The sequence below is a fragment of the Diabrotica virgifera genome, chromosome 1, assembly GCF_917563875.1.
Source record: "Diabrotica virgifera virgifera chromosome 1, PGI_DIABVI_V3a".
NCBI classification, from domain to species: domain Eukaryota; kingdom Metazoa; phylum Arthropoda; class Insecta; order Coleoptera; family Chrysomelidae; genus Diabrotica; species Diabrotica virgifera.
Genome location: NC_065443.1, coordinates 148,578,670 through 148,650,758, shown reverse-complemented (window position 1 = coordinate 148,650,758; position 72,089 = coordinate 148,578,670). Strand labels below are relative to the sequence as shown.

The window sequence follows — 72,089 nt, the reverse complement described above, 5'->3', positions numbered from 1 at the left end:
CGGAAAAAGGGGATCTGTTGAAGGAATTCCGGTCAGGGACCTGAACAAGACGGATCTTTCAGCGGAGGCAACCTTGTAAAGGAGCTGAAAGGAGCATTAGTGAAATTAATGTTCGACCATACAAATGCGAAAGTCGAAATAAAGAATGAGGTAAAAACCTTAAAAGAGTCACCGAAAACATGGAGGGCACTTTCAGAGAAGTCGCCCTCGGCAGCATTGAGAACCAAAAAAGAATAGTGGAGAAAAGCGGTGAAAGAGGAACGACTATAAGGCGGCAAGCGTGTCCACGCAGAAGAAGAGTTCTTCCCCCAATAACTTGTGAAAGAAAGATACAAATGATCGCAACGGTCCTGAATTCAGGGGAAAGAGGCTTTGAAAAAATTAACGACACTATAAAGTCGAGTTGGAAGATGATCACTTTACTCTACGGCCGCCAAACCGGGAAGAGGAAATAAACCTACAGGCGACTTAGTAGTGGTCTTGGAACCTGGACTTTTAGGTGAGGGGGAAAGGTCCCACAGCCTGATCAGGAAAAAACCGAAATTTTTTGCAGGAGGATTCTATGATCACAATTACAAGGTAGAATCAGAAAAAAGAGAACCGGGGAAATCGTCAGAATATTTTTATGGTCCCTGTAGAGAAAGGGGTGACGGAAATGGAAAGGGACAAGACACTACTGGCAATTATTTCTAAATTGAGGGAAGACATGGAGACACTGGAGACTAGAGAGGCGTCCCTGAAGGCTACAGAAGTAGGAACCTCGGGAAGCTCCTGGAAGTCGTCTTTATGGTTATGGACCTTCACCTCGCGCTGGAGGAGTATGAACGTAGTGACGCAGAAGGTGATCGTGAAGGGAAGTGGAAAATCCTACGGAGAGTAATCCTCAAGCTAAACTAAAGTAGTGCAGACACGGGAAAGAGTCAAATTGGCGTTAAAAGCGCTAAGAAGACTAACCGGACCTAAACTAACTAACGGGGCCTAAACTTCGAAGTGGCATGGAAAGAACAGGCCGAGCGCCTAAAGAAGACAATCGTGGCCTGCACGGAGGGAAACGTAATAGAGAACGTCCGGGACTGTCAGGACCAGGGGGGCATATTTGATATAGACAGGGATGTCACAAAGAAAGAAATCCTGAGACAGGTTCGAAGGTATACGGGCAGCAGAAAATATCACACATCAATCCTACGTTCGGAGAGAGGTAATAGTGAATCCTTTCTGGACATCTCGCTGGTTTCAACGTCACTTCTAAATCGGGTCATAATTTGGACTCTTTTTGAAGAAGAATCGCTCAGTTTACAAAAGTATGTGAGTTTTGAATTAACGAGCAAAAGGAAGAAACGGAAAGATGGGGATATCGATCTAAAAAGGTTTTTAAATGAGGAGGTTTTTGAGAAGGATGCTTTCGGCTTGATTGGTCAGAGATGCGAGGATGTGAGTAACATAAACCGTGCTATTTTCGAGCTGTGTGTTAAATTTTGTTGTATAGTCGGCTCTGAAATTCGCTAGAAAATTTAAACAGAATATAACAAAATTGAGTTTGGCAACATTGTGTGAATATCAAATCCTCTGATATCAACAAAACCGTAATTTAGTCCAGAAAAATTAATATATTTTTTTACCAACAAATACATATGAGATATTTTAACCAAATAGCGTTTCAAAAATGATGCGTATAATAATTTTGAATTCGGTTTCGCTAATGAAATTGGGAAATGAAATTTTTGTCCTTAAAAGTAGAAAAAAAGTAAAATTTCTCTTGCTTAATAATTTACGCTTTAATAATTTTAACTGTACTAATATGCAAGTTGACTACTAATGATTAATGGGATGTTACAATATCGGCAAGCTCGTATTTTTAAAGGCGGCGTATCGAATTTCTTAAACATTTATACCAAACATTGAAATGCCCACTTTTTGCGCATTCTGACAAAGTTGCGTTTCTACTATGCCCACTGGCTTCATTGTGTAGGATTGTAGGGTGCACCAATCCTATATGGATAATGTAGTTATGGAGCGTAGAAGAATGCACTCATATTTTAGGCCAATTGTGAGATGTAACACTCTTATATTATAATAGAAAGAGCGGATAGAAAGGCGCCTGAATCGGAAAATACCTGATACAAGGTTACAAGTTGTATTTTGTTGTACCCACTGGCTTCATTATTTAGGATTCTGGGGCATAACAATCCTATATGTATAATGTAGTTATGGAGCGCAGAAAAGTACACATAACTATTATAGGCCAATTGTGGGATGTAACACTGTTTGTATCAAGTATCAGATAATCAAATGGCTTAGATTCGACGCGCAGCTCCCTCGAAGACCATTTTTATAAATAGGTAATATTATAAACAGCGGAAATTGATACCTACGAAAGGCGCCCATCACGTAAAAATTATCTTCGAGGGCGCCGCGCGTCGTATCTAAGCGATTTATTACAATAGAAACAGCGGATATTGATACTTACAAAAGGCGACAGAATCTAAAAATGATCTTCAAGGGCGCTGCGCGTCGAATCTAAGTTATTTATTATAACAGAAACAGCGGAAATTGATACCTGCGAAAGGCACCCAAATCGTAGGAATGGTCTTCGAGGGCGCCTATGTATTATAATAAACACAGCGAATATTGATACATACGAAAGGCGCCCGAATCGTAAAAATGGTCTTCGAGGGCGCCGCGCGTCGTATTTGTGCTATTTGATTATCTGATACCTGATACAAGTTATATTTTGTTGTATCTACTAGCTTTATTATGTAGGTTTCTGTAGCAGTTCCTGTTTCTTCATTAAGTAAAAACAGTTTTTAGGGGAATTGTAGCCGCCTAATCTTTGTGTAAAGATTAAAAAAAAATTTCAGCGTTTAATTTTTTTAATGGATAGATACTAACGGAGGCAAAAGGCGCACCGGCCCGCGGGCCGGTGGGCCGGCGGCCCAGTCCGGGCCTGCTCTGCTGTTTCTAGCATTCTTTTTGTTCTTTCTGTATCAGGTCGTGTTTCTGCCGCGTATGTCATTATTGGTCTGATGACTGTTTTGAAAATTCTGCCTTTCACTTCTTTTCCGATGTTTTTATTTCTCTATAGTGTTTCATTCAGGCAACCTGCGGCTCTGTTTGCTTTATTCACCTGATCTTCCACTTCTGTTTCGAGCTTTCCGTAACTGCATAGTGTGATGCCTAGATATTTAAACTCCATGACTTGTTCTATTATTTGACCCTCCAGCTCTAATTTACACCTTATTAGATCTGCTGTTATTACCATGCATTTAGTCTTTTTTGGGGAAATTAACATGTTAAATTTTCTAGCGGTTATATTAAATTCGTGCAGCATACGTTATAAATCATCTTCACTTTGAGAGATTAGTATTTCGTCGTCTGCATAACAGATTATTTTAAGTTGTTTTTCTCCCATTTGGTATCCTTTTTTTTTTTCTTACTTTTTTTATTATTTCGTTCATGATCAGGTTGAACAACAGAGGACTTAGGAAATCTCCCTGTCTTATCCTATTACCAGCTTCAATTGGGTCAGTTAGTGCTTCATCTACTTTTACTTTTATTGTGTTGTTCTGGTAGATATTTTCGATAGTTTTAATTATTCCTAGAGGTACTTCTCTTGCGTGCAATAAATGTACAACCTCCTTTAATTTTTACTCTGTCACATGCCTTCTTAAGTTCCACGAAACACAAGTATGTCGGTTTGTTGTATTCTAACGATTTTTCTTGAATCTGCCTCATTATAAATATAGCGTCGGTGCATGATCTTCCCGACCTAAAACCTTGTTGTTCTTCTGCTAATGTTATAATTTTATTCAGTTTATTTGTTACCACTAGACTTAGGCAAATAAGCAAATTGCATATTTTGCATATTATGCATAAATGCAAATATGCAAAAATGTCAAATTTTGCATATTTCTATAAAAGTATGCATAAAGTGCATATAACTTGAAATTTCATCAGGTGTATAGATATATTCATGAAATAAAATCAACGAAGAGCTTGGAAATCCGAATATATTTTGTTTCAATATTTCTAGATATTTATTGTAATTTTGTCCTTGAATAAGGGTTCAAAAATCTGCTAGTTTATACCTCTAGGTAAAATTTTTTATTAGAATGGTCAGTTTTAGAAATCAATTATTATGTTGTAAAATTGATACCGGTAATACCTGCCCTTGTAATATTATTGTGAATTGCAATTTAAAACTGCCGAAAATAAACGCTGTGTTTTCTCGTACAATAGCTTTTAGTTGCGTGCTTCTAATTTAGGCTCATAGTATTTTTTCTTAGATAAAGAGAAAAAAAAACCAAGAATCTCCTGTAAATATTTGGGGGACCTTTCTGCTTTCATAGTCATATTACCTTGATATTTTCAAGACTCCTGATTTTAATTGTTATGCAAATAGTTACCAGGTCCTTTCTGAAGTACTTCGTTCAAGTACTAGGTGGGACTTTTTTAGGAACCATTTAATTTGAAAGCAAAGATTACCGTATAGGTATTTGAAAAATGCCCCAGTTACATCAGTTGATGTGGAAAGAAGTTTTTTCATGTACAAATATATTGTACATACTCAGAAACCATAAGTTTTTGTTAGAAAAATTTAAACAGCCCTTAATCATTTAGTGTTAGCACAATTCAAAGAAATATCATTTATTTGTTAAAATACGTAAATAGTTAAATACCTAAGCTTAGTTTGTAAAATAAATAAATGTTAATTACTGTAAATTATGATATAATTAAGATATTTTAAATATTTTTGTAAATAAAACGAATACCACTTTCTGAGTTATTTATATACAGGGTGAGGCAGATAAAGGGCCTATTAGAAATATCTCGAGAACTAAAGGCAACAGACTCGTGAAAATTGGCATGAAGGGGTTTTGAAGAGTGATCTATTTAATGAAAATATTTACATCTATTTGCTACTTCCGGTTATACCGGAAGTTGCTTATAACTTCATTTTTTTTTAAATGGGACACCCTGTATATTTTTACATTTTTGGATTCTACTCGAAGTCTTCTTTCTTACAATATCAGGTTTTTTATTGTTATACAGGGTAATTTAAAAGATAATTACGTTTTCTTATTAATTTCGAAGCAACTTTCACATCCTGTAGAATTGCAGTGCTTTGACATCAAAAATTTTATTTATGTTCAAATGATTTTTAATGTAGTCTACTATTGTCATAAATTATTAGTATAGCTAATTATTGAATTTTAGTATACAGGGTTGGTCGAAACACGGAATGAGTATTTTCTGAGTTTTCTTAAATGGGATTTTAGAACTGTAATGAAATGATATTTATGTTACTTTTTTATTTCTTAAGCATTCCCTATACCTAACTGCTTTAATTTGTGCTTAATTGTTAATCGGACCAACAATCTTATCTACGTATGTATTTTGATAGCTCAACCATTATTGGGAATTTTAACATGTATTTAGTTCCGAGAAATTATTTGTGACTAAATATTTTCAAGGCCAACCTAATAAAATTTCACGTATTTTTTGTTGCAATTAATGTTTGGCTTGAATCACCAATAACTCACAAATTAAAGCAGTTAGGTATAGGGAATGTTTATAAAATAAAAAAGTACCATAAAACATCATTTCACTACAATACTAAAATACAGGGTGTGCCATTTAAAAAAACTCAGAAAATATTCATTCCGTGTTTTGACCAACCCTGTATACTAAAGTTCAATATATAGCTATATTAATAATGTTTGACAATAGTAGACTATATTAAAAATCATCTGAACGTAAATAAAGTTTTTGATGCCAAAGTACTATAATTCTACAGGGTGTGAAATTGCTACGAAATTAATAAAAACACGTAATTATCTTTTAAATTACCCCGTATAATAATATAAAACCTTATATATTAAGAAAGGAGACATCGACGAGAATCCAAAAATGTAAAAATATACAGGGTGTCCCATTTAAAAAAACAAAGTTATAAGCAACTTCCGGTATAACCGGAAGTTGCAAAGTAGTGTTGCCCAAAATCGGTCTTGGTCTCGCAGTCTTGGTCTTGTTCTTGCGTTTTAGCAAGACCAAGACCAAGACCAAGACCGCCTTATTTTAGCAAGACCAAGACCAAGACTGACCGTGCAAGACTTGAGCAAGAACAAGACTAAGCCTGCGAGACTCTTGCGTCTTGCAGTTAGGATTGAGTGTTGTTTTATGGAATAATACAGGGTGTAACAAAAATACAGGTCATAAATTTAATCACATATTCTGGGACTAAAAATAGTTCCACTGAACCTAACTTACCTTAGTACAAATTTGCACATAAAAAAAGTTACAGCCCTTTGAAGTTACAAAATGAAAATTGATTTTTTCCAATATATCGAAAACTATTGGAGATTTTTTATTGAAAATGAACATGTGGCATTCTTATGGCAGTAGTATCTTTAAAAAAATTATAGTGAAATTTAGACACCCCATAAAAATTTTATGGGGGTTTTGTTTCTTTAAACCCCCCAAACTTTTGTGTACGTTCCAATTTAATTATTATTGTAGTATTATTAGTTAAACACAGTGCTTTAAAAACTTCTTTGCCTCTAAGTACTTTTTCGAAAATTCAGTATTTATCGAGATATTTTGCATATTTGTCAAATCCACCACATATTTGTATATGGCTAAGTACGATTATGGAGACTTGATAATAATAGGAAAATTTATTTATGATTTACATTTTTAGGTATATTTTGAACCATATTAAAAAAGAAGCCACATCTCGATAAAAGGTGCCTTATCGAAAAAGTACAAAGAAGCAAAAAAGTTTTAAAAACACTGTGTTTAACTAATGGTATCGCAGTAATAGTTTAATTGGAACGTACACAACCATTTGGGAGGTTTAAAGGAACAAAACCCCCATAAAATCTCTATGTAAACATATTAGAAAAGAAGCCGCAACTCGATAAAAACTGCCTTGTCGAAAAAATACTAAGAACCAAAAAAGTTTTAAAAATATTGAATTTAACGAATAGTATCACAATAATAATTTAATTGGAACGTACACAAAAGTTTGGGTGGGTTTAAGGGAACAAAACCCCCATAACATTTTTATGGGGTGCACAAATTTCACTATAATTTTTCTTTAAGATACTCCTCCCATAAAAATGCCACATGTCCATTTTCAATAAAAAATCTCTAATAGTTTTCGATATATTGGAAAAAATCGATTTTTTTTTGTAACTTCAAAGGGCTGTAACTTTGTGCATATTTGTACTAAGTTACTAAGGTCGAACTATTTTTGGTCCCGGAATAGGTAATTTAATTTATGACCTGTATTTTTGTTACACCCTGTATATTAGTTCGGGTATATGCTTAGAGACTATGAGATACAAAAAAATATGTAACAAAAATTTGGAAAATTTTATTTATCCGCATTATGAACAATACGATAAACATATGTACCGAATTAAAATATTCATATAAGAACACTCTTATTTATTCGATACGTACTCAGAGGTCATAATAAATTGTTATACAATGTAAAAATAAAATATTTCATTCTTTCCTAATATCAGACGACGCCTTCGCTCCGAAATTAATGACAATTGAGTATTGTCTAAATTTTGAGAATAGCTAACCTTTCATAAAATAATTTTCTTGTGTTGTGTTACGCCGACACGACAGTATAATATCGCATTGAAACTTTTAAAGAAGTATGTCGCCTAACAAAGGTAATAAAAATATAATACGAATGCATATATCCAGTGTTACGGACAACCGCTCAATTGTTTTTTCTTATCCATATCGTAAAGACTAAACGTCCTACTTATAAACTGTTTACCGTGTGTGCAATTAGATATTAGATCAATCGGCCAAACAAAATTTTTTGCTGAAAAAGCACTAGATAAGATAATGCTTGGCTACCCTGTATAGTCCATTCACGCACGGTAAAATGTTACAAAACCTTAAAATTTCAAACAAAGAGATATTATTATATAAAAAGAGATATTGGCCGATGTGTGATTTTGCCCTGGGGATGAGTTTCACCCCTTCTTGGGGGGTTAAAAAACAAAGGTTCAACATAAGTCAAGGTTGAATAAGCTGACTAATTCTAAGCAACTTTTGTTCTATTTTATTCATCTACAAATAAACCAAGTCAATACTTTTCTAGCTATTTGCGACTGAATATGTTCATTTTTCAACAAAGAAAAAACACGTTTTTCGACGGTTTTTGCGCAAATAACTCAAAAAGTAAGTATTCTATTGAAAAAAATATTCTAAGCAAAGATATATCTTATTAAAAATTGAAATAAAATGATGTATTTAATGGTAGGGGAGCCGTAGCGGAGATTTTTGCAGTTACTGGAGCGCGTCAGATTATCACATGGGGAGAAACCTTGTACCCTGTAAATGTACTTCTACCATATATTGGCTTTTAATACAGGGGAATTCGTTAAGGGAGGCCCGAAAAAATATATATCCTTAGAAAAACTCAAAATCGTCAGATTAAGATAAGGTAAGTTAAGTATGTACATGCAAAACAGTGTATATTTAAAAAATCTGACGATTTGTGCGGGGCGTAAGGAAATGGTCGAGTCACAAAGTTTGACAAAAAAGCGAATATTTCGCGAAATGAATGTCAGATCGAAAAATTAAAAAATCCGTTCAATATTTTTCAAAAATCTATCGAATGATTTAAACACGACCACCCACGGAGAGGGGTGGGGGGTAAATTTTAAATTGTAAATGCGAACCTCGCGATATTTCGCGAAATGAATATCAGATCGAAAAACTGAAAATTACACGTATTCAATATTTTTGAAAAATCTATCGAATGACAAACGACACCAAACACGGTCCCTGCGGAGGTGGGGTGGGGGGTACTTTAATTTTGGGATTTGGATTCCTTACGTAAAAATAAATTGGAACGCAAAAATTGGAGATGGAAAATGAATTTAAAAAAGTGGATTAAAAAGGAATTTTTTCAAAAGAGGATTCAAATTTACCGTACAGTAATGCTAGTTTGTAACTGGTCCAACATCCGCCAAGTTTGCTCCTCTGTTATGAAATTTTGACACTACTGGCATTTCATAGGTTAATTAAGTTATATCGGCGATTTTTGTGTTTTCTGTGCTATTCCTTTAATTTTTAGATTTTTAGTCTATTTTTATATAAAAAACAGTAGTTGTTTTTGGGACCCTTTAGCGAGGTATTAGTATAATATAATATGTATGGATTACGGTCGAAAGCCGATATGGTCAACCAAAAAAGAAGATGTACAGACTGACTCCCGTGCATGGTAGATAGCCCAGTTAGTTAGAGTATAGGCAGGGATAGTTTAGATCGTGGGTACAAACCCACCTAATGTGAGTTGTTTATTAATTAATAGCAATATGCTAGTGGGTAACTGCGAGACTTGCAAGACTCTTGCTGCAAGACCAAGACCAAGACCAAGACCAGGTGTACTGGTGCAAGACCAAGACCAAGACTGTCCAAGTCTCGTCTTGGTCTTGCATTTGGGCAACACTATTGCAAAGAGTTGAAAATATTTTCATTTAATAGATCATCCTTCAAAACTCCTTCATTCCAATTTTCATGATTTTGTTGCCTTTATTTCTCGAGATATTTCTAATAGGCCCTTTATCTGCCTCACCCTATATACAGTGAAAACTGTCAGTAACAGCCACTAAAAATGAAAGGATAATTGTTCGATATAGAAAGGTGGCCGGTATTGCCAGTTTTTGTAGTCTACATATAATTGATTTGGGGAATTTTGAAACTGGCCATTAGTACAGGTGGCCGGTAACACAGGTTTTACTGTAGGTACTTCTATTTTTTTTCGTATTTTTATATGCATATTTTCTAGATAAACATGCATATTTTTGTGTAAAATGCTGCATATTTATGCGCATATTTCATATGTTTTTATTTACATATCTGCCTAAGTCTAGTTATCACTTTGGTCGTTAATTTTAGTGTTGTGTTTAATAAATTAATTCCTCTGTAATTCTCCGGGTCCGATTTATCTCCCTTTTTGAAGAGAGGTATTAGGATGCTGGATCTCCATTCTTGTGGTACTCTGTTTTGTTCTATTATTTTTTGGATTAGTTTTAATAATTGTTTGGTCAGGTTTTGTCCTCCATGATTTAGGAGTTCATTCGATATTCGGTCCTCTCCTGGTGATTTTCTATTTTTTAATTTCCTTAATGCTTCCGTTACCTCTGCTTCTTCAATATTTATTTCTTCGTTTGTTGTCACTTCAGTTGTTGGTGGTTCGTTATCGTTATCTTTAGCAAACAGAGATCGAAAATAGTCTATCCAAGATTCCTTCTGAATGTATTTCGTTTTTGTTAGTTCGTTCATCTCTTTTCTTTGTCCTCTGATCATTCTCCATATTTCCTTTTGTGTTCCGTAGAAGTCGTGTTCCATCAGTTTTGAGAAACTCTCCCAGTGTTCTCTTTTTATTTGTCTGACTAAAGTGTTTGTTTCGTTTCTAATTCTTTTATAGTGGTTGTATGCCTGTTGTGTTGTTGTGTTCTGTATTGTAAAAAGGCTTTCTTCCTTTCTTCACATTTTATGTTCACTTCCTCTCGAAACCATGGGGTTTTCTTTTTTGATATATTGGTATTCGTTACTTTCCTCTCTCCAAGTGATTCTGTTGCTGCGTTAATTATGTTACTTTTGAGTTTTCCCAGCTTTCCTCGATGTTATCGTTTTCTAATATTTCATTACCAACAATCTTCTCTAATATTCTTTTTCTATATAAGTACTCCGTGGATTCCGTACTTAGTCCTTCGACTTTGTTTTTTGTTTGTGTTGGTGCCACTCTCTTAGGTGTGAAGCATTTCATGGTGATTCTAATTTTACATAATACTAGGCTGTGGTCACTACCTACACCTGCTGAGTTGAGGCATCTTACGTCGATTATTTTTGATGGATGTATATCTCTGTTAGTTACAACATAATCTATCATAGATCTTTGTCCACGGGTATTATTGAATGTATATTTGTGTTGGTCTTTGTGGTCAAAAAAGGTGTTGTTTATTCGAAGTTCGTTATTCGTGCAGAAGTTTATCATCAGTTCTCCATTTTCGTTTTTGACATTCTCATTATGTTTTTGTTTTTCAAATTAAGTAGGCATATTAGTGCAATGTATAGATTATTCAAGGACAAATATTGCAAAATAAGCCAACGGTGGCAAATTTTTGAGGTGACACCTCAAAATATAATGAATCTTGCGGTGGACAGCAGAACTCATCATTGGATCATAGTAAACAAAAAATTAAAAAAAATTTTATTAACTTGTGAGTTTTTCCAGGTAACTTTGTCAAGTTTTTTAGTTTTATCGACTTTTGACTTTTTGATATCATTTGGAAATCAAAACAACGAATTTTTTTGCAAAAGGGGTGAAATTCAACATATTTATTATTTTTAAACAAAAAATAAGCATAAAACAAAAATATCTCGACAGCGTTGCCTTAAGAAATGTCTAATAAAAATATATACAAAAGTCCAGGTGGATCGGTCAAGCAGTTTTTGAGTTACAATGTCTATTGCTTTTGAAAAAAGCAGTTTTGAGGAAAAAGCGTTTAAAGTATTAATCAACTTTTATTTTCAATTTCTTTTTTGTCTGTCAAATCGTAAAATGATGCACACCGGAATATCTTTTTGAATCGCGGAGTAATTTACAAAACAAAAATGAGAACAGCTGTTGACCGTTGTTCACTACGTCCAAGCGTGCTGGCGCGAACCTGCTGCAAAGCCAGTCGAAGGTAGGAATATTCAATACTATCTTCCTACCTCCCTACCTTCGACTTGTTTTGCAGCAAGTTATTTCCAGCGTGCTTGAGCGTATTGAGAAACGGTCAACTGCTGCTTTCATTTTCTTTTGTAATTTACTCCGCGATTTAAAAACGTATTCCGATGTGCATCACATACGATTTGACAGACAAAAAGAAATTGAAAATAAAAGTTGGCAATACTTTAAACGCGTTTTTCTCAAAACTGTTTTTATTCAAAGTCTGTATACATTGTAACTCAAAAACTACTTGACCGACCCACCTGGAATTTTGTATATATTATCTTAAGACATTCCTTGAGGTAACGTTTTATGCTTATTTCTTGTTTAAAAATAATACATATGTTGATTATCACCCTTTTTTGTAAAAAATGGTTGTTTTGACGTTTGAGTGATATCAAAAAGTCAAAAGTCGATAATGATGAGTTCTGATGTCCTCCGCAGAATTCATTATATTTTGAGGTCACCTTAAAAATTTGCCACCGTTGCGTTGGCTTATTTTTCAAAAATTTTTCTTGAATTTTTTCTTGAATAATCCATGATTTGTACTGAATATGCCTATTTAATTTAAAAAGAAAATAATTCTACCATACTTTAAAAAAATGTGCTTGGAATATTGATTTCAACCGCTACGCCCCCCCTTAAGGATAGCTATGACACCATTTTCATAGGCAACCCATGCTAGAAATACTTGTCCATAATATGAAATTTAATAAAAACAATGTTTCATCCGGCAAGCAGATGGGTACCGATCGATCTATATTCGGATCTTAGACTAAGAGAAATGTGGTGATGCCTTATCATGAATATTTTTTAATAAATTTAAAGACATCTTAATGATAATCATAATCTTCTTCTTTGTTAAATGTCGTCTCTCAATCGGAGGTTGGATATCTTCATTTCCAGCTTTGCTCTATCTACCGCAGCTCTGAGGAGTTCTAATGAACTATTTTTAAACCAGTCCCTTAAAGTACCCCGCACAAACCTTACGGAAATTAGGTCCGAGTGGATTTAGTTCATACTTTGGGAAAATATTCTTTGAAGCATCCTGATAAACAGTTCTCATGGACACATCTCGATATCGTATGAAGAATTTTCAAGGTATAGAGGCACAAACTCGGAAAATTATAAGATTTATCGGGTATTCCAATTCCCTGAGTTACTGGTTATCTGGCAACATGTAGAAGTTTGAATTAAATAAAAGTACTAGTAGTCTAGGATTTTTTTCTGGCTATCCAATGGCGACCTTTACTTTGACCTTGACCTTAAACGGACGTCATCTTCTAGAGCTTCGAGGGATTTCAGCATTAGATTGTTATAAACAGAATACTCATGGGTTTTTTGGACCGCTAAACACGAATTTGACACCAGAATTGACCTCCGGAGGACGTGGTGACCAGGGCCACTGCAAGGGACGTCATCTTTTAGAGGTTCGATGGTTTTCGGCATTTAATTGATGCAAATGAATTACTGGAGGGTTTTTTGAGGTCGCTACACGCGAATATACCACCAGAACCAACTCCCGAAGCACCTGGTTTCCAAGGTCAATGAAAGAGGCTCCTGGAGTTTCGAGGGTCTTCGGTACAACATTGATACAAACGAATTACTCATAGGTTATTGAAGTTGCTGAACACGAATACCCCATCGGAACAGACATCGGAGTACCTGGTGCCTAAGGCACGTCATGCTTTGGAGATTCGAGAGCTTTCGTTACTAAATTAATGTAAACTGATTACTTACAGATTTTTGGGGCTGCTGAACGTGAAGACGCTATCATATCCGACCCAAGGAGCATCTGGTGCCTAAGACGGTCTTCTTCTGGAGTTTCGACAGGTTTCGGCATTAAATTGATGCAGATGGGTATTACTCATGAGTTTTTGGGGATGCTGAACACAAATACGTCATCAGAACAGACACCGGAGTACCTGGTGCCTAATTCACGTCAACTTCTGGGGTTTAAAGGGTTATCGGTACTTAATTGATGCAGCGGATTACTCTTGTGTTTTTGGGGTTGTTGAACATGAATATGACTTAGATAAAAGACACTGGAGAGTCTAGTGACCACGATGAATAACACTATCAAAATAGAATATAGTAAATAGATTTTAAAATATTTTAAGGAAAAACATTGTCAGATATATATTGAGTTTATATTTATAACTAGACTTAGGCAAATATGCAAATAAAAAGGTATGAAATATGCGCATAAATATGCATTGTTTTACCCAAAAATATGCAAGTCTATCTAGAAAATATGCATGTAGTATAAAAATATTTGCAATATTTTTTAATTTCCAAAAATATTTAAAATATCTTCACATGTTGTATTAACTAGGATATGTATTTTATCAACTAAGCTTATATGTAATTAAATTTTTAAATATTTTAACAAATAAATGATATTATTTCGAATTGTGGTAACAACAAAATTATCAAATGCTGTTTTTGTTTTTTAACAAAAACATATGGCTTCTATCTGAATACATAGAAAACTTCTATCGACATCAACTAATGTAACTGGGACATTTTTCAAATTCACCATAATAGTTGGCTCTAAATTAAGTGGTTCCGAAAATGTCCCAGCTAGTACTTGAACCACTTCAGAAAGAACCTTGTAACTACTGTTTTCCGTAGTTCTTTTAATTTTTGGAAATTTCTCTTACCAACATGATTAATTTTAACGTTTTGACAAAATTATTCAAATTCTTTTATTAAAAATGTACTGTCTAACAATGACAATTTGGAGGAATCCAATTGAGTAATAGTTTTCTAAACAAAACTATAGTTTGATTTTATGAATGACACTGAACTGTTTATTTTCGGCATTTTAAAACACAACAAGGCAATCTTAACGTTGGGAAATTTAATTTTCCAATTAAAAGTTGTGTTAAGTATCTTGGTACCTATCTAGATAGGAAATTGTCTTGGAAAGATCACATTCATCATACTGTTAAAAAATCAGAAAACTCAATAAATATTTTAAGAGCTTTCTGTAAAACAAATTGGGGAGCAGACCCAAATATTGCTTTTATGTTTTACCGTAACATGATCAGACCCATTCTCGACTATAGCTGTCATTTATTTGGATCAGCGACCAATACATTTCTAAATAAATTGAAATTCAAAAAAATAAATGCTTAAGATTATGCCTAGGTTATTTAAAATCCACTCCAGTCCAAATAATGGAAAATGAAGCAGTGGAACCTCCATTGCATTTACGCCGCCAATTTCTCAGTGATAAATTTACAACTCGAATTCTGTCCAAAAAATGTAAATACCTTCAAGATCTACATGAGCTATCAGTTTTAGACCTCACTCGTAGGTACTGGAGAACTAAAAAATCTATACCTTTGGTAGAAAGTTATCTAAGTACGGTAAAGTACAGTGAAGTTATCTATAAAAGCCAAATTCCGCCTTACTACATTGCAATGACAAAAACATTATTTTCTAACAAGGTTAAAACATGTTATTTAAACTCACATTTACCGCCAAATATGTTAGATATACTTATTAGAGAAAAATGGTCAAATTTTCAGTACATATTTACCGATGGGTCAAAAGACGCAAATGGAACGGGCTGTGCAGTATTCCACGAAAATAAAAATTACCATCATCAATATAGCCTACCTATTGAATGCTCAATATACACAGCAGAAATGATAGCAGTAATGTTTGCTGTTCAGTATGTACTACTGAATCCAACTAGCAATTATGTTATATTTACTGACAGTAAAAGCGTGGTGGACAGATTAAGTAACATTCAAACAGTCAAACACATAAACCACATTGAATTGAATATACTTAAAACTCTGTTTGAAATTACACAATTAGGAGTAAATGTAACAATTGCTTGGATTAAGGGTCATTCGGGAATAAAAGGCAATGAAATAGTTGACAATTTTGCTAAATCAGCTTATGTAATCGGAGAAGAAATAAACAAAAATTTAATTCCAGCTTCAGATATTGATACTTTTAGCAGACAAAAACTTAAAAATAATTGGAAATTGCATTACAGAGAATGTAATACTGGCTCAAATTTTGCTCATTGTAACCCTAGGATATTCTCAAAAAGATGGTTTTACACAGAATATAACAGACATTTTATAAAGACCATTAATCGGCTGAGAGCCAATCATGCTCTTACGCCATATTACATGCATAGAATCGGCTTGTCAGATACTCCCAATTGTACTTGTGGCAAAATAGGAGATCTAACACATGTCATATTAGAATGTCATTTAAACATAAATAACATAAACGACCTTTATAAGGAATTAAAAGGTTTAAAATGTTTTTTCCCAATACACCTTAATACTTTAATATTTACAAATGATATGGAAATTCTTCATCTCATTTATAAACATGTTAAATTATGTAAATACAATGTTGTTCTGAAGCTATTTCCTTGTGGCATTTTTATAATCAAGTATATTCAAATGGGAAATAAGCCAAAATTTTACCTAAAAATGATTTTATTAACGTTTCGACGCCCAAGTCGGGTGTCGTTGTCAAAATACAAGTGAATACTAAATAAACAAAAATGTTATTGCTTAGTAAAAAATTCTTCTAATAATTTATTTAATCTGACTCATTTATATCGGCAAATCAGACACGTATTATATATTTTAAAGTAGACGACTTTAAAATGATATTGCCAATATTGATGAGTTGCGTTCCTGGGACGACTTTACTAAAAGATAGTTCATTCGATTACATGAAATCAATCCCAACTCAAGAATATCCGCCACAAAAAATCATAGCATGTGATCTGTCTTTAAAAAGACAACCAAATGCAACGGTGGCACTGAAATTCTCGTGTTAGAGATTCCATAGTAAATCACGAGGGAAAACCAGGCGTTGAAACGTTAATAAAATCATTTTTAGGTAAAATTGTGGCTTATTTCCCATTTGAATATAATTGATTATGTAAATACAAGTTATAAACGTAATATAATAGGCATAATTTGTTAATGTGGTTTGAAAAAATAATATATATATATATATATATATATATATATATATATATATATATAAACACATAATAAAATAATAACAAAAAAATAATAAATAAAAAAAAAGAAAAAAAAATTGAAACAAACAAAAAAAAAAGAAAAAAAAAATAGAAACAAACAAAAAAGAAGTGTTTCGCACAAATTAAAATATATATTAAAAAAACAGTAAAATAATTTAAAAAAAACAAAAAAAAGCTACACAATGTACCATTGTATCTATAAAAATAATATTGTAGAATGTACTTATGTTTATAAGAAATTTATGACTATGATTCTGCAATCAATCACAAACAAGTCTGGCTAATTGGCTCTGCCAAAGCCATTTTTCAAAAAAAAACACACAACAATTACAAATACAGGTGCTCACGGCTTATTTTACAACAAAAGTGTGAAAAAGGATCGTCAAAATAAAAAATTTTACCTAGAGATATAAACTGGCAGATTTTAGAATCCTTGTGGGACAAAACGTGACAAAACTATGTATAAGCCGCTATATCTTTTATTAGTTCCGATACCAAAAACTTGAATACCAAGAGATTGTAAAACAAAATTAAATATTGAGATTTCCAAGCTATTTGTTACATGAATATAAAAATATATTATCTATATATATATATATATATATATATATATTGATGTGATCTTGATTATTGATATGAGATAATATTCTTATATGTCACTTAATTTAATCAATGTATTAATACTAATCTAATTAATTAACTAGATCACATATCAATATGTTTTCAATCTCAGGGCGAATTATAAATTAATTACTTACTTTCGTGGCTTCTAAATATTTCTTAATGGTTCCTAATCGGGATAGAAAAGAAAAGAGTAAAAAAAATACACATATGGGTTACAATTATAATCAGAATATTTTTTATTTTATTTAAAAGGCAATCAATGCTTAATATTTGCTATTTCTTATTATTCTTAAACATAACATTTACAAATGGGAATCTTATTTCCTTTTGGTTTTCAATTGAAAGTTTTTATTAACATTTAACTATTAGGAGTTATTAGGAACAACTCTATTTAAGTTTGATGAAGCTTTTCTGATATTATTGATTATGTTATTCAATTTTTTATGTGGAATTTAATACGAAAAACCCATACATTCATGTCCAAACAAATGAGACTGACCTTTTCCTGGTGAACTGAAAATGTCCTCACACAAGACCCGTTTCCTGCTATCCTTGGCTGCGATCAAACCTCGTCCTGGCTTCCAGTAATGTTCTCCTTTGAAAAACTAGCTCGTATAGCTCTCGTTCCTGCGTCTGTCGTGATGCTGTGTTCTACCTTTCTCGAAACTGCTATCAGCTACCGGGACACTCTTGGCTCAAGGAGGTTCTTTTACTCTCGACCTGGCCTACTTCTCGTTCCACGATAGATACTCCACACTCACGGAACTACATCGGCTTTCTCACTCTCCGTACACTACCGTCTACTACTCGACTTCACTTCTCGACAGCTTAAAACATTCTGCTCTCACTTTGTCATCCATTCCCCTACTTTCTAAATATCCCTTCCAGATTCACAAATCAATCTTCCACCACCAACTCTCATTCGTAATATTCCTCAAAACCAATTTTTAATCTTTCTAAATATGCTTAATGGATTTCAAAAGAAAATATTTAATTCCCATTCTAAAATACTTTCTAACTATTTACAAATTTTAATGACCTATTCTCTCTTTCAAATGAGTCTTATTTAGCATAGGCTAATGATCGAAACCTTCCGCGAAAAACGATAATGAACTATCATCTATTTCACTGAGTTTTATTGAGCATAGGCTAATGATCGACCTTCCGAGAAAAACGATAATGGTACGCGTCATTCACTTTGTTTATCTAAGCACATTGTTCCGAGTTTCGTACGCTTATTCTAATCACTTCTTAAAATTACATATAACAATTTGTTGTATACAGGTTGTTTTAAATTTATATGCCCGTGGTTGAGAAAATTGAAAATATTTTATATTAAATTGAATTTTAGTTATAATTATCAAAATTTAATTTTCATATCAAAAAGAAATATAACAATATATATATATATATATATATATATATATATATATATATATATATATATATATATATATATATATATCCAACATTTCGAATTATATGCATTTTATATAAAAATATGCAAAATTTGATATTTTTGCATTTTTTATGCATAATATGCAAAATATGCAATTTGCGTATTTGCCTAAGTCTATTTATAAATAATTAAAACAATTGAATGGCACAAAAAAACTTTTCATCAATTTTTACGCTTTTTTTGAACAGCAACTCAGAAAACCTCCGAGTGCTCGGTGTGTACCAATCCGTTTGCATCAATTTAGTACCGAAAACTCTTGAAACTCCAGAAGATGACGTACCTTAGGCGATAGGTGCTCCGGTGTCTATTCTGTTGGCATATTCGTGTTCGTCAACTCCAAAAAGCCATAAGTAATCCATTCTCATCAATTTAATGCCGAAAACTCTCGAAACTCGAGAAGATGAATAACCTTAGGGCACCAGGTGCAGGTGTATGCATAATTCCTCTATATCTTGAAAATCGTCCATACGATCGTGTTGTGCCCAAGAGACCTTTTCATCACAATGCTTTAAAGAGTATTTTCCCAAAGTATGAACTAAATCCACTGGGACCTAATTTCCATACGGTTTGTGCGGGGTACTTTTTTAACCATGACATTCTCAATCTTCCTGTACTCATTCCGCCTCTTATCTTTTCTTGTATTATCAGACTTATTCTTCTTCTTCTTCTCGTCGCACTTCAACCCGGGGTAGGTCTTGGCTGACTGCCCAACCCGCTTCTATCTCGATCGGTCGTCCATGACAGTTGGGCCAGTGGGTAGCCGCATCAGATTTATTGAAAGAGGAAATTTTTGAACGTAAAACCGCAAAAAAAACGAATCGTTTTTTTTTCACACTGGAGCGACCTCACAATATGGACTATTACAACTTTTGAGCAAAAGTAAAATAATATTCTGTGAATTCAATAAAATGGCACTATCGATGAATAAATCGTAACCGGAAGGTATACCAATGTATTTTTATAAAAAATGTTTATTTACTCTTGCAAAACCTATTGAGTTATTATCCAATATGTCATTAATTTCTTCTACATTTCCTGATTTTTGGAAAGTGAGTTTTCTAAAACCCATTTTTAAATCTGGTAAAAATGATAATGTTGAAAACTATAGGTCGGTTTGTTTGCAGTCTGACCTGCCATAGTTCCTTAATCTTTTTGTTAACCAGATAATAACCTACGACTGTAAAAATTTAATTATCGTCCAACAATATGGTTTCTGTCAAAAAACCTACTTGTACAAATTTTATTTTGTATTCAAACTTCATCGTTGATTCTATGGAATCAGATAAACAAGTTGACTCCATATATGCTGATTTTGCCAAAGCATTTGACAGGGTGGATAATGAAATATTAATTGCTAAACTTCGTGAATATGGAATTGGAGATGATTTATTGGGTTGGATTAGCAGTTATTTAACAGATCGTTCAAAAATAGTGAAATATGGTGATTTTGTTCCTGAAGCCATTAGTGTTACCTCGGGTATTCCTCAAGGTTCTTACTTAGGCCCACTTTTATTTAATTTTTTGTGAATAACACATCATCAGTAGTTAATTATAGTGAATTTCTGTTATTTGGCTATTATTCACGATGATGAAATTTGCGACTCGAGCCGTAGGAGAGTGTCGTAATTCATCAGAGTGAGTAATAGCCATTACATGCGAGTAGAATACTATACTTTTTCTACGACATTAGTTATTTTAATTAGTAAAAAATATAATTATTAACTATGTACTCGAGATTAAAATTATTATCATTTACAAAAATATTGTTTTTACCAGTAGAACACGGCTGAATAATTGGTTGCCTACTATTAGCGAATGCTGTCTTATGTATTGTAAAAAATACTGCAAGAATTAGTCAATTCAAATTACATATTATATTCGTTTCCGAAAAATGATAAACACAAAAATTCCTAGTATTTACCTAATAAATAAGAATTGGCTCTTATTGATGGGCGTACCTATTTATGCAGTAAGTTATACTGTACATTTATGTTTAACTATATATGTATAATATAATAATAAAACTATATATGTATAATACGGTATAATATATTTTTTCTACATCCACTATTCAAAATACACTATTCTGCACAGTTGCATGTTAGCAAATTTGATATTTTCTCACAGTATAAGATATTTGACATTAGTGTGCAGAAAAGTGACGTTTCTGTGCCGGAAAGTTTTTTTCTGCACAGTTGACGACCTCATTCTGAGTAACGTTATATTCTGTTTACATCTGTGATTAAAATTTAGACAAATATATAATCTATAAGACAATTTATTATATTTAACCATCGAATAGAAATTAAATTATGGATGTTACAACTGTTTTATTTTACAATTTTCTTTTTATTAAACATTTTATAATTATCAAATAACCAATAAGGATTTAGCAACCTCTGCAAGATACGTCGAATGAAGTAGGTTTTGTGTAAATCTGTGACTGCATAAATATAACGTCAAATATGTCCCTGTTGTGTTATAATTTTTTAAAATAGTTTAAATTTAAACAAATTAAGGCAGTGCATTAATTTTTTAACTGATTTCTGTGCAATTTGTTTAGGTATAAGGAATTTAAATTGATGTATTAATTACATATAGTTTAAAATTTATCATATATTATTATAATCAAGCGGTGTTGCCGGATTTAAAAAAAATAGAAACACCTGCCGAAAAACAAAAGCAATTTTGGTGCGTGGATAATTGGGCATACCTCCGCGTGGTTGAAACGGGTGTGCCCAGTTAACGCTACGTACAAAATGGCTGAGAACGAGTATAGTGTGGACGAAAAGACAAGAAAAAGAGGAGATGAATCGGAAGATGAGGCAGACGATAGCAGAAGTAAAAAAGTACATCGGTCGCCTGGGAATGATAGGCAACTAGAAAAAATATTGGAGAGCCTAAATATTATCACAATGGAAATAAGGGAACTAAGAGAAGAACAAAAAGAGTACAGAGCGGAAATGAAGGAACTCAGACAAGAAAATGAAAAGCTGAAACAGGAAAACAGAGAAACCCAACAAAAAGTGGAAGAATTGGAAAATAAAATAGACAGAATGGAAAAGGACAAAAGACGAAATAATATAATACTGCAGGGAGTAGATATGGATACCTACGATCAAAACATAACAAAAGATAACGTCCAAGATTTTTTATGCAATGCACTAAAAGTTGAGACAAAAATAAAAAGCGCAAGAAAAATTGGAAGTAAATCCTGCTTGATTGAGCTCGAAAATGCAACGGACAAAGAAGAAATTATGAAAAATAAAGGCAAATTGAGAGACATAAAGGGAAAAGAAATATATATTAATGACGACATGGACAAAAATGAACGGATGATACAGGGTAAAATCAGAACGAAGGTAAAAGAGGCTAAATTGGAAGGAAAAAACGTCAAGGTAGGATTTCAAAAAATAAAAATAAATGAGGAGGTATGGACATGGAATAAACATCAGCAACAACTCTTAAAAATAGAAAACCAAAACAGAAACCAAAAAAACTAAACGACGTAAATGAAACGGTAGCAACAACGGCAATGGACAAGGAGACGATTGGGATTAAAAACAAGAAAATGAAAACTAATTTGGGAACATGGAACGTAAGAGGCACTTATGAAACGGGAAAACTTAAAGAATTAATTAGAGAAACAAAAAGATATGAAATAGATATATTAGCTTTACAAGAAACAAAACAATTAGACACAGAAATAGTAGAAATAGATGATATAGTATTTTTTAAAAGTGGGGGGAATAACAGATTGCTAGGAACAGGCTTTATCATACAGAAAAGATGGAAAACCAGAGTGATGAATTTCAAGCCGATATCAGATAGAATGTGCACAATCAGGTTAAAAGGGAATCAACGAAACATAAGCATAATAAATGTACATGCACCAATAGAAGACGCCACCGAAGAAGACAAAGATGCATACTATGAGCAACTAGAGAGAGAATATGACAGATTACCAGCATTTGATATCAAAATAGTAATGGGAGACTGCAATGCTAAAGTGGGAAAAGAGGATATATATGAAAATATAACAGGAAAATACAGTAAACACGATGTATCAAATGATAATGGTCAACGAATTATAGGTTTTGCCACAGAAAGACAAATGGTAATAAAAAGCACATACCAACGCAGAAAAGATATACATAAAGGAACGTGGATTTCCCCTGACAAAAGGACAATAAATCAAATAGACCACATATTAATAGAGAAGAAGCACGCCCATAATATAATAAATATAAAAAGTATGAGAGGAGCGGAATGTGACTCAGATCACTTTTTGGTAAGAGCAGCCTATAGAATAAATGCTAATATAAAGAAAGACAATCAAAGGGACAAAGAAATCAAAAAACAATTCAACACAGCAATACTAAAAGATAATATGACACAGAAGAAGTACGAACAACAAATAACCAGCAGACTAAACGAAGAACCAGAAACACTAGACCCGGAAGAAAAGTGGGAAAGCATAAAAGAAGCAGTTTTAAACACCAGTAAAGAAATATTAATTAAAGGTAATAGAAAACAAAAAGCAAAAGAATGGTATGATGAGGAATGTCAAAAAATAGCAGAAGAAATTAGAAAAATAAGAATAAAAAACTTAAGAAATAATAGTGACATTAGCACACAAGAATATAGAGAATTGAAGAGAATTATGAAGAGAACATGCAGAAATAAAAAAAAAGAAAATACAACGAAGAAAAACTCAAAGTGATAGAGGAAAAATTCCAAAAAAGGAAATAAGATCCTTTTACCAGGAAACAAGAAAAATGGAAAGGGGATATCAGAAACATAACCCATATATGAAAAATGAGGAAGGAATATTAATAAATGAACCCGGGGAAATAATGAGAAATTGGCAAACTTATTTTACACAACTTTTAAACAAAAACGAAGAAGAAAGGAGAACAATCCAGGAAATTGAAGATGACCATATAGTAATAGAAACACCTACGAGGGAAGAAATAGAAAATGAAATAAGAGGGCTAAAAAACAATAAAAGCCCAGGAATAACGGAAATATCGGCGGAAATGATAAAGGCAGGAGAAAAAAGACTACACAAGGAGATACATAGCCTGATAAAAAGTATATGGGAAACAGAAAGAATGCCAGGAGAATGGACCAGGGCAAGGATATGCCCCATACATAAAAAAGGTGATAAAATGAGATGTGAAAATTATAGAGGTATCGCGTTGCTAGAAGTCGTGTACAAAATATTGACAAACATCTTAAGAAAAAAGCTGAATCAATACACGGAAAAGATATTGGGCGAATATCAGGCAGGATTCAGAAGTAATAGGTCGACGACAGACCAAATATTTGCGTTAAAAGAAATCCAAACTACGTGCTACGAACATAAAATAGCAGTATACGTCCTGTTCGTCGACTTTAAACAGGCCTATGATACGGTAAAGCGGCAACAGATGTACGCACTAATGAAAGAAATGGGCATACCAAGTAAAATCGTCAGGATGGTAAAGATGACTATGGATAACTCCACAAACGAAATAGCATGGAAGGGACATAAATCAAATAATTTTGAAACAAAGGAAGGATTAAGACAAGGAGACCCACTATCAACGACTCTTTTTAATGTAATACTGGAAGGAATAATCAGGAAAAGTAAAATAAGCACACAGGAAACGATTTTTAAAAATGGCCACCAATGTATTGCATTCGCAGATGATCTAACATTATTATCGACAAGTAAGAAAGAGCTAACAAAATTAATGAGCAATATAATAAAACAAGCCAAACCTTTTGGTCTTCTCATAAATAAGGAAAAGACAAAATACATGATAATGGGAGAAACAGATAAAGAAAATGAAGACAATTTCACATTGGAGATAGAAGGAGAAAATGTATGCGCATTTAAAAGAGTTTCAGAATTTACATACCTGGGTGTAAAAGTAGATGAAAAGGGACATGGGGAAGGGGAAATAAAAGCAAGAATAGCAAAAGCAAACAAAAAGTATGGAGCATTGCGTCCATTAATGAAATCCAAAGATGTGTCAAGGAAAACAAAAATAAGAATCTACAAAACAGTTATCAGACCTACAGCTACATATGTGAAACATGGGTGCTTAAAAAATCAGAAATAGACCTTTTAGAAAGATGGGAGAGGAAAATACAACGAGCAATATATGGAGGCGTGAAAATAGACGGTCAATGGAGAAGAAGAAATAATAAGGAACTTGAAGAACTATATAATGAACCAAAAATAACGACGGCAATCAAAGCACAGAGAATCCGATACTTAGGACACATAGAAAGAATGGGAAAGGCGAGAATGCCAAAAATGGTTCTATTACGTAAGCCAATACAAAAAAGAAGAATAGGAAGACCAAGAAGGAGATGGAAGGACAGCGTATATGAAGACTTAAAACAAAGTAATATTGTAAACTGGAAAGAAAAAGCTTTGGACAGAAAACAATGGAAGGAAGTGGTGAAGAAATGTATGGAAAGACTATAATGTTAAGTGTAGTATTAAGTGTTTTATACAAACAAATGTAATATTGTATATATTATAGTAGTATAGGATATAGCATTATATATAAATATGTAATAGTAATTGTAAGGAAAAATTAAATCTTTCAGCCCTAGGCCTTCACGGCCTGTTGAGCTTAATAAATAATAATAATATTATAATTTAATCTTCGTTTGGAAATTGTGATTTATATTTTTAGGAAAAACTGTGGTTGTAGAAAAAGTATAGTCTGTAACACGTGCAGAAAGGTAATTGCTCACTCGTTTGAATTGCGGCACTCGCTTGCGCTCGTACTGCAACTTTTCAAACTCGTGAGAAATTAGTTCCTTTCTGCACTTGTTGCACAATATACTATAACACAAAATAACTTTATAAAATAAACACAAAACACAATATAATTTATAAGTAAATTCCAATAAACACAGCAAATACGCTAATGTCTACGTATACGCAAATACTGTCATTGAAAGAAATGATAAACGTCAAAATTCATAATAAACAATGTATAAACGTAAAAATATACTTATCCATTGTTACAGTTAAAAATCCTTTAAAAATTCTTCGAAGTTAATTATTGATATTAATTATTAAAATAATTATTGTATAAAATAAAAAAAGTTTAAATAATTTTATTTATTAAAAGTGGCATTCACCACTTGAACCTAACTTCAGCCCGTGAGTAATGATCCGTGAGTAACGCAAAGTAATGGGTGTTATTATCTATTCAAAAATCGTGAGTAATGAGCATATTATTAAACGGTCGTAGAAAAAAATCTTTAAGCAATTAACAATACCTTGGATATGGATGCTCTTCAGTCTGACTTTAATAAATTAATTTGGTTGGTGTGACATCGCCTTGTATTTGAATCTTAAAAAGTGCTACAAAATTATGTTTTCCAGAAATACTAAACATCAGTTAGATAGAACATACATACTTACCTAAGGGCGTATCAGTTACGGAAGTTAATCAAATTAGATACCTCGGAATTACATTTGATCAGAGACTTACGTTTGATAGGCATATTAATAATATTACGTCGCGGGCTTATAGGATGCTCAGCTTTGTTCAGAGGAACTCCCAGGAATTTGCAGTATTTACTTTCAAAATTTTGTATTGTTTTCTAGTTCGGTCCATTTTGGAATATTGTAATATTATTTGGTATCCTTATTATAATATGTACATTGATCAGTTAGAACGAGTTCAGAATAACTTCCTAAGAATTTGCAGGTATAAAATGGGTTTTAATAAAACTAACTGTGATTATAACGTATATTCTTTTTCAACTTAATACGAAAACTTTGGAAAATGAGAATCTGAGTGTGAATTGCGTTTTTTCATAAAATTCTTAATGGTTACGTTGATTGTCCGGAACTGCTAGAACTAATTGTTTTTAATGTAAATTCCAAAAGAACACGTTTTTCTGACCTATTTAGACTAAAGTTTTATCACACTAATTATGGTAAAATGAGTCAGTCACAAGGATGATGAGAACTGCCAATCATTTGCAAGATAGTGTTGAATTGTTTAATCCATAATGTGTTCGCATTCAATAATAGTTTCAAAAAATTGAGACATTAATGTTATTAATACCTACTTTTAAAATATGTGATGTATGACTACAGTTTATAAATATGTTAATTATATGTTATATGTATCTATTGTAATTTTTTGTAAGGAAAAAGGGTTCGCCCCATTAAATAAATAAATAAATAAATAAATAAATGAGTATTATAAATATAGAGGGAATTTTTAGTGTTACCCAACACAAAATGTACCTTTAGAAATTCTAAAAATAGAGAAAAAGGTTGTATTATTTAAAATCTATTCGCGGTGTGCAAGTACTTGGAAGGGAATTGAGAAACGATCGTGCGCGAATAGCGGAGAAATATTGAAACTTTCTTAAATAATTCATATTGTCAATTGAAATTGTCAAATTGACGTACATTTCATATCTACTGTCATTGAAGAAGAAAAATTATATGCTGCTCCACAATATTGATATAATATGCAATTATTATATAAAGGTAAATTTAATTAATTATATTTTGCTTGCAGTACTGCATTTTAATAACTAAATTTATTTACTACAAACAATTGTTTACGTTTTAATAACATAACCTGAATCTTATTTTTTCTACTTACTATTTTTTTGCACTATGGCCTTGACAATTATCCGGTAACCAGGACTAATATAATTGGCCAATATAATTAAAAGTGCGAATAAAGTTGCAGAGCGTAGAAATAGGTGTCGCTTTGCCGAACTTGCACGGTCCCAATAGTGCTAGCTGTACATTTTAAATAAGTTGTATTAATAAATTAAATATAATCCAACATTTCTACTCAGAGTTATATAAAACAAAAAAGGAACCATCAGGAGAAATAAAAACCCAACTTAGGTCGAAAATAAAAAATGTCAATTCAGAATTACAGCGAGAAATAAGGAAATCAGAAATAAAGAAGGCATTGAAAGAAATGAAAAACAACAAATCGCCTGGAAAAGACGGAATAACTACAGAGATGCTGAAATATGGTGGAAAAGTGGTAATTAATACTCTCTATTCCCTTTTTAACAAAATATTAAAAGAAAAAAGAATCCCAAACAACTGGAAGGAATCCGTAACCATTATCTTACACAAGAAAGGAGACAAAGCAGATATAAAAAACTACCGTCCTATAACACTCCTCAATGTAATGTATAAACTCCTAACAAAAATTTTAACCAATAGATTGACGACAAAATTCGACGAATACCAATCGAAAGAACAAGCTGGTTTTAGAAAGGGATTTAGCACAAGTGATCATTTATTAAGTATGAAAATCCTTATAAAACGAGCAAATGAATACAACATTCCTCTATATGTAGCGTTCATAGATTTCGAAAAGGCTTTTGACAGTGTCGAACATTGGGCAGTGAAAATTTCTTTGATTAACAGCAGAATTGACCACAGATATACAGACCTAATAGCCAATATATATAAAGATGCCACAACAACAATTAAAGTATACGAAGAAACACAATCAATTCAAATAAATAGAGGCGTAAGACAGGGTGACACAATATCACCGAAACTTTTCAATCAGGTTCTGGAAGATATCTTTAAAAGATTATAATGGGAAGAAAAAGGTATAAAAATTTGTGGACAACGCTTGAACCACCTAAGGTACGCCGATGACATCGTATTGATAACCGATAAAAAGAAGAATTGTTTGAAATGATGAAAGAACTGGACATAGAAGCCGGAAAGATAGGCGTTAATATGAATTATAGCAAGACCAAAATCATAACAAATACAGATGAGGACATCACAATGAGGATCGGACAAGATGAAATAGAACAAGTTCACGATTATATAGGGTGAGGCAGATAACTGGTCTATTAGAAAGATTTCGAGAACTAAAGGCAACAGAAACATAAAAATTGGAATAAAGGGGTTTTGAAGGATGATCTATTAAATTAAAATATTTTGCTTATAACTTCGTTTTTTTAAATGGGACACCCTGTATATTTTTACATTTTTGGATTCTCCTGAATATCTTCTTTCTTAAAATATGAGGTTTTGTAATATTATACAGAGTATTTTAAGAAATATTCACGTTTTTTATTAATTTCGTAGCAATATTCACACTCTGTAGAATTGTAATAGTTTGATATTAAAAAATCTGCTTACGTTCAAGTGATTTTTGATATAGTCTCTACTATTGTTAAGAATCATTAGTATAGCTAATTTTGAAATTTTAGTATACAGGGTTGGTCGAAGCTCAGAATGAATATTTTCTTAGTTTTCTTAAATGGAACACCCTGTATTTTAGTATTGTAATTAAATGATATTTCATGGCACTTTTTTATTTTATAAGTATTCCCTATACCTAACTGCTTTAATTTGTGAGTTATTAGTGATTCAAGCTAAACATTAATTGCAAAAAAATACGTAAAATTTTATTAGGTTGGCCGTGAAAATATTCAATCACGAATAATTTTTCAGAAATAAATACATATTAATCCAGACTGATCTTTAAAATTACCAATATTGGTTTAGCTATTAAAATACCTACGTAGTTAAGATTGTTGATGTGATTAACAATTTAGCACAAATTAAAGCAGTTAGGTATAGGGAATGCTTAAGAAATAAAAAAGTACCATAAAATATAATTTTATTACAATACTAAAATACAGGGTGTTCCATGTAAGAAAACTCAGAAAATACTCATTCCGAGTTTCGACCAACCCTGTATACTAAAATTAAAAACTAATTATACTAATGATTATTAACAGTAGTAGACTAAATTAAAAATTATTTGAACGTAAGTAGAGTTTTAGATGTCAAACTACTAAAATCCTACAGGGTGTGAAATGTTGCTAAGAAATTAATAGAAAGCGTAAATATTTTTTAAAATACCCTGTATAACATTACAAAACCTCATATTTTAAGAAAGAAGATATCGAAGAGAATCCAAAACTGTAAAAATATACAGGGTGTACCTTTTAAAAAAACGAAGTTATAAGCATAGATGAAAATATTTTCATTAAACAGATGACTATTCAAAACCCCTCAATTCAAATTTTCATGATTCTGTTGCCTTTAGTTCTCGAGATATTTCTAATAGGCCCTTTATTTGCCTCACCCTGTATATATCTGGGTCAAATTATAAAACTTAACAAGGAAATCCAAACAGCAGAGATCAAAAGACGAGTTAGACTGGTATGGGCGGCATTTGGAAAATTAAGCTACATCCTTAAAAACAAAAGATATCCACAACATCTTAAGACCAAGGTATACAATCAATGCGTACTCCCTGTTTTCACTTACGATTCCCAAACGTGGACGTTTCCAAAAGCAAACATGGACAAGATCATAAAGACGCAAAGAGCAATGGAAAGGCAAATGTTGCACATAAGAATATTGGATAAAAAGAGAAACGAGTGGATAAGAGAGAAAACCAAAGTTAGGGATGCTAGACAAGAAGTTGCAAAGTTGAAATGGAGATTTGCCGGACACACTATAAGACAAAAGGAAGACCGATGGAACAAAATTCTCATAAATTGGAGACCGTGGGAATATAAACGAAGCCGAGGAATACCACAAATGAGATGGGCAGATGATGTCAAGAAGCACGTGGGCTCTAGGTGGATAACTGTAGCGACAGACAGAGAAGAATGGAAAAGGGTTTGGGAGGCCTATGTCCAAAGATGGACCGAAGAAGTCTAATTAAATAGATAGAAAGAATAAATTAAATATATATTTTGTATATAGGCAAAATTGTTTGAAATATATTGAAGTTTTTGTCAAAAACCGTATATTATAGGCTGAATTTTTTCTCTATGAACAAAACGAACTAATTTTTTAAATCCGGACCTGACTTTTTCTAGTTTTTTTATTTATTTACGCTGTAACCACAGGGGTTATTAGCGATATAAAAAATATAACAAAAGTAAAGTTAGTAAAAATTACAATAGGTGATACAGTTCAGAGTCTTTAGGATAACTTATTGTGTTTTTAACGTTCATGTTTACTCCTCTTCTAATATGTGTTTCACGGAGAGTGTTGTTTCACAGTTTTCACGCATAGGCATAGGCGGCCCAGTTCGCGTAAAGAGGTGTTTATGTGTTAGCTTGCTGTGTCCCAGCCGTAATCGTGTTATTCTCACTTGGTCGGGTCTGTTCGCTGTTGGTTGGAGCCACGGTTTCACTAATTGTTTGATTTCCTTGAGTTTATTTTGCGACGCACACCACTTATTTTGCCACGCACTAAACATTTTATATTTTATTTTTGACTTCAAGTCATCGGAAGAAACCTCGTTAATAAGAATGGAGTCCTGGCTGAAGGATGCTAAGCGGGCTAGTAGATCTACTTCTTCATTTCCGTGTATACCTGAATGCGATGGGACAAACATAAAGTCGACAGGGATCTTATTTTTATTTAGGATCGCTATTTCTGATTGGATATGTAAGGCAATTGGATTATTGGTGTAAAGACGTTTGATATTGGGTGGAATGCACAAAACGTAGTACCTGCTAATTCAAGTATGTACTACATTTTTGAAGATTTTACTACACTTACAAAGCATTACTACACTTACAAATGATTTGTAAGTGTTCTACTACACTTACAAATAATCTTAGTGCTTTGTAAGTATAGTAAAATCTTCAAAAATATAGTACTTACTTGAATCATTAGCAGGTACTACGTTTTATGCATTCCACCCAGTGTGAAGTGAGCTAAGTGAATCGGTTATTAAGAGAGACGTGGAATGTTTCGACTCTTTTATGTGGATAAGTACTTGTAATATTGCATACAACTCTGCAGTGAATGAAGAAGTAATAGGCTTGAATTTAAATTTTAATAATGTGTTGGGTGTAAGGATGGCTGCACTAACACCGTCTGATGATTTGGATGCGTCAGTGTATATCTTATAGTGATTTTTATAAGTTTCCATTTCTATTAAGAATGATTGTTTGATTAGGTCTGTTATAGTCTCACTTTTTTGTATATACTAAGGTAAGTATTAATTTTGGGAATTGGTATTAACCAAGGTGGAGAAGTTGGGAAATTTGTTGGGATAATTTCAGGAAATTGAAGATGTAGCTCATGAAGGTTTCTCCAAATTCTTTCGTAAAATGCTGGATGTAATCTTTTTGCATAGGCAGTGCCCTGAAGTCGATCTGTAAACGTATTGGTATAGGTAGGGTGTTCTTTATTACTGGCTATTTTAGAAGCATATGAGAGAGAAAGATATTTGCATCGTAAACTTAGAGGTGGTTCTCCTGTTAAGCATTGTAAACTTTCAACTGGTGTCGTTTGAAACGCACCTGTAGCTATTCGTAGAGCTGTGTTTTGAACAGTTTTTAAGGTTTTCAATACTGATACTTTGCTTGATGAATAAACTGTCGCACTATAGTCGAGTTTGGATCTGACTAAAGATTTATATACATGTAATAGTGTATTTTGATCTGCTCCCCAGTTTTTGTTGGAAATAGTTTTCATAAAATTTAATCCAGCTCGGCATGATTTTTTAAGTTCTTCTGTATGTTTTTTCCATGATAAGTTTTGGTGGAAAACCATACCTAAAAATCGGACATTATTTGTGAAACTGAGGGTTTGGTTATGTAGCTTCAGATGTGGAGTTCGAATGTTATGTTTTCGTGTGAATAGAATACATTTAGTTTTTGTCGGTGAGAATTGTAATCCGATAGACCTAGACCATGATTCTAACTGATTGATTGTTTGTTGTAAATGTTTTTGTATAGATGTAGAGTTTTTTCCTTTGGCAAATAAAACTAAGTCATCAGCGTATAGTCTTCCTTTGACAATCGGTGAGCATTGTTGAAGTTTTATGGCTTTTTTATCTTTGAATGGCATTGTTGAAGTTTTTATTAGGAAAAGGGTTGAGCTTATAACTGATCCTTGTGGTACTCCGTTCTCTTGAACTTTTTTATCTGAGTTAACGTTGTCTGATCGGACTATGAAGCTGCGAGATTGAAGAAAATTTGATATGAATTTTAATATATTTCGTCTGATATTCCAATTATGCAATTTCATTATGATATTAAATGGCCACACAGTATCGTAAGCTTTATTAATATCAAAGAAGACTGCGATACAATCTTGCTCATTTGCAAATGCTTCATTATGCCTGACTCTAATTCTATTAAGTTGTCTACAGTGGATCGATTTTGCCTAAATCCGCTTTGTTGTGGGATAAGGAGTTTTTGTTGTTCATAAATACCATCTCAGTCTTTTGCTTCGGATTGCTTCGGTATTGAGAGGTATTGCTTCGGACCAGGTTGAAGGTAAAACCTGATTACTCCAAATTAAATTATAAAGGTCTAATAATAAATTTTTCCCGTTGCCTGGAAGATGTAGTAGAAATGCTAGGGTGATACCGTCTGGTCCCGGGTTTGAATCTTTGGAAGAGTTTAAGGCTTCAGCAAGTTCTATTAAGAAAAAAGGAACGTTAGGGTTGTGAATCTTCTGTTCGTCGAATCCCAGTATGTTTTTTTCTACGTTGTTTTTATGCATTTTAAAATCGTCAGTGTAATTTTCATTACTGGAATTTAACTCGTATTGGTCTGTTAACATATCTACGATTTCTTTTCTATCACTAATTATTTTGTTATTTTTTGCTAGAAAAGGAATATTATATGGTTGGCTTTTACCAGAGATTTTCCTTAAGTTTCTCCAAACTGTACTTATTGTTGAAGAGGTATTTAGAGAGGAAATGAATTTTTTCCAGGATTCTTTTCTATTCTTTTTTAGAATATATATTGCCTCAGTTCGTCGTTTTTTGTATTCCGTTGTATTTTCGTCTGTTTTGTGACGCTTTAGTTTATTGAAAGCTTTCTTATACTCTCTTCTAGCTTGGCTGCATTCAGGTGTCCACCATGGAAGAGGCTTATGTTTCTTTAAGATTTTTGTTTTTCCTACATATGTCACTGCGGTTGCTGTGATGGTTTGTAAAAATGTACTTAAAAATTTGTCTATGTCGTTGGTTTGGTTAATGTCCTGTTCGATTTGTTTGGTAAAGTTAGTCCAATCAGCATTTTTAATATTCCACTTTGAGATAGACGACTCACTATTTATTGTGTTCTGATGTGTAAAGAAATTATAATGGGCTAGTGGTCACTACCATATAAGTAGGGTAGTACGTCCCATGTTAACGTGGTGGACAGAATTGGGTCACAAAAAGAAATGTCAATTGATGTTGTGCCATTTTGGATGTTGAATCTGGTTGGTCTTCCGTCGTTAAGTAGATTCAGATTTTGGGATGTTATAATGTCTTCTATAATACGGCCTTTTGGGTTGAGTTTTATGGAGCCCCACATCGGATTGTGGCAGTTAAGATCTCGGACGATAATTCTAGGTGAAGGAATTTGTTCCAAAATAGCTGTTAAATCTTCTTGGGATATGGTTTGATTTGGTGGAATATACATATTACATATATAAATCTTTTGAGGTATATTTATTGCGATAGTTATTAATTCAATATTATTTGAAGTCACTTTTACTGTGTGCTCGTGAATTTTTCATCTACGTAAATTGCTACTCCTCCACTGGCAATATTTTGGTTTAATCTGTTGTTGTAGAAACATGAATAATTATTACCAAAGTTATAAACGTGGCTTGAATTTTTGAAATTTGTTTCCTGTAGGCGGATAATAGATGGGTGTGTTTCAGAGATAATATGTTTAAATTTTTCGAAATGGGTATAGAACCCATTTGAGTTCCATTGAAGTAGAGAAGTGAATTTAATTATTCTTTAGAGGAGTTTATAGATGAGCCGGAGTCTTCTCCCGACAATGAAGTTTTTACTGCAGTTGGTAAACCTATGTGTTTGCCAATTTTTCTTATTAATTTGGTGCTTTTGGTTTTCATTCTTTTGTCGGTATAATATGGATGCAATTCTGTTAGAAACTTTATAAGTGCATGAGAGTCTTCTGAGTATAAGTTTGTTATGCTGATTATATCTTTTGCTAGTTGTATATTTTCGAATAGATCCACTACTTGATCGAAGCTTGATAATTGTATTTCGCTTTCTAGATATTCTCTAACTGGTTCTAGAAATGCTTGAAGATTTGTTATCTCATATGTTAAATTTTTGTCGTCAGTTTAGTTTTTTTTTCTTTAATTGAAGTTTAGGTTTTTCGAATTCATCTTCGGCGGGTGCCGATGTTGCATCTTCTAAGGTTCTTTTTCCTGCTGCTTTGTCCGAAGTTATCTGGGGTTTGTGAGTATTCATATGTGTATTTTTGTTTAGAGGTAAGTGTTGACTTGTTTCAGGTGAAGTTGATTTTTGTTTTTGGATATTATAGGATGACTCAGACGATGTAGGTGTTGCGATTGTAGTGTTGACTGAAGACGTGGTTAAATGTATGGATGTATTTTGTAGTGACAGTTCTTGGGTTGGGTTGGCTACTGTTTGCGATGTGGTTTGAGAAGACGTACTAAGTGTGGAAGGAGTGGTATTTGAAATTGTGGGAGTATTTTGTCGATTATCTTGTTGAGTATGATTTATTGATGAATTTTGTTTCATCTCTGTTTGCACTGCATTATCATTGCAAGGATGGTTATGAGATGAAATATTTGGACAATTAGCTGCCTGGTGTCCAGTTAATTTGTATTTGAGACATGTATCGTTTTGGGCTATAAATATGCGGTATGATGTTTGTTCCAACTCAAGTAATACAAAATTGTCTGGCAAAGGTGAAATGAAAATTTGTCGCCGGAAGCTTAGAATATAATTGAAGGCAGGATTGGTTGCTCCTATTCGTAGGTATGATATGTATATTTGAGAGAGGATTTAGACCTAGTTTTATTAATTCGTTTTTAATTAAGTTGGAAGGTATACTTGGACATACACCGGACAGAATTAGGCGGACTGATGGAGTTATTAACCTTCTTGCTTCTGCTATATTTCCATTTACTTTTATATTCTTTCTGCTATGAAATTATATACTAAGTTTTTAGGTGGTAGATATAACAATAGATACACAAATAATAAATTTTATCTACTTACAATTAAACTATTCCGTATACAAATCATTTTCACTAGTAGTTTTTACTTTAATTACTTTTAAATATGTTTTAGTAATTACTATTTAACAAGCTCGATACCCAAAAACACTGACTTGTTTATCAGTCGCTGTCTGAACATCGAATTTTTTTTTTAGTTTGAATACATCAGTTTATTGAGTGGTAGTATTGATCTTAAACAATAATGACACAAAATTCACAACTCGCCCAGTATATTATTAAATAATGAGCACATTGTTACATGGTCATTTTGTTATTCCCCATTGGGACCTTTTTATGAAGTGAAAGTACGTGCAATATCCCATGACCCACTCTGTATAAATTATGATATAATGTTCTCGTTTAAAAAATTATACCTCATAGGTTATCAACCCGTAAATAATATTGCATAATTTATAAACTAATTATTTGCTAACTTTGAATATAAAGCACTGAAATGACTGTAAAAAGTAAAAATTAATAATATGTTTATTTAAACAGTTTGTACTCGTAAAACTATAAGTCGCAAAACTCAATTGTTTCTTAAAATACTGGAAAGCGAAATTTAATTATGAAACGAAAATTTGATTTCTATCTCTACTTTTCTGCTATAAGTGGTAAGTGAAATTAAAGTAATATTCATTAATTCTTTCATTGAGCATTATATTTCCCAGGGGTTTTAGCTACTGTCATGACGTTCAAAATCCTATTCTTGGTAAGGTACTATTACTACTCCTCTGCCATTTATAGCTTGCTGTGTGTCCTTGCTGCTCTGGTGACTCTTTTCTGCCCTTGCTCTGAATTTTCCAGACTTTCACGTTCATTGTCCTTATATCTTCCTCTACATCATCCAGCTATCTTATTCTTGGTCTTCCTCTACACTTGGGCTATAGTGGTGTCCATTAGTTATCTTTCCCAACATATCTGATTGTGGGCGTCTCTGTATAATATATGCCCTATCCATTCTAAGCAAAGATATTTTATGTATCTGACTATATTTTCTCTGTTTAAGTCTTCTTCAATTTCGGCATTTGTTTTTATTCTTATTTCTCCCTCTCTTGTCACATTATGACCAGTACTGTTCTTATTATTTTTCCTTTAAATTTTAGAAGAATATCTTCTTCTTTCTTGTTAATGGTCGTTATTTCCATCCCATATATAACAGGTTTTATTAAGGTCTTATATAAGTTCATCTTTGTTCTCTTACTTAGATTCTTGCTTCTCACCAGATTTCTATTCATTCCATATGTTTTTTGACTTTCAGAATCCTTTCTTCTGTTCTCTATGTTCCGGTTTTCTCTATTGTTACTCCCAAGTATCTAAAAGTAGATACAGCTCCAAATTTTGGGGTCTGTGTTATAAGATATTTCTCAGTTGTTTTGTCGTCCTTCCCTATCGTCACGTATTTTGTTTTCTGCTGGTTTATGTCTAGCCCTATTCGCTTCTCTTCATTATCAAATTTTTCAACTGCTTTAAAAACTGTCATCTTAGTCTTTGCTATGATAACTTGATAATTTGCATATGCTACCAGTTGAAGTTGATCTGTAATAATGTTTTTGTTTCAAAAGTTTGTCGTCCTTATTATTAATTCCAATATCAGTTTAAAATAGTGTCGGTGAGACAGAGTCACCTTGCTTCACGCCTTCGTTTAAATTCATTTCCTTAGAAGTTGAAACTGATCATTGTTGTGGTATTGTTTAAGCTCACTGCTAGCATATTTCTTATTATTTCTGAGACTTCAATATTCTCTAGGTCCTCCACAATTTTCGTTCCATTGATTGTGTCAAAACGGTTTTTGAAATCTATGAATATTAGGTGCATTTTTCTGTTGTATTCTCTCGATTTTTGAATTATTTGCTCCACTGTATGTATGAAATTAGTTGTCATTCTTCCCGGTCTGAACCCGTTTTGGTATTCTCCTACTTCTGGTATTCCTTCAGCGCATAATTTAAGTCTCATGTTTAGTATGTTTGCTACAATTTGATATGCGGTGTTTAATAAAGTCATTGCTCTGTAATTTTGGTATTCCTCCCGATCTCCTTTTTTATACAGGGTATAAAGAAACTCTACCGACAAACAAAGACAGGAGATTCCTCAGATATTTTTAAGACAATTTACCCCAATTCACTTAGTCCGAAAATGCTTCGTAAGGGAGCTAGAACTCTTTGAAGAAAACGTCATGAAATTAATTTTTCTTAAATACCTCCAGAACTATTTAGAAAAACTAAAATTGGTATGCATATTTACTTTTCAGAGATGAATCGATTCCATCTATTGCAAATTTCTAGTACTGGTCATAGGCGTCCGCTTTGGGTAGAGCAACGGGTATTTTATCGCATAACTTTTTTGTCCCTAACTTTTATGCATTTTTGACACCGGATTATTAAATTGTGAGGTATTCTAGTACTAAAAGGTACTCTTGATTTAAGTCGGTAGGACACACCGTTTTCTAGAAAAATCGATTTGAATGTTTTTCGTTTTTGAAATTTGAAAAAAAAATTGAAAGATCTTTTCAACAAAAAACGAAGTATTTTACCAACATAAAGTAAGAGTAACTTTTAATACTCGAATACCTCATAATTTAATAATATAGTGTCAAAAATGCTCAAAAATTCAAGACAAAATTTATGCTATAAAATAACTGTACACCTAATGTTGTTCTGAAGCTATTTCCTTGTGGCATTTTTATAATTACGTATTTTTTATGGGAAATAAGCCACAATTTTACTAAAAAATGAATTTATTAACGTTTCGAAGCCCAAATCGGGTTTCGTTGTCAAAATACAAAATACTATTAAAATAAAACAAACATGTTGTTGCTAAGTAAAAAAATTCTTGTAATAATTTATTTAATCTGACTCATTTATATTGACAATTCAGACGTATATTATACATTTTAAAGTAGAAGACTTTAAAATGATATCGCCAATATTTATGAGTTGCCTTCCTGGGACGACTTTACTAAAAGATAGTTCATTCGATTACATGAAATCAATCCCAACTCAAGAATATCCGTCGCAAAAAAAATCATGGCATGTGATCTGTCTTTAAAAAGACAACCAAAAAATGCAACGATGACAGTAAAATTCTCGCGTTAGAGATTCCATAGTAAATCACGAGGGAAAACCAATAACATATAATAAAACCAATAAAATCAATAACATATCGAGTTAGTACAAATTTTATATTTTAGTATTACTTATTGTATATCTATGTAATATTAATATTATTTATAATTTAAACATATTAAAGTCAGAATTTGGTATTAGTTTTTTGAAGGTAGATTAAATGTAAGACCAAATACTTACGATGTCGGGATAGTATCACGAGGTTTTTTCCTGGTTTTCCCTCGTGATTTACTATGGAATCTCTAACGCGAGAATTTTACTGTCATCGTTGCATTTGGTTGTCTTTTTAAAGACAGATCACATGCTATGATCTTTTTTTGCGACGGATGTTCTTGTTGGGATTGATTTCATGTAATCGAATGAACTATCTTTTAGTAAAGTCGTCCCAGGAACGCAACTCATAAATATTGGCAATATCATTTTAAAGTCTTCTACTTTAAAATGTATAATATACGTCAGAATTGCCAATATAAATGAGTCTGATTAAATAAATTATTAGAAGAATTTTTTTACTTAGCAACAACATGTTTGTTTTATTTTAATAGTATTTTGTATTTTGACAACGAAACCCGATTTGGGCCTCGAAACGTTAATAAATTCATTTTTTAGTAAAATTGTGGCTTATTTCCCATAAAAAATACGTAACTGTTGACCTACCCAAAAGGGAAGCCTATGACTGGTACTAGAAATTCGCAATTAATGAAATCGATTTATCTCTGGAATATAAATAAATGTACCAGTTTTCGTCTTTCTAAACAGTTTTTTTTTAATTTTTTTTAATTCAAAAAGCGAAAAATTTTCAAATCGATTTTTCTAGGAAAAGGTGTGTCCTACCGATTTAAAACATAAGTACCTTTTAGTACTAGAATACTTCACAATTTAATAATCCAGTGTCAGAAATGCATAAAAGTTAAAGATAAAAAAGTTATGCGATAAAATAACCGTTACCCTACCCAAAACGGACGCCTATGATCGGTACTAGAAATTTGCAATTAATGGATTAGATTTATATCCTGAAAGTAAATACGCGCACCAATTTTTGGTTTTCTAAATAGAAGAGTTCTGGAGGTAATTAAGAAAAACTAATTACAAGACGCCATCTTCAAAGAGCTCTAGCTCCCTTAGGAAGCGTTTTCGGACTAAGTGAATTAAGTTAAATTATCTTAAAATTATCTGAAGAATCTCCTGCCTTTGTTTGTCGGTAGAGTTTCTGGACACCCTGTATATAGGTACTGTTATACCTGTGTTCCCATCGTCTGGTAATCCGTTTTTTGTCCATTTTTGTTGTGTTAGTGTTAGATGGTTTATTTCTTTATTTAATTATCTTTCTCCATATTTTATTAATTCCACTGCTATTGCATCGTCTCCTGCTGCTTTTCCGTTTCGGTGGTTTTTAATTTCATTTTGTATAGTTTCTACTATACTATATACAGGGTGTCCAGAAACTCTACCGACAAACAAAGACAGGAAATTTCTCAGATAATTTTATGACAATTTAACCCAATTCACCTAGTCCGAAAATGCTTCCTAAGGGAGCTAGAGCTCTTTGAAGATGGAGCCATGTAATTAGATTTTCTTAAATACCTCCAGAACGCTTCTATTTAGAAAAACGAAAATTGGTATATATATTTACTTTCCTGAAATGAATCGATTCCATCCATTGCGAATTTCTAGTACCGGTCATAGGCGTACGTTTTGGGTAGGGCAACGGTTATTTTATTGCATAACTTTTTTGTCTTCAACTTTTAAGCATTTTTGATACTGGACTATTAAATTGTGAGGTACTCTAGTACTAAAAGGTACTCTTACTTTAAGTCGATAGGATACACCGTTTTCTAGAAAAATCGATTTGAAAGTTTTAAGTTTTGGGAATTTGAAAAAAAAGTTAAAAAAAAAATTTTAAAAAACCGATATATTTTACCAACTTAAAGCAAGATTAACTTTTAGTACTCGAATATCTCATAATTGAATATTGTACTGTCAAAAATACTTAAAAATTAAAGACAATAAAGTCATGCTATAAAATAACTGTTGACCTACCCAAAACGGACGCCTATGACCGGTACTAGAAATTCGTCATTAATGAAATCGATTAATCTCTGGAACATAAATAAATGTACCAGTTTTCATCTTTCTAAATAGTTTTTTTTTAATCTTTTTTTTTTTAAATTCAAGGAACGAAAAATTTTCAAATCGATTTTTCTAGAAAACGGTGTATCCTATCGACTTACACTAAGAGTACCTTTTAGTACTAGAATAACTCACAAAAAAATAATTCAGAGTCAAAAATGATTAAAAATTAAAGACAAAAAAGTTAGGCAATAAAATACCCGTTGCCCTACCCAAAACGGACGCCTATGACCTGTACTAGAAATCCGCAATGGATGGAATCGATTCATTTCTGGAAAGTAGATATGTATACCAATTTTCGTTTTTCTAAATAGAAGCGTTCTGGAGGTATTTAATAAGAACTAATTACATGACGCCATCTTCAAAGAGCTCTAGCTCCCATTTTCGGACTAGGTGAATTGGGTTAAATTATCTTAAATTTATCTGAGGAATCTCCTGTCTGCGTTTGTCGGTAGAGTTTCTGGACACCCTGTATTTCTTTGAATAGTTTTGTATAATTTCTTCTATAGGAATTTCTACTTCGTCGTTATCTTGTACTATTGGTCTTACTTCTTCATCGCAGTGGACTTTCTCCGTAGTGAATAGCATTTTATTATAATATTCTTCCCATATTATGATGATCTATTTGTCTTCAAACACGGTTTCTCCTTTTTGGTTCTTTAGTCCTCTTGTTTTAATATGGGAAGAATATTATAATAAAATGCTATTCACTACGGAGAAAGTCCACTGCGATGAAGAAGTAAGACCAATAGTACAAGATAACGACGAAGTAGAAATTCCTATAGAAGAAATTATACAAAATTATACAAAGAAATACAGGGTGTCCAGAAACTCTACCGACAAACGCAGACAGGAGATTCGTATTTTTTGTTGCTCTGACTTTTTTTGTAAAATTGTTTTATTTTATGATTTTTTCTGTCTTATTCGGTATCCTTCATCTTTTCATTTAACCAGTCATTTCTTTTTTATTCGTTGCGTTGACTTTGTTTCTCGCTAATTTGTATTCTTTCCTACTTTGTTCTGACCTGTTATTGATCCGTGTCCGAGAGGAAACTCCCCTCAACGGGAACCGAAATTAAAAAAAAAATTGTAACAAAAATATAATAGAATTTTTCGTTTATTATAAATTAATAAATAAAAATAGTTTTTGTCCTTGTTGGATCGGTACTCACCGGAGGGACCGCAGACGTTCGGATATAATTAGCGTCTTTGCAAAGACAATGACGTCGACTTGGCAAAGTAACAAGACACTTACTCAACACACACACACACACACTACACATAACACTAGGTACCTAACTGCAAAAATTCACCGTACCTACCATGCCAATGGCCATTAGTTGTCGAGGCATTAGCTAAATAAAAAAAATATATTAGCTAACATGACACTTAAAATATCGAAACCAATAAACCCGCTACTTAATAAAATTGAGTGAACTTAGTGCATAAAAGTTAATTATTTCTGCCTTTTATGTAGTTTGGTTGGTATTTCATTGGAAGTTTCAAAAATTGTGTGAAATACAATCCTCTGTATACCTGTTTATGTACAATTATGTCGTAAAGTTAATAATAAACGATACAATTTAATCATTACTTCCGCCTCCACTATTTTTCCCCTTACTTCAGAAAATATTGATCGCATAAAAAAATTGTTTAAAAGAAATTGTAGAAAATTGCATTTCCAACAATTTGTGTTCCAACCATTTATGTCGAAAGGTTGAAAATGGCAGAGATATGCAACAACGGTTCTTCTTTAAAATCAATATAACGGATAACGCAATGGCGAATTCAGTCGCGATTTTAAATTTATACTGCTATTGACCACCGCTAAAGGATATAATTATAAAATTTGGGCAGCTCGGAAAAAAAATTATGTATTTCAAAAATTATGCTCCCCCAAACCTTTTTATTATTTTACCACTTAACTCAGAAAATATCTACCTTACAAAAAAACTGTAGAAAAGAAATGGTAGGAAATAATATTTGGAACAATTTTGGTTCCGACCATTTTTGTCGAAAAGTTGAAAATGGCGTAGATATTGAACAAAAGCAATTACTATAAAATCAATCCGGTCTTACGCTCGCGCCTTTACCTCATACGTACTACCATTAATATTGATTTATCAAAAAAATTACAGAAATTAAAATTGTGTAAAATTGAATTGTCTCTATTTTTGTATAGATACATTTTTCTCGTAAAACTAATAATAAACGAGATTATTTCATTCATAGGAGATTCTGACCAATAGAAAGCTACAGAATTCTAAATTAAACCGATAATTTTTGATAATTGCCCGTCGTCAAGTATATTACGTCAGATGCCCTTCGTTGCTACGAAAAAATACATTCAGTGACATTAATGAAAATTAATATTTTAAAAATTATAAAAGTGATGACTTTCAACCGTGAAATATTTATAAGAACTGTGTGTTTAATTGTACTAATTTGTACTTACATAAATAAATTACAATAAAATTTTGGTTTTAAACAGTTTTATTCATGAAATAATCGCAACAAATTGCACTCTATCTCTAAAATTAATATAGAATTTTTGCCCTCGTGACAATAATTTCACTCGCCTTCGGCTCGTGAAATTAAAACTGTCAAAGTGACACTCGGGAAAAATTCAATAATTTTAGAGCTTTTGTGCAATTACTACTGATAATTTATTAATCATGCTCTAAGTGTCAATATTTTCTCCCATAACTCGGAAAATATCGACCGCACGAAAAAAATTGTAATAAAAGATGACGTCTAACGCAACAGCAGAATTTAGTCGCAATTTTACTCCCCTAAAGTTTAAAAAAATTAATTTTGGGGCAACTCGGCATGCAAGGTTAGGCCTGTTATTCGTCTAAACCGACTGGACTATAATTTGTTAATAATGTACATCGTCATAGAAACATTGGGCATTTAACAGTAAGCAAAATAAATAAATTAAAGGCCAGTGGCAGCTTTCTTTATTTCTGCCTTTGGTTTGGAACCTTTCGTCACGTAATTAGTAAAGAGTAATGTAAATTACTAAGAATAATGTTGGCTATGCGTGTTGGGTAAATGCTTTGTTATTTAGTTAATACGCTTTTGCCACACGGGCGATTTTTTACGGCGCGATAATTTACGGCGCCCATTGGTTTGACTACCTCCTTCACCAATTTTAGATGAAATCATTTCATCTAAAATTGGTGGAGGAAGTAGTCATACCAATGGGCGTCGTAAATTATCGAGCAGTAAAAAATCGCCCGTGTAGCCAAAAGCCTTAAAAAGACTTCATTTTCTTTGCAAAGAGACGCTTATTGAATCCGAATATCTGCGGTCCCTCAGGTGAACCAGTGGTATTGAATATAATTTTATGAATAAACCTAGAGAACAGGTTGCAAATGAAGACCCTTCGTTTGAAGCGATTTTTTTATATCGTAGAAGGGCTAAAAGAGTCTTTACTCAGAATGGCTTCTCGATTCGCAATCGCAAATATGTAATTTAGTGAATAAAGGTATACCTTAGTGCTAAATATTTTCATATCTTTTAAATTTAGATCGTTAAAGATTCAATGATTGTATGTAATTAATTTGTTCATTCACTAATTACTTCGTCTGGCAGCCTATTAAGGTATATTGCCTTAAATTCAAAATAAAAATGTATACCATTTTTATTCAGTTGCAATGCGAAGCTAAAACCGCCTTAATTTTTACTTAGATTAGAGAGTGCAGCCAGCACTCTTATCGACGATTTCACCTCTTCTTAGAGGCTCTTCAGAGAATGCATAGGCTGCTTTCTCTGTCTGTTCTAGTCTTTCCTTAAATTCCTTCAATCCATCCAAAACAACATAAAGTCAATTAGATTATGCTGTCACATATTTTATTTCCCCCTTTTCCGTTATGAAATTTATTACATACTTTTTCATTTACATCTCATTTACTTCACTATCTGTATTCTTTAATTACTTTAAGTTTTCCTCAATTCCCCTCCCACTTTTAACAGACATAATTAATCAGTACAATAGTATGCTAATAAATTTAACACACTAACAAAATAGTCGCTTTCTGCATATACTGTTCATTTCACAATACTCGAACCCTCATCTTGTTAGGGAACCAACAGTACATCTCATGTAAAAAAAACTTCTTGCACGTCAGTCCATTAATTGTTTAGTATGTAGTATATTTCATGTTATTTAACTAAATTTAACTTTCATCTTGTCATTCGATGACGTCACACTTTGAACCATGAAATAGACCTACAATAAATCTATAAAATCCATAAGTTCTTCTGGAATAGAGTGTTGCTAATTGATACTTTACAATAGATGATAATACTTAAATAAATTAAATTTGCATTTTCAGATTTTTATTAACAACCTTTACATTTTACTAAAAATCCAAAATCAAACCACACTTTTTAAGCTTTAACCAAAAATTGGCTTTATCTTGTCATGTCATGTCACTCTTGTCATGTCATGTCACTCTTGTCATATTGAATGTCCATTTCCTATTTTCTCAGTTGGTCTGTGTCCATTGAACTGACAAGTACCTAGCATTTTCAAGCAGGGAAGCATGTTGTCCTTTAGGCGTGTATTCTATTATATCTAACAACATCGACTTGTAGTCAACATATTCTAACAACATATTATAATATGTAAACCATATAATACTGTGGGGTTACCATTTTAAATAGTGTGCTAGTTTCAAACTACTCTGCAGAATGTAAGTATTCCCAAATGTTTTTTCTTTCTAACAGTCACAATTTTAACTTTTTTGCTTTAATCTAACGTGGAAATACTTCATTATAGGCACTGAAGATGTTCTGACTTAGAACGAAAAACGTCTTGCAATCCATTTGGATAACTTTTTAGATAGTTTTAATAAACAATTTCATACCAGAATACAATTTGAAGTTTTTACTTCTGTATGAGTTTTTTAAACTCTGGTATACAGCCAACTATTGGGATTTTCCCATTGATTTTGTAATTAATTTAAATTAAAATACATTTTATTGCTTCCAGAAATCAGATAGGTACGTTTATTTAATAAATAATTATTGTTTTCCGCTTAAATTCAATGTTAAAGCTGTCTCTAAGCAAGCAGTCTGAACAGTGAATTTAAGCGAACAGCAATGTTTATTTGTGAAATAAACATCTTTACCTGTTTTCTGACAGCAGTAAAATTTATTTTGAATTATATTTATATTACTGAATAGATAATTGAATAGGTACCCTTTTAAATAATCTAACACACGACTATTATTCTCATTTAAAAAAATCATCGATTACGTCATCACGCTCAAATTAATAACGTCATTGGTATGATATACACGCCAAAAAGTAATAATTTAAAAATAAAAATCGACCTGTTTCTAAATTTATCTCCAAAATCGCCCATTCTCGAGAAAATGAATTTATTCCAACCTAAACGTCCTCACCGTATTACTATGTATTAAAGGATTACGATAATCGATTTGAATTCTGCACTTGTAGTGCAGTCATTGAAGGTTTTCACCTCCGATTTCGTTGAACCTTCATCAACTTTCATGAAAATTGGTGAGTAGTTAGATGATACCTCAAGGAACAAAGGTTATATGATGTCAACTTGCGCTTTTACCCTGTGGGTGGATGCCACCCCATCTCGGGGTGAAAATTATTTTATTAAAGATAATACCCCAAGTCGATAGAGGGACCAATTCTAAGCAAAATTTTTTATATAAAGTTATTAACATAGATCAACACTTTTTGAGTTATTAAAGGTCAAAGGTTTTATTTTTTCGCAAAAAAATGCATGTTTTAAAGCTATTTTTCACGTATAACTAAATAAATATAAGCTTTTGCAAAAAGTTAGTGTTACCAAAATTAAACATAATAAAAAATTTAATACACTGCTCACTAAAAGAACTAAACTAATGTTAATTAAAAGTGAGTTATGGGTAATTGAATGTATATTTTTTTCGACGAATACTCAAATCTAAGTATTCAAGCTTGAATAACGGGAAAACGATGCATTTTATAGAATATATCTGTTAAATACTTGTCAAAGCACTACAGAATACCTATCAAATAAGCACAAGGAGAAGTAAATAGCTTCAAAATTAAGCCAGTTATGTTGAAAATAAGAGAACGCTTTCGATTTTTTTAGGAAAAAGTGAAAAATAAAGCAAATGCTTTATATTTCATATAAAAATATGAAAAATTAAAATCTTTGATTTTTACACTAAAAAAAATTAGTTCGTAATAATGATTAACAGTGATTATTGAAATGTATTTCGTTGTAACAACAATTTAATTTGTTGTTTCAACGAACTTTTAGACATTGACGAATGTATTTGGTTATTGTCACAATGATTGAATAATAATTGTGAAAATAACTAGAGTACATTAATCAATAACACCCAATTTATTCAGCCAATAACTTAGTTTCGTATATTTAATAAACAATGTTAATTGTGGCAGCAACTCACTTTCGTACATGACAAGCAATTACCTTGGTTTATCGCGACAACGTACATATTTCATTAAAACAATGTAGAAATGTTGTTAATATAGAGTAATATATGATTATTGTATAGATGTGAACTGATTGTTGTGACAGCAAATGCATTAATCAATCTACTACTGCGTTTAATACCCACAATCAATGCGTTCATTGTGACAATAATCGTAGTTGTTGAGACAATAAATGTTTTGCTTGATCATTTGAAATGTAACGGGTTTTCCTTATTGTGATACCCCTAGCTTCTCTGTGTTTAAAAAAAGTTTAAAAAATAATTATTTGTTAAACAATGCTGTTACCTCTACCGAAGTGCCGAATAATAATTTCATTTCGTTTCCAAGTGTAGTCCGTAGTAGAAGGAAGTTTTCGTGTGTCTCTTATCGTGAAATATTTTGAAAATTTAAACGCAGAATAAAATATTACAGTATTATCGAGGGTCTGAAGTCCCTGAGAACTTCTATAATGATTATTTTAATAAGTCACAGGGGCGAAGAAGAGAAAATTTAGTATGATTTTTAATTTTTAATATACCATTCAAAAGAAACTTTTTGTTTCTTCTAAGGGAATTTCTGCCCTCGGTAATAATGTAATCTTTTATTCTGCGTTTAAATTTTTCAAAAATACTTATTAGTTTTCTCAGGATTCCAAAAAAAGTGAATACGTTTAAAAAAATTCGATAGAAATTTTGCACCTTCGCTCTCAAAAAGGATTAAAGTGTTATATATTTTTGGAATCACCATTTCAAACGCTTTTAAATAAGCTGTCACATGACGTACTTTCCCATTTAAAAAAAATCAAAGTTAGGCCTGTCACCTGAAGAGGAATCGTGTAAAGTTCGAAATATTGATGTTATAATATACTTTGATTATTTTAAAAATCGACCTGTCCGAGAGTTTTTCTTATGTGCTAAAAATAAATAAGTTAATAAGGGGGTGGGGGGAGTGTAACACTTATTCCAGTGCACTGTATAAGTGAAATCATATGAGAAATCACACAGTGTAAAGTCCATTAGGTTAAGGACAAAAAAGGGGATTTAAAAAATGATTATTACCAATTAATTAATATCATACATTGGGCTAATGCATTCAGTAATTATTAATATAAAATACGTTCATAGTAGGAATGAACTGATTGTAAGAATGAATAGAATTGCTTGTAAGAAAAACCGTATTTATTGTGGGAATGAACGGAATTAATTGTAACAATAAACGGAAATAATTGTAAAAATAAACGAAATACGTTAGGAGAAATAACACTGTTATTGACACAACAAATAGTCTTCGTCGGTCAATTAACGACGTTGTTGTTTCAATAAATAGTGTTCGTTGACTCAGTGAACAGAGTTCGTAATATCAGTAAATAGTGTTCGTTGACTCAGTGAACAGAGTTCGTAATAACAATAAAGTGATATTATGCTATACATAATGAATGTTCATCCATTCAATAAACGAAATACATTGGCTCAACTAACGAAAATAATGAATTGATGAACATCGCTTTGTTGTTCCAATAAAACCAAGAATTGGACAAATTTTAAGTATTGCGTTTGTTGCCTGAATTAACGTTTTTATTTATATTACGTACCTTTTTCGTTGAGTGTAATAATTCAAAAAGTTTTGATTTATTTTAATAACTTTATATAACAAATTTTGCTTAGAATTTGTCCGTCATCGAACTATGGGGTTATTCTTAATAAAATAATTTTCACCTACAAGAAGGGGTAGCGTCCACCCCCAGGGTAAAAGTGCACGTTGGCACCATGTCACCTTTATTCTTTGATGTGTCCTCTAAGCACTCACCAATTTTCATGCAAATTGATGCAGGTTCAACTAAATTGGAGGTAATAGTTTATATCCACCTTCAGTAACTGCACTATTTGATCTAAGGAGGGTTGGTTTTTCAAGAAGACCGCTTTTTCACAACGAGAATATTCTTTTCCGATGAGGTAACATTTTCGTAGCGCCATAGGACAGAGAGAGACCATTTTCATCCAACGGAACCATCTCACCTCAAAATTTTCGCTGGTGTTAATTCCAAACAGTACCAATTCCAATAACATTACAAACTTAGTAAAAAATCTTAACCCATATTTCTTTAAAATAACCATATGACGAGGTGATTACAAAAGTAAATGAATTTGACCATTTCTGGATATTACTTAAATGCCTCCCATGACTTATAATAGGGAAGAAACGTATGATAAATTTGCAGTTACTCGTACTCGAGTGTTATGGGGACCTATTGGGCTGTGAAGAGTAGGTCCTAAAATCAAAAAAACTTAAGTTAAGTTTTCCATAGTTTTCCAAAGTGGGTACCTATTTAAAGTGGACACTTTCCATTTTTTAATTTAACTTTCCATTTTTAACAATAGTTTTTTCTGATTATAGCGCCATCTATCCATAATTCGAAAAAATATCTCGAATAAAAGTTGGTTATTTTTATGTAAAAAACCAAATCTGCAATAAAAATTGGGGGCCTATTTAAGATTTTAAAGCAGCCCCCACCCCACCTCCGTAGGGGGTCGTGTATGGTGCCATTAGATAGATTTTTAAAAAATATTGAATACTTGTATTTTTTAGTTTTTCGATCTGATGTTCATTTCGCGAAATATCACATGGATCTTATTTACAATTTTAAATTTACTACCCACCTCTCTCCGTGGGAGGTTGTGTTTAGTACCATTCGATGATTTTTAAAAAATATTGAACACATTTTCTAGTTTTTGGATTTGACGTTCATTTCGCGAAATATTCGCTTTTTTGTGAAACTTTGTGACTCGCCCATTTCCTTACGCCCCTCTCAAATCATCAGATTTTTGAAATATACACTGTTTTGCATGTACTTAATTTACCTTATCTCAATCTTAATCTGACGATTTCGAGTTTTTTTAAGGATAGACTTTTTTTCGGGCCCCCCTTAACGAACTCCTCTGTATTAAGGGCTAATATATGGTAGAGGTACATTTACAGGGTACAAGGTTTTTCTCCATGTGATAATCTGACGCGCTCGAGTAACTACAAAAATGGCCTCTTGGGCTCCCCTACCATTAAACTTATTAGAAAATCAAGTAAGTGATTTGTTGCAAGAACTTCCGTTACATGTACGTATCAATTTTGTTTTGACAAAACGGTGCTTCCATCTATAGTACCGTAAAGGTTAGACCAGGTACTCTTTGAAAACATGTTTAATAAAAAGGTGATTCACATATATTTAGATATTTTTTGTCCTTCATGGTCTTCTGATTTAATTCCCCTGTACTTTTTTATGAGATTACTTACATACAACAGCAGATTTATCATCCAGAACCATTTATTGAACCATATAAAGAATTATTTCTGAAGAATGCCGAAAATTAATCCTAATATAATATTATGGTCAACAATAAAAAAGTTTTAGAAAAGAAAAAAGAATTGTGTACAGAGAGAAGGTGCATACGTGGAAGCTTTCTTTTTAGGGTGCCTGTCCGTTCCGAACGTTGGTGATCATTCTGGCTATGATTATTTTGTTGGTTGCTTTACGGAATAATTGTGTTGAGGTCTATTAATCCAGGGTAATAAGGTTTTTCACATGACACTCGAGCATCCAAGGTACTGAAGCGTTTTTTCGACAGGTTATACCTATAAGAGCAAATTGTAACTATTTCCTGCGTAGGATCTGGCGGCCATTTTTATTTATAAACAATTAAGTGTCAAAAAATGGCATTTCTCCTTTTTTTTTCAAATCAATGGAAAGCAGGGAAACTTATGGTTTTTTTAGTACAAATATCTTTGAGATTATGGAAAAAGCTTTAAAATGACGTACATATTACAAAGTTTGATATACTCATTTATTGTTAATATAATTGCGAAAAAGGTCGGAATTGTAAAAAGAATTAATTTCGCAATATCTATTGTAAAAATTAGTGTACAACTTTGAAATTTTTGTCATATAAGGGTATGATGGTCCAGGATTACTAGGGCTATCTTCTCCCTGTAAGGGTGGTTAACCCTTATCCGAGGGGTGGAATGATTACTAGTCGTGTCACTGTTCAAGTTGTTTTATTATACTCGCATGAGTACAAGCTGGTAGCAACTTACGTAACGTCGGCGTCGTCCCCGCGGAGTGTAGATGACACTCTCTTTTAATGTGAATAATCTTACATCTAATAATAGAATGACGAATGTGGAATGTGTAATGAGGAATCCCTTATATGTTTTGGTTGTATAAATATTGAAAAGTGCAAAGTCAGCGTCGACCCTGAAAAGTGTTTATAGTGGCTGTATGTATACTTACACCTCACGATCTAGGTCAATAATGTTTATGTAACGAAAGAAGGTTGGAATTGTTTATGATGACATTTAAATAACCGAAAGAAATTAGCGTAGATAATTAAAGGGTGTTTTTTTAAAAGATATCTAATGAGTACAGATGAATTCTTGTACAGGTGCTTAATATGTGATAAAAATTTCAACGCGATTCATTCAATTGTTTGAATTTTATTCAAATTGTTTTTCCCAGAGAGCATTTTTTTGCAATAACATAAGTCAGAAAAAAAATGTAGTTAGAACCATTCCACAGAGGTCAAATGAAAGAGCATGAGCTATATTTTCAACTTGATTTAAAAAAAGCGGATAAAAAATGCATTTATTAGTAATAAATAATTATGCAAAAGTATCGTAAATCTCTCCTTAGAAACTTTTTATTTTGTTATATAAGAAATTATATATATTTATTACAATTTTTTATCAATTATGATATAAATAACATTACTTGGTAGTTGTGCACGTAAAACAGGGTAAAAAAGTTAATTTTTTTGGAAAAAGTTATGCAAAAAGTTTATAAGGAACGATTTACGATACTCTTGCATAATTATTTACTACTAATAAATGCATTTTTTATTCACTTTTTCAAACCAAGTTGAAAACATAGCTCATGCTCTTCCATTTGACACCTGTGGAATGGTTCTAACGTCATTTTTTTTCTGACTTATGTTATTGCAAAAAAATGCTCTCTGAGATAAACAATTTGAATAAAATTTAAACAATTGAATGAATCGCTTTGAAATTTTTATCACATATTAAGCACCAAAAAAAAACTCATTTGAAAAAATTTCAAACATGTACACTAATTTTTACAACAGTTATTGCGAAAATAATTTTTTTTGCAATTCCGACCTTTTTTCGCAATTATATTAACAATAAATGAGTATATCAAACTTTGTAATATGTCACTTTAAAGCTTTTTCCATAACCTCAAAGATATTTTTACTAAAAAATCATAAGTTTCACTGTTTTCCATTGATTTGAAAAAAATGGGAAAAATGGCATTTTTTGACAGTTAAGTGTTTATAAATAAAAATGGCCGCCAGATCCTACGCAGGAAATAGTTACAATTTGTTCCTATAGGTATTACTTGTCGAAAAAACGGTTCAGTACCCTGGCTGCTGAAGTGTCACGAACAGGGTATATTTTTGTCTTATTACCCTGGCCTATATCTATACCTTGCTCTCAGGTTAGCAAGTCAGGATATTCTTCGTCATTCTGGGGCCCTTTTCCCTTCAATTTTACTTTGAAAAATGCATTGGAGTAGCTCGTATCTGCCTTTATTTCTCATTCTATGTCCCAAGTACTGCAGCTTATGTCCTTCACGATGTTGACCAAATCTGCGGTTGTGTTCATCATCCGTAGTACTTCTTCATTGGTAACTTTGTCTGTACATGGTATCTTCAGGATCCTTGTGTACAACCTAGCTCAAAAGCCTGAAGTTTCGATAGAGTTTTCGTCTTCAATGTCCACGTTTCTGCTCCGTATATTATGTAACATTTATGGAGCCTTATTTTTGTTTCTAGGGTGAGGTTATGGATCTTGAACACAGAGCTCATGATAAATTATGCACTTTTTGCCTTTCCGATGCGACATAATAATCTCTTGGGTATTATCCCACGACTCATTGATTATAGTTCCCAAGTAGTTGTATTATGATACAAGTTTATTTCTCATTTGGTTCACTTACAGATTTGCTCCAGTTATGTTTTCCTTGCTGATGATCATTAGCTTAGTTTTGCTGGTGTTTATATTCAGTCCATACTTGTTTCCGTTCTTTTGTTCATTAAGTTTTGCAGCCCTTCTCTGGTATTGACAAACACTATTGTATCATCTGCATACCGCAGGTTACTTAGCTTGACTCCATTTATTGAGATGCCTTCATTATTATCTTTTACGGCGTCTTCAAAAATGTGCTCTGAGTACAGATTGAACATCAGCGGTGAAATTATACACCCCTGTCTCACTTTCCTTAAGATTTTGACCAGATCTGTATATTCGCCATCTATTCGGAGCACTGCTTATTAATTACAATAAAGGTTAGCTATTATTTTCAGGTCTCTTCCTTCAATCCCTGTTCTCTTCAGCACTTTCATCATTTGATCATGTCTGACTATGTCGAAGCTTTAGTAGGTTAAATCAACAGAATTATGTTTCCCACTGTATAAATTCCTAAATAATTTTGTATTACTATTTCGAAACTAAATAATTATTATGCAGTCATTGTGTACATAAATTGCAACAATGTTGTAAACCATTAACAAATGGGGTTATCATATTTTTAACAGATAAGAGAGATAAAATCAGTCTTGAAATTTTATGAATCATTAATTTTTATAGGTACTAAATTACCGTAATTGAATATTTGAATGTATCTTCCAATTAAAAATAACTCTACTTAATTACATTTTTTCCTGGAATCTTTCTATTGTAAATCGGTTGTACTGCAGCCACTTGAATTATTGTACATCTTCGATCCCTTTATGAAACCCATTCCAGAATTCTGGAACCCTGTACCAGCTTATACAGGTCTAGTGGGTGAGTGCCATATATTTTGAGTCACTTCGATGTTTCTGAAAAGTGTTTGCCGCCTCCGATCCAATGCTTCGCAGTCCTGCAAGATATGGTTGACTGTTTCAAGTTCTCTATTCCAGAGTCTGTAGCTCAAGTCTTCATGAAACAGCCCCATTGTATGCAGGTGACCCTTAACTGGCGCATGCCCAGTCATGAAACCTGTTATGACTCTGAGCTGATTTCTGCTTGTTTTCAGCAGTAATTCAGCCCTACTAGCACATCCCAAGTAGCACCGAACGGGTGTATTAAGTATTTTAAGGATGCTTTAAAACTATAGAATAAAACTAAAATTAAAACCAATTGGTTTTTAAGTAAACTTTAAGGTTGCAATAAATCCGCTTTCAGCATAAAAGGGCCCACACTGAAAGAGGTCAATAAAACCAAAAATAAAAACCTTTTTAAAACTTCGTTTTCTTAAGGAACTGGTTTTAAAGCTGCTGTGTAGGTGCTTTTAAAACCATGTTAAAAGACACTTTAAGTGCAGGTAGTTTTATAGCAAACTTAAAAAGGTTTTTTAAATGGAGACTTTTAAAGACAATTTACCATATTAAATGTTTCTTTAAACCCATAATATGGAGTATATTATACTCCATATAGGCTAACAAATTTTTACATGTGTTATGATAGTTAGATACGTATTTGTAACCATAAAATAATAAAAAATACTTGGTTATTTCGGAATGTCAAGGTAGAAAAACATTCGCGCACCCAACTTTATTGATAATGTTAACAAAAATAGGTCTAAATAACTCACGCTCCCTAAAATTTCTGACTTTTTGCTATAAAAAAAAATAATAATAAAACAATTTAAATCCAAAAAATATTAATTTGAAAGAAAAATAATTTATCTACAATTTTAAAGTTTTAATGTTAAAATAAATCGAATTTATGTCTTTAAGTCGCATATTTATAATTTTTCTGTAAGCCCTTTATATAATCTATCATGGAATTTAGCATCTCCAGAAAGCAATATGGCCGAAAACCAAATAAAACTATTTAGTATATCGACAGAGAATTGTTAAGATCAAATGGTTTTATTTTATACCTTTCCAAGAGCATATATCCTACAGAAAGCAAGGTTGCCTTGGAATTAAAACCGTTTAACTTTAAGGCTGCTGTCAATAATGCCACTCGGGTTTAATGTGAATCTAACCTTAAAATCGAGGCGTCATAGTGCTGTGTGTGCTATATTCTTTGAAAAATAAGCCGCAATGACCAGTTCGTTTATATTTTAAGTGCCTGCGACTTATTTCTTCCATCCTCACTGTACTTTCACTTTTTACGACAAACTACACCACTGTTTCGCTCTAAAACAAATGGCCGACCATTATGGAATGAGTTTGGTTTTATTGTTTCTAAAAAGAAACATAGTTTAGTCTATACGATAACCAAATTGATTAGGGTTTGGTTTTAATATAGCTTTATAATTGCTTTTAAGAAAGCAACTTTAAAGAAAACTAAAAAAATTGTTTTAAGGCATATGATTTACTGACATAATAGTCTTGAGATCAAGTAGTTTTTATTAGTCATATTAGGAGAATCTTTAAAGCTACAATAAAACTAAAAGGTCACAAACTAGAACCTAATAAAACCAAATAGTCCGGAAGTTCTTCATAAAATTGATTAGTTTTAAAGTGAACTGAGAATAAACCATTTTAAAACTACAATAAGACAAAATATATATTAAGATTAATTAGTCTGATTTGATACCCTTATTAGATACTTTAAAACTAGTGACAAATGCTTAACAGTTTTAAAGTTCTGGCAGTATATCTACAAGGTAACTTTAAAACCATTATCTTCTTATTTACCACAATAAAACCTTTATAAATCTTAAATAAAACTAAAATGTTTTTATTGTGCTACTTGGGATGTCCGTCCGATATACATCTGGCCATGTGTTTGACGACATATACCTATGAGTTGGGTTAGCGTCGAATCCAGGCTTTTTACGCGGGTATTTTGTAGCTGATGCTCTCCTGGTAAGTGCATCGGCTTTTTCGTTGCCGTATATGCCCCGATGACCTGGAACCCATACCAGTATAACACTGTTATATGTTGCGCCAGTCTGTCAAGTTCTTGTCGACATTCCCACACAAGCCCCACTCCTCCAACACCTTGGGGCAGCCCCAATGGCTGCTTGGCTACCTTCCAGTTTCTAATATATAATAAAGTCTTTATATTTTTTTCTTCAGTTTTCATTGATATTTTCGGTAACTAACTCTACGGTAATTATCTCTGAGAATTTTAAATTTCTTGTTTATATCTGTTTTGATACCACACGCCTACCCATAACTTTACATATGCTGTCATATGTATTGTAAAAAATACAACAAAAAATACAAAGTTTTTAAAGTTATATTCGATTCCGAAAAATTGTAAGCACAACTTTGTACCTACTGTCATTGTAATACAATATGAAATGGCTATTATCGGTAGACGTATTTTATATAAAGTTATAATCTACATTTATATTTAGCTATATACAGGCAGGGACGTAACTAGGGGGGGGGGCACGCGGGGCATGTGCCCCGGGCGCAAGTTGTTGGGGGCGCCAACACGGCCACAGATTTTTCTAATAAAAATTGTTGAAAATATTTTTAATGCAAAATTTTTGTTGCAAAAGAAAATCATTATATTTATTATTTTTATTTGAAATGAAGTAAAAGTCAGACTTACTCTCAATCTTTATTATAACTTCCGACGACCGGTTTCGCTCTTTAAAATTTGTAGAGCATCTTCAGGTCAAAGGTAACAAGTTACAAAATGATTCGGATACAAGGTACTAACAACTCAGTATTCATTATCATGATGTTTCTGTTGAAGTTATGTTAACGGGATATGGTGGAATATACGGAGGATGCAGCAAAGGTAAACAAATTTATGGGATTTAGGAATTCTTGAGGGTGATGAGATAGTTGGTGTACGATACAACAAACAATGAGGAAATTTGGTAGGTCTGTCTGTTTGGTAGGTCTGTTTGGTAGGTCTATCCATAGCTTATATCACTTAAAACATAGTTGCCATTCACAACCAATTACTTCTTCCTACATTTATATGCCTATTTACTTTCTATTCCAATTCTCCACCCTTTAATTCATAATGTTTTATTTAAGTACCTACATTGTTGTTTTAATTCATATTTTAATTCACATTCACATTTTTACTTTTGTTGCTTTTTATTAAATGACGGCTAATATAGCATTTTAACTACAATTTGAAGCTTTCGATCTACCTACTCTTAGGCGAACAATAGTCCTACACGAGCAGTACTCGTCAAAGATCAAGTACGGACCTTATTGCAACTGCACATCCAGTTCTTACATACACAATAAATACTCGCTACATTTTTGATCCAAACGTTGTCAACTTACATCTACTAATAAATAGAATTCTTTAATATATATATAAATATAAATTTTAAAATCAACACACATTAAAATTGTATATATGTCATTCACTAATTTGATCTACACAAACATTATAACAGGCACAGATTTGTTGGTTGACTTACACCAACTATCTCATCACCCTCAAGAATTCCTAAATCCCATAAATTTGTTTACCTTTGCTGCATCCTCCGTATATTCCACCATATTCCGTTAACATAACTTCAACAGAAACATCATGATAATGAATACTGAGTTGTTAGTACCTTGTATCCGAATCATTTTGTAACTTGTTACCTTTGACCTGAAGATGCTCTACAAATTTTAAAGAGCGAAACCGGTCGTCGGAAGTTATAATAAAGATTGAGAGTAAGTCTGACTTTTACTTCATTTAAAATGAACTCTCACATGCAACCCATTCAAGATTATTTTTATTTGATTTAAGTCTAAGAAAATGCAAAGTGAAATGATGAATGCTATCTGACTATTTTGTAACAGTTAGTGAAAAAACTGGATTGGGTCTTTCGCAAGAAATTTCAGAGAAAATAAAGAAAGATGGCTTAGATTTGAAGAACTGCCGGGGCCAGTGCTATGACAATGGTTCGAATATGGCTGGCAAATACAAAGGCGTCCAATCTAGGATTCTTGCCGAAAACAACCTGGCTTATTTTGTGCCTTGCTCGGCTCATTCCTTAAATTTAGTAGGTGCAAATGCTGCTAGTATGTCAGGGGAGGTACAGTCATACTTTGGAACTCTTAACTGCTTGTAAAATTTTTTTGCTTCCTCCACCAATAGATGGGAGGTTTTATTAAAACATGTCCCTCTATCTCTAAAACTACAAAGTAACACCAGATGGTCGACTAAGAGGGAACCTGTACAAGTTATATACAAGCATCTAGGTAAAATTATAAATGCTTTAAATGACCTCAGAACCAGCCAAACTACCTCAGATGAAACAAAAACTGAAGCAACTAATCTTTTGAAAAATGTCAAGCAGTTTGAGTTTATAGTTCTCTCCTGTTTTTGGTACAAGCAATTGAACCGCATTGACATTGTGAACAAGCTCCTACAAGTGGAGCATATCACCATAGATAGATCGGCCAAACACATCAGTCGATTGATCTCTGAACTAGACTCGGAAAGGGCAAACTATTCAAACGCTGCAATGAAAGAAGCCAAAGAAATGGCAACAAATCTTGGCCTTGATCCTCATTTCAAAGTAGTTCGAAAGAGAAGAAAAAAGCGCATGTTTGATGAGAATGCCGAAGATGAAGCACCTGAATTCTCAGAAGAGAAGAAATTTCAACAGCAGCTATTAGAAATCGTCGATCGCATTCTTTGTGAACTCAGAGAAAGATTCAACTCTATTCAAAACGTAAATCATTTGTTTGGTTTTCTCAACGGAGCTAGCTTTGGAACAATGAGTGGGAATGACCTAAAGGCTAAAGCAATCGAATTAGCCTCCACATATAAAGAAGACTTGGACAAAGACGAATTGGCAACCGAAGTGGAAAGTTTCAAATACCATGGTTTGGATTTAGTACCAAATATCCAAACAGCCAATTCGATTGATCTTCTGAAATTTTTGTGTGTGAACAAAATGGAGGATGTATATCCAAACATAATGACTGCCTTACGAATCTTCTTGACAATTCCGGTTTCAGTGGCTTCGAATGAAAGAAGTTTTAGCAAACTTAAAATAATAAAAAATTATTTACGGAATTTGACAGGGAAACGGAGGCTGACAAACCTAGGGATTATTTCCATTGAGCACCAGGTAGCCTCAAAACTATGCTTCAGTGAGATTGTCAGCACATTTGCTGCAAGAAAAGCCCGAAAAGTTAAATTCTAAGAACAATTAAATGTTTAAATCAATATTTTAGTTAAATTTTTTTTAATTTTATCTAATACTTGATCTACTTGTACATAATTTACTACCTTAAGTGTTTTAGTATAAATGATGTTGTTTTGAAATAAACTATTTGTTTTTGAAAATACGTATTCTATTACATATTTACCAAATATAATTAGGCCTATATACTTTGAACTTGAGGTTGAGTATTTTAAGATCAAGATAGTATTAATGTAGCGTGCCGATGGACACACCACACTTTTTAAGAGGAGTTATAAGGAATTAGTTTCAGTCCAATTGGTGGGGGGGGGGCGCCAAAATAGATGTTTGCCCCGGGTGCTGAATAACCTAGTTATGTCCCTGTATACAGGGTGTTTCATTAATAACATGTTCGACTCATTAAAACGCCCATTTGGTGATAAATAGCAGTCTGATTTTTGCATGAGAGTTTAATCTCTGTTCGGAGAGATTAAGTCTGTTCTGTCAGACAAAATACATGTGCCGTTTTCGTGGTTTGACCGTTCCAAATTTTTAACCTGTTCCACAATTAAAACTTTCCCTGTTCCAGTGTTCCCAAATATAAAAGTTTGTCCGACTAGACACCCTTAAGCTATTAACAAATTTTCAGCTTGCTATTAATCAACTTTTTTTTCATACGCGGGATCCAGACCTATAAATAAACAAGTTGAAGCAATTTTATTTGCAGTTTGAACCATTTATTTGCACCACTTGAATCTGACTGCAGCCCGTGAGTAATGAACTATTAGTCACGTTAATGAGCATATTAAACGGTCGTAGAAAAAAAGATTAAACAAAATATGACTATTTGTTGATGTTTTTTATGGTTGGCGTTAAAATTAAAAATAATAACATATAATGTAATAATTACTTTATTCTATTTAAAAAAATGTTATTTAAATTGTAATCATACAAAAAACATAGTATGAAGCATGACGCTTGTCTACTAAACCACTTTTTTATTAATCTATAGTCTATAACTACAGACTGTTGTCTATTTTTTGTTTAAAGAGTAACGTTTATTGTCTTTGTTTTAGTAAACCTATTGTTCATTACCTCAGGATGTATGCTAGTCTGGACTTCACCAGTGCTTCCCAAACTACAATCCAACGATACCTCAATCAACCCTCTGGAGGAACCGATAAGTTGGCTTGAAGTTTCAATAATGACATCGATTCATCCTTTAGGATCTGCACTTGGAACAGTACTAATGGGAAAAATTCCAGATTTGTTAGGACGTAAACGGTCGATACAATACTTGTGTTTAATTTTAATTGCAGCTTTTTTTGGTCTCTTCTTTGCAAATGAAGTATACTTATTTTATATTTTCTTAACAATAATATCAACTGTATTATCGGGTGGAGCTGTAGTAGTGCCAGTATATACAGCAGAAATTGCCGAAGATCATAATAGAGGAACTCTAGGATACTTTCTGTCCGTGGCGTCAGTGTTAGGACAACTTTATGCGTATACGATAGGGTCAGTTACAAGTGTAAACCTATTTTTCTCGCTGTGTGGTGCACCCATAATACTTCTTTTGATAGCTTCATATTTTATACCTGAATCACCAGTATACTTACTGCTGAAAGGTAAAAAAGATGAAGCAATTAAAGAGTTAAAGAGATTAGGGAAGTTTATAGATGTTGGCAACTTAGAATCAGATATTTCTGAGAAACACGAAATGATCAAACAAAGCAATGATAGGCCAGCTGTTGAAATTAAAACTATTATTAAGAGAAAATCTGTAAAAAAAGCAATATTGCTCTCCATTGCTATAGTAGGTATTCAAAATTTAGCGGGAGTACATGTAGTATTGTCATTTTTAGGAGTCTTACTAAATGACGTTAGTAGCAGCGTATCTGGTAATACTTTAGCGATAATAGTAATATCATTCAAATTTTGTGCAAATTTGGTAGGCTTAAACATTATAGATAAAATAGGAAGGAGAATATTGCTGCTTTTAGCTATTATTTTTTGTGGAATTTCGATGTTTCTGTTAGGCGTTTTCTTCTACTTCAAAGAAAACGACTACATATTATCCCAACCTATCAAACTATTACCCGTAATATTTATTATTATTTTTTTAGTCATGTATACGATAGGTCTTACTTCTTTACCTTTTATATTAAGAACGGAATTACTTCCCGACGAGATACGATCTGTTGGATCTAGTATTGCCCAACTGATTGGTAGCTTATTAATGCTTGCATCAGCATTTGCCTATCCAATTGTAGCCAAATATCTAGGTGTACACTATTGTATGTTTACATTCAGCTTTTTCTGCTTTAGCAGTTTTATATTACTATATTTACACTTACCAGAAACGAGAGGGAAAAGTTTCCTAGAAATAGAAACCATTCTTAGTAGATGAAAACTTTATGTTATAAATATGGGATCTAGTCTATCATTTTGTTGGAAATTGAGGTTCTGTGCCAAAGTTTGTACCTGTTGACTTGTTGTTAAATCATATCATCATGTTCTCATATTGAGACATTCGATTCGACTCAAATACGAGGAGTTCAATTAATACTGAATGGTCGTTATCTTGTGCAATTCAGGCAATATCTGTTATTTTGTTCTTCTATTCTGTTTGCTTTTTACAGCATTTTTAGTACATTTTTTCACGGATTTTGCTGTAAATTATAAAGTACTGCTTGAATTGACATGAAATTTGGCATACGCATAGCTAACATGTCAAAGAAAAGAGTGATATGGTGACGTTGTGTGATTTTGCCCTAGGAGTGAGTTTCACCCCATCTCGGGGGTGAAAAAATATATGTCCAAGATAAGTCCCGAAATGGATAAACTGACTAATTTTAAGCAACTTTTGTTCTATAGAGTTTTTTCACCAAATCAATTAATACTTTTCGAGTTATTTTCAACTAAATATGTTCATTTTTCAACAAAATAACCACGTTTTTAGACGGTTTTTCGCAAATAACTCAAAACGTAGGCATTTAAAAAAAAGTATTCTTACCAAAACTATAGCCTATAAAAACGTGAAAAAAACTGTGTATACATTAGGTCTCTGTACTTAGCAAAAGCAGAGTTATAGCTAATGAAAAATAGGTTTATTTTCGAAAAATTCCAAATAGAATAATTCAATGTAAAATATCCAAATAATGAAGCATTCTTGGGGAAAACATATTACAACTTTTTTAAAGTGTTTAAAAAAAGCTTTATTTCTGTTTTTATAAAAAAAATTTCTAGCATCAAATGTAACCATGTTACGCTCAAAATAAAGTTAGTCCCTTTTATTTTGGCAAAAAAAATCAGGAAGATCACCCTCCAATTAGCAACTTAAATGAAATTAATCGTTACCACTTCACAGGTTACTTTACTTATGTTGTGTTTATATGATCTGTAAGTTTCATCGATTCAAAGTGTTTATTTTTGAAAAAATTTAGTTTTAAAATAGAATTTTTAAAAAATTTAATTTTGAAAAATTTAGACTTTAGTTTTTTTTTCAAAAAAACTTAAAAATTGTTAGAGATACCAAAAATCTTATACATACAATAAAAAAATTCGGTTTTACTTTTCTGAATATTTTGTATTTTTTGTTTTTCTGTAAGATAAAAATTGGTTAAGATTCGGTGTTTCCAAATTTGCATACACTCGTGATAAGTGACTCGTTCAAGCGCTTTTAACTACAGCTCTTTCAAAAATAAGGACTTTGAACCGATGAAACTTACAGATCATAATATGATCAATACGTACGCGAGAAAAAACTTGTGAAGTGGTAACAATTAAGTTCATTTGAAATGTTAATTAGGGGGTGATTTTCCCGATTTCTTACCAAAAAAAAGGGACCAACTTTATTTTGAGCGTAACCTGTTTAATTTTGATGCTAAATTTTTTTTTAACAAAAATAAGCATTTTTTACACAATTTTAAAAAGTTAAAATGAGCTTTGACCAAAAAAGTGCTTCGTTTTTGGTTATGGCACGTTAAAATATTCGATTTGGAATTTGACGAATATGAACCCATTTTTCATTAGCTATAACTCTGCTTCTACTAGGTATAGTGACCTAATATGTACACCATGGTTTTCACTGTTTTACGTGCTATATTTTTGATAAGAATTTTTTAAACCAAATACTTACCTTTTGAGTTATTTGCCAAAAACCGTCTGAAAACGTGGTTGTTTTGTAAAAAAATTAACATATTCACTCGCAAATAACTCGATAGGTATTAACTTGAAAGGTATAGAACAAAAGTTGCTTAGAATTAGTAATTTTATCCATTTCCGGACTTATTTAAAACATATATTTTTCACCTTCAAAAGGGGGTGAAACTCACTCCTAGGGCAAAAGCACACATCGGCACAATATCACTTTTTTTCTTTGACTTTCTAGCTATGTGTATGCCAAATTTTACCTTTAAATAACGTACTATTTCTGATTCCTGTAATTATTTTCACGTTTTGTGTTTGTGCCTGTATGTGAAATCATGGCATAAGACAAAACTATTTGAAACAAACATATTTCATATTTTATTTTATCTTATTTATATTTTTGTACCTACATAGTTTCAGATATTTGCTGAATTATTTTATTGTCAAAATTTACAGATTTTCTATATAATAATATTGTTGTCCACTTTCGTAGAACTTACATATACAGGGTGTCGGAAAAGTAGCGGAACGGTCGAATATTCCGCGAAATAAACATCGGATCGAAAAACTGGAAATACGTTCTCAATCATTTTCAAAAACCTATCGAATGATACCAAACACAGATCCCCACTCCACACCCTGGATATTGGCTGGGTGTAACTTTAATATTTTAAATGGAAACACCCAGTTTTTATTTCAGATGTGGATTCCTTAAGTAAAAGTACCTAAGCAACCTTTATTCGAGACATTTTTTGGAATTGTGGATAGATGTTGCCATAATCGAAAAAATTGATTTATTGTGATAGCATAGGTAATAAATTATAGACACGGTGTAATATCTCGAGATATACACTTCCAAATAAAAAACCAAAAAACACGTAAGTATTTAATATTTTCCAAAAACCTATTAAAAACATCAAACATTACCCTCCACCCCACCCCTTGGAGGTGGGGTGGGGACTAACTTTAAAATATTAAACAGGAACCCCCATTTTTTATTGCAGATTTGCATTTCTCATAAAAAAATAGGTATCATTTATTCGAAACATTTTTTAGAATTGTTGATAGATGGCTCTGTAATCGGAAAAATAGAATATATTAGCCCCATCTATCAACAATTCTAAAAAATGTTTCGAATAAAAAATGTTACTTATTCTTTTGTGAGGAATCTAAAACTGTAATAAAAATTAGGGTTCTTATTTAAGATTATAGAGCTACCCCTACCCCACATCTAGTGTCATAAAAAATATTAAAACATTTTTTTTTTGGTTTTTATAAATCGTTTTTTCCGATTATAGCCCCATCTATCCACAATTCGAAAAAATATCTTGAAAAAAAGTTGCTTAATTTTACGTAAGAAATCGAAATCTGTAATAAAAACTGGTGGGTTTCTATTTAAGATTTTTCTGGGGTGAATTGGGGGGTCATGTTTGGTGTCATTCGATAGATTTTTTTAAATTATTGAACACGTATTTTTCAGTTCTTCGATCTGATGTTCATTTCGCGAAATATTCGACCGTTCCGCTAGTTTTGGGAGTTTCAAATAGTCTGTTTTGTAAAATAAAAAAAAATAAATTCATTAGAGGAGATTTATTATGAATTATCCTTTTTCTTTATTACGAAGTGCTTTAAACAACGTACGCATCTGATAATTATATTATTTAGCTAAATAGTTTTATTGATAGCTTAATTGCGACTACATAATATTAGTTGCGTTAGCGGGTACCTGAAATTGTCAGAAAATGGGATAAATTATCAGAAAACGCATGCGCACTTTAAAATATTATAAATAAAATCGTTTATAAATAAATATACAAGACATATTTACTTAGTATAATTTACTAATTAGTTATTAATATTAATTAAAAGTAAAGATACCTTCCTATATTTATCCATTAACGGTATTATTTATATTAGGTGAGGTTAGGAATTGTCGGCGACAAATTGTGTAGGGTACCCGCGAACGCTACTGATATTATCTTTAAGCCGACCACTCACGAAATTCCGGTAGTACAGAGAAATAAGGTTTTTGTCGGAACAATTGAGCAGCCAGGTTGCAAATGGATTTTTGGGTACTATATACCTAATTCATTATAAAGACAAAAAGGCTCGTCACAGTTTGGACGAGAATTTTAGTTATTAACAAATAAAGGTCAAAAATGGCAGGTTTTTCGTTTAAATCGCTACAGGTAAAAATTGGGTAATTAAATATCATAATTATAATATCCTTCTTTTATTAGATCCACCAAGGATTAAAATGGCAGTTTTTGAATTTTGGTTTTTTTGGCAATTGCAAAATAAAACTAAAATTTCGAAAATAAAAAATTTGCTATAACTTTTCTGAAAATGAGCTTAAGACTTTCATATTGCATAAAAGGTTGAGTCAAATAGTCCATATAATGCACAAATAATTTTAAGACGGTTTGACAATTAGTTTAAATTTTATTCAATTTGTTTATCCCAAAGAACTTTTTTCGCAATGTTATTGTTCAGAAAATAATAATGATATAGCAATTCTGTGGAAACGACATGGAAGAAGAATAGTTATGTTTTCAAAGTATTGAAAAAAAATAAAGTCAATTTTATCACTCCGAAAATATTTTACTACAGTAGAGTCATTTTTGGCTTAAAAACAATTTGAATAGTTTTGATAATATTGACTGTAGAGTAAATCTACTTTTGGATTTCAAAAGCTGGTATTTTTACACGAATTAAAAATAAACTTTTCGCCTAGGTTAATTATGGTCAAAGTTAACCACTTTTATTATTTAATTCACAGTTATTTCTATATACATAAAATTATCCTGTAACATTGTTAGTTACCATACTACTCCGAAGCGGTTTGGCCGATTTTTATCAAATTTTACACGTATCCTCTAGGAATGAGAATAGGTTTTAATCTATTCTTCATATCCATAATTTATAAGGGGGTTGCCCCCATGAAATTTTTTTATTTTTTGGACCAAATTGTCTACTTTAATTTTATATGATGCAGAATTAAAAAATACATACAACCCTTAATTTTCACTCTTCTATCACCAACTCCTATTTGTTAATAGTCACCTATATATTTACTTCTATAAAATTCTCCTGTCACACTGTTAGTTGCCATACTCCTCCGAGACTGCTAAACCGATTTTTATGAAATTATATATGTATATTTGGTAGGTCCTATAATCGGTCTTAATCTATTTTTCATATCTCTGAGTGATAATGGGAGTTCCCTTAATATTTTGTAATGTTAGATGGGGATATGTGTACATAACGCATTCTATAAGACTACCAGTACATACAAATTAAAAAAATTATGATCACAATCCATCAACATGCTCCGGAGATATTAATTGCAGCATATGTTTGAAGAATCAGTTTCATTTTTTGAGTACATGGATTTTAACAATTCCCCATCCATCGACCACGAATCGATTTCGTTAGGGTGACACTTTTCAAGCTTTATTAAACACTCTGTTGACGGTCAAAGTTTACTCAAACTTTTACACATAAACTATATACCTTTAACTTCAAAATGGCGCTAGTTAGGTTGCTTAATTGTTATAAAAAAGTAGCCGTCAATTAATAAAAAAAGTGGCTAACTTTGGCCGTCATTAACCTAGGCAAAAAGTTTTTTAATTCGTGTAAAGATACCAGCTTTTCAAATTCCATTGTAGTTTTAGCCTACAGTTAATATTAACAAAGTTATTCAAATTGTTTATAAGCCAAAAATGACTCTACATTAATAAAATGTTTTCGGAGTGATAAAAATTACTTTTTATTATTTCTTTAAATACTTTGAAAACAAGACTATTCTTCTTTCATGTGGCTTCCACAGAATTGCTATATCATTATTATTTTATAAACAATAGCATTGCGAAAAAAAGCTCTTTGGGAAAAACAAATTGAATAAAATTTAAACTAATAATTGACGAATCGTCTTAATTTTTTTTGTGCATTATATGGATTGTTTGACTCAACTATTCGTGCAGTATGAAAGTCTTAACGTCATTTTAGAAAAAGTTATAGCAATTTTTTCATTTTCAAAATTTTAGTCTTATTTTGCAATTTCCGAAGCAGCAAATGATCGGGCCAAAATTCAAAAACTGCCATTTTAAACCTTGGTTCATCTACTAAAAGTAAAATACTATAAATAAGATATTTTATCGCCAACCGTCACTAATGTCATTCATTATTTTACTCATTTGTCCCCATTTGCGGCAGTAAAGTAAAACTTTATTGTACTGAAAGAATAATTTTACTTTACCTGCCGCGATTAATCAAATTAACCGATATTGAATGTAAGTGGTCGATGGCAGTAATCGAATGGCGAGTATTTGAGTGGACTTACAATTTATTTACTTTAATTATTAAAAATATTGTACGCAATTTGGGATATTATCAATTAAACTTATGTCAAAAAGTGAAATTTTGTAGTATTTTGTAATTATATTCATATAAAATAAATTAAAATTTTATCGATTTAGTAATTATTTAATATTGATAGCTATCGATTAAAAATCGAAAGCGGCCATCTTGCAAGTTATCTGTTGTCACTGTCAGGAAATTATTATGTATGACGTTTAAAATTTAAAAAGTTCTTAAATTGTAAATTGCTAAATAAGTGTTAAAACCAATATCAAATTATTTTGGCAAATATTATTTTATATCAATAAAACATATCTTAACCGATTTGTCAAATATACCAGCAAACGAGAAGTAAACTCAACCTTCCCAGGGACATATCTGAGCTTCTAAAAGACAATACAAATTTCAACAATATCATACAGTTTTTAACGGAAATAGGAATAAAAGACATTTAATTGTATCACACATTTTTCAGGTATACTTTTTGTTAGTACATATTTATTTATTTAATATTACAATCTCTTTTTATTTTTAATATGTATTTTCCATTGTTGTCGTTTATAACGCCAGTGGTTCGGACAAAATTAAATTTAAAAAATATATGTTGGCGATAAAATTTTGTATGCACAACGTCAGTAAAGATTCCTTATCGCACTCGTCTGTTACTCGCCTCGCTCGCTCTTCTTGTAATATCAGACTCGTTCGATAAAAAGTCACTTTACTGACTTGGTACATAAATAACTATTATCTAATTACCCTATTTTTACCTGAACCTAGCGATTTAAACGAAAAAACTGCCATTTGACCCTTATTTGTTAATAACCAAAACTCTCGTCCGAACTGTGACAGGCATTTTTGTATTTATAATGTATTAGGTATATAGTACCAAAAAAACCCATTTGCAACCTGGCTGCTCAACTGTCCCGAACATGGTATATTTTTGCCTTATTTCTCTGGCGTACGATGGCGTTCGACAAAATCGTCGATGATATCAATTCTGCAGGACTGCAGCAGAAAAAACAGTTTCTTTGTGGTAAAATCGTAACGATTTTGTTGGATGCACGGTCACACACGATCATAATTTTTGTCAATTAGTCGAATTAGTCAATTATCATAAGTGGCCGGCTTAATATAGCTTTAGATCGTAGGAGAACCATCTAAGACCTGTTGTCTTTCTATATGTTTTGTATCTAAAAACTGCAGATAGTTTGATTGCCCCATTGCTGATACGATATCCTAGGTTAAGTTTTTTATAGTTCTTATGTAGGTATCTCATTTATATTGTTTTTATTTTGTTTTTAAAATTCATTCTTTACTCCCGTAAGTTACTGTCTATTTAAACGGCAACTTTTTTATTCCTTGACACTTTTTGGTTTCTGGGAAATTTGTTATTCAAAGAGTAAAATAAATTTGTTGCGTTTTTTTCTCTCCATATACATTTCGTCTTTCATACTGACTTATTTTTCCTTTGGCTCTAATCCTATTAATTAACTGTTTTTATTCTTATATCACTGATGTCTTGTCTTCTATTTTTATATAATAGTATATATTACAAGCATAGTTACTTCGTTTTCTAGTCATACAATTAACCTTCGGAGTATGAAGACTGGGTCAAGCGTGACCCGAAATTCACTTATTTCTTAATATTTTATGAAATATTTTTTTACAAATCTGATTGATCGTAAATTCTCCTTATTTGTTTCAATCTATTTTTTCGTATATAATTCGTGAACATGCAAATTACAGTTTTTCCTCTACGTAACATATATGATGCCGGGTCAGTCCTGACCCGGTCTTCGGATTTCGAAGAATATTTTCAATATGTTTGTAGGTATGGTATGTTAAACAGTAAATGGTTAAGTTCAATTAGTTACCACTATAAACAGCCCGGATTAACCGATAATAGTATAAAAGGCCCGGTTTCAGGTAAAATTTATTTTAGGCTTTATTATGGGAGTACCGTCTAGTCAGTGTTAATTGCAAAAGACCAACTCTGTCTACCTCGGTGGCTTATCGCTCCGGGTGGGTCTTAACATTGGGCCAGGTCAGATAAATTTAATAATATTTACGACCGCACTAATTGAACTCAAACCATTTACTGTTGAACAAACATTACACGTAAATCGCAGCCGTCTCTGTTTACGGGTATACGTATTTAATTAAATATATGGCCGGAGCGAATTTACCTATGTCCGTTTTCTGTAAGGTATTAAAATCTGTCCGCCGGAGCGAACTAGTATATGCCCTTGGGGAACCATCTTAAAAAATTTAAATACAATAATTTAGGATTATAATTGTTATGTTTGTTAATAATACTGACTATTTAAAACATCCTTATAAATAAAATGAGAATGGGTCACGCTTGACCCATCATCGTAATCTAAGTAAGTCAAATAATCTCCTTACTCCGAAGGTTAAATAATTTACCGTCAGTTTTTTAAAACACAAAAAGACTGTTTTCAAAAATATTTATTATGTAACTTATAAACTAATTATATAAATATAATATAAATATGTAATTCTAAGCATAATAGTTGTTTATGTACCAAGTCAGTAAAGTTACTCTTTATCGAACGAGTCTGATATTATGAGCAGAGCGAGCATAGCGAGCGAGGCGAATAACAGACGAGTTTACTGACGTGGTGCATACAAAATTTTATCGCCAACAATTTGATATTGGTTTTAATACTTACTAACAATTTACAATTTAATTTTTTTTTAATTTTAGACGTAATGTAATACAAATTTCATGACAGTGATGACAGATGACTTATGCATGATGGCCGCCTTCGATTTTTAATTGATAGTTTTCAATATTTAGTCCATGTGGTGAGACCGCTCCCGTCTGCAAATAATTTCTGATTCGGTTTCTTTGTGGATTCCTATTTAAAAATGTCCCCTTGTGTCGGGCGGAATTTTTGGCAGAAATTGTTTAAACAATTTTTTTAAACAAATACAAAAGATAATGTTTTTTTACTTTGGAGCATATATTTTTAGATTTTTTGGGTCAATATAAACAAGAACGGTATCTTGTATTTTTTGTTAGAAATTGATAGTTTTGGAGTTATAGGCGATTTAAAATCTGAAAAATACGAAAATACGCATTTTCGAGGCTTAAAAACTCATATTTAGATTAGTATTTTTGAGGTTGTCAGAACTCAGATTGAAGTCTGAACATTCAGCTTCAAGATTCTGAAGAGTGATCGCGTCTAACTTTAATTTATACCGTTATTTTTTTAAATGTTAAATACGCGTGTTTATCCGATTAATTTGCCGGTCCGGCGCGCTCTATTTCAAAAATCTCCTATTTTCATCCGAAAAATATTTTTTTTAGATTCTTTGTGATATTCTAAATAAAATATGTTTCTTGCCATTTTTTTCAAAAGTAAATAGTTTTTAAGTTATAAGCGATTTAAAATCCTGAAAATGACAAAAAAACGCATTTTCGGATTTTAAATCGCTTATAACTTTAAAACTATTAACTTTTGAGAAAAATGGCAAGAAACATATTTTATTTCGAATATCACAAAGAATCAACAAAAATATTTTTCGGGGGAAAATAGGAGATTTTTGAAATGGAGCGCGATGCACCGGCAGAAAAATCGGATAAACACGCATATTTAACAATTAAAAAATAACGGTATAAATTAAAGTTAGACACGATCACTCCTCGAAATCTTGAAGCTGAATGTTCAGTCTTTAATCTAAGTATCTGGTAACCTCAAAAATACTAATTTAAATATGGGTTTTTAAGCTTCGAAAATACGTATTTTGGCATTTTTCAGATTTTAAATCGCCTATAACTCCAAAACTATCAATTTCTAACAAAAATTACAAGATACCTTTCTTGTTTATATTGACCCAAAAAATCTAAAA

At 32.2% G+C, this 72,089-nt stretch overlaps 1 protein-coding gene across 1 annotated transcript; it reads left to right on the top strand.

Annotated features, from left to right (window-relative positions):
• Positions 1-36,363: 36,363 nt before the first annotated feature.
• Positions 36,364-66,305, top strand: LOC114331893 (facilitated trehalose transporter Tret1-like). The gene is made up of 2 exons (XM_028281580.2): positions 36,364-36,489; positions 60,779-66,305. The coding sequence occupies exons 1-2, from the start codon at positions 36,444-36,446 to the stop codon at positions 62,110-62,112; spliced, it is 1,380 nt and encodes a 459-aa protein (XP_028137381.2). The 5' UTR covers positions 36,364-36,443; the 3' UTR covers positions 62,113-66,305.
• The last annotated feature ends 5,784 nt before the right edge of the window (positions 66,306-72,089 follow it).

What these genes read in the sequence shown, in the direction of transcription:
- LOC114331893 (XM_028281580.2), top strand. Translation starts at nt 36,444, where the DNA reads ATGAAACGAAAATTTGATTTCTATCTCTACTTTTCTGCTATAAGTG. An exon ending in CTACTTTTCTGCTATAAGTG is followed by an intron (nt 36,490 to 60,778) that starts GTAAGTGAAATT and finishes TCTTTGTTTTAG; the next exon opens with TAAACCTATTGTTCATTACC.